We start from the raw sequence: 71,255 nt of genomic DNA, 5'->3' as shown, positions 1-71,255 counted from the left end.
CTTCAAACGTGTTATTATTATTTTATTATTAAATTATATTTAAAATATTTAAAATTAAATTGGAACTATCTATTAAATTGAATCTATTTAACATTTTCTGCAAGCAAATTAAAAACACAAACAAAAACAACGTGTTGAGAGGACACGGATATACCAAATTCTCTTTCCATTTTAAAAGGTCAGTTTTGATATTTCTCATGTTTGATGAGTAAAGAAAGAAAAATGATAGGATACAGAAAGCAACTGAATAGTTATAATGGTCCAAGAGTCCCACTAACTAGTTTTATATACTCCATTTAACACGTAATCAATTAAAGAGTATTTCCACAATTCTCATCTTTCTTCTAAATACATTCTTTATCACTACATAATTTTTACTAAAAGTTATAATAGTTTATAACTGGTTTAATATATCATCTGGTCCCTATTTTTAGACTTTTTTTCAAAACCGTCATATCTTTTAAAAAAGTCCACTAAGGCTCCATATTTTGTTAAAAACGGTTCAAAATGGTCCTTTTGGCTTACAGCGTTAAGAACATAATGGTGCAATTGCCTCCGTGACGAAAACTGAATGATGTGTACAGTTTTTTATTGTGTGGCAAGGTGAGGTGAATTGAGTTGGCAAGGTGGAAATGTTAAAAAGTTGAAGTTATTTGGTAAAAGAAAAGGATTAGGGTTTGTGCAAAATCATGTGTAAAATCAGAAGTCCCAATTGTAATTTTCAAAATCAGAGTTTCAATTCTCAATTCACAAAATCATGTACAAAATCAGAAACCCTAATTGTCAATTTGCAATTCACAAAAAATCAGAAACTTTGTCTCTCTCCCAACGTTTCGGCAATCATCACCCATCGTTGTCTTCTTCTTCACCTCAAACACCCACAATCAGAAAAAACTCATTCAAAGAGGAGGAAGAAGGTTGAACAATAATTGAGAAAAAGGGCTGGTGGTAACGTTGGTGGAATTCCTGGCCAACGACGAGCCTTGGAAAAGATGCAGCAACACCGATGATCACGTTCGGCTTCCACGCTAACGGCTTCACATCTGGCTTACCCTTCTCACTTAATTTGGAATTTATTTATTCATAGATTGTTGGGTTAAAACCAATTTTGGTGGCTTATTTGGTGAATAACATGGTGGATCTTCAAGAGGGAAGTACTGTAACTTTTTCAAGTGGTGTAATAAAGAAAAGATTGACGAAAGAGATGGTGAAATTGTCAGAGAAAGGATAAAATTGTTAGTTGGAACTGTGTGTGTTGTTATTGCGGTGAACATTGTGACAATGTGAGTCTGTTTAAGTTGATATTCGTAGGTGGGTCAATGTTTACATTAAGGTCTAGGTCAATGTTTATGTTCATGTACTGTGAAGGTGAAACTCAATGTTTATGTTCAGGTGTAGGTGTTCATGTACTGTGAAGGTGAAGCTTAATGTTTACGTTCAGGTGCTTATATGTAATGTTAAATTTAGTTTCCCCTTTGGTAAAAAAATGTGCAATATGGTCCCCTTTTCAATTTAAAACTAAGTACTTTGGTCCCAAATGGATATTAACGAAAAACACATGAAAGATATCTGGTTTAGTTTCCACCATTAGTTTCCACCTTCAATCCACCATCTTTGTCCACCTCCACTCCACCATCCACTTCCTCTCCACCAATACTTTCCACCCCCACTCCACCCTCTATTTCCACCTCAAATCCTAACCCCAAATCCAACAACAAGAACATCAAGTAAGTAGGTTAGGGTTAGCAACACTTACCTCACATACGTATGCTCTTCAAATTTCACCTTCAAGGAATCACGACGCCATTGTGATTACAGGACCAGTTTCACCATATTGTTAAACCCAGAAATCGCGATAGGATTCTTAGATAAGGGTAATTTGATTTAACCCATTTCGTTAAACCTAACTGACGTCATTATTTTTTTTTAAATTTACACATTCAAATATATCATATATGACACGTATTGCAAAAACTTTACACATCATTTAGTTTTGGCCACGTATTGCACGTTATGTTTTTAACGCCGTAAGCCAAAAAGACCATTTTGAACATTTTTTAACGAAATATGGGACCTGATTGAACCTTTTTAAAACGTAAGACGACTTTGAACAAAAGTCTCAAAACTAGAGACCAAATGTATTAAACCTTTATAATTTCACAATTTATTCAATAAGTCGTATTAATTATTTTTTATTTTCTACAAGTTCATAGCAAAAATAAGTAGTGTACTAAAAATACGAAAATATAATAAAGTATTCATTTATAATTAGTAACAAAACTCTAATAATGTGGAAACATACATGTCTTTTTTGTTATATGATGTACTAAGTTTAAAATTCAAAATAAGATTAAATTTAAGAAATATTTATAAAGTAGAATAATATTAAGAAATGAAAAAACCAATTATACATTAGAATCACATGACCAATTGAGGAAAGGAATACTCAAAAAATTATTTCTTTTGATAATAACGGGGGTTTTGCTTAAAATATTCAAAAAAATAGAGTAAAACAAAACTCTATTTTTAAGTAAAAGTATGTTTCAGATTTGAAGGTTTCCTTCTATTTTTTTTTAATATTTTAATTAACTTCACAATATTATAAAAGTTTAAAAATTGCCTTTGTTTTCGATTGTATGAAATGAAATTGGTTGCAAGGAATATTCGTTATTGTTTAGAATTCGAAGTTTGTGACCATTTGTATAAGAAAGAGATCCGAGTTTAATAATAAGATTAAAATAAAATAAAAAATCGCCAATTATATTTAGCAAATCCAAGATACACAGACACCCATGTTGTTATCAGGAAAAGAAAAAGGACACAAATAGTTTCTTATGACATTTTTTCTGCACCCCATAATTTCTAGCTACACCCTTATAAATTTTAAAATGACCGTTTTATTTTTTGTAATAGCTTCCTCAATGATCAGTTCGGAAAATGTTTTAGAAAAAACTTTTTGAAATTTTCTGACCATGATCCAATAAGATACGTGGTGTATGTAGACGATGGTTCAAGTTTTAAAATAAATTTCATGTAATTTTTAGAAGGAATTTAAATTGTATTTCAGATTGTTCTAATCCAGTTTAGTATTAATATTTTCTTATATTGTAGATATTAATAACAATGATTATGAAAGAATATGTAATAGTTTTATAATTTTTTCAAATGCAGATTATAAAGTATATCTTAATTTGTTCTATATTTTTGTCATATACTATTTCCTATTTAACTAGTTAAGTATTAACTGTATTAAAAAAAATCACATTAGCCTTACTTTATTCCATTTTTATAACCTTTTTCATTAGCACCAGATTATTGGTTGCATTGATTACTAAAATTTGAAAGATTACCTACTAAAACAAAGGCTACCAAATACAGATACCCTTCCAAATAATAAATTCTCTTATGAGACTCTAAAGTTAAACTCAATGAAGAAAGCTTGATTAAGTTCGAAAACAATGTGCAAACCTCCATCTTTTTATATCTTACTGGTTACACAGCTTTTCTTTTCTTACCTCATAATCCCATCATTGATTCTTTAATTAATTTACACATTTACATGACACACATTAATTAATTTCAGTTAAAGTTTGAATAATACTAAAATAACACATTTTAAGAATAAAATATTAGAAAAAGAAATTTAAAAAAATAAAAAAGAAAATGTCAAATATCCATCTCTCTTATAATTGTGACCGAAATGCTGCACAGATTGTGGAGTGTTATCATTGCTCTTTTGATTGACTTTCTGTAACATCATAAGATGAAGTGAATGGAAATAACCTCATACGTAATCCATCTTAGTCATAGGTTAGTATAGCTAGAGTGTTTTATCGCAAGGTTGCAGCCACTAAAATGCTAACAAATAGTTATTTAAAAAAAAAAGGAAAAAGTATGTTAAAGATGGCAATTAGAATATTCTTTTTATAATAAAACGTTATTTGATAGAAAATTTGAAAATAAAATCTTAAAAATAATTAAACTACAAATTAAAAAAAAATTCATTAAAATATTATAATTTAGAATTTCTCCGGCTTCTTTACAGTATCTCGAGTAACCAGTACACATGTAATGCATAACTGTTTTTCCTTTATCTCAATATTAATTATGATTTCTTTAAAAAAATAAAAAAATGATATTAAATAATAATTGTGTATATAATTCAAACTTTATTATAACCATAATATCTATTATTTACTTTTTATTTTTCTGCGAAAGATTGAAAATAAAAATATCTTAAGAATTTCAGTAAAAATAATAGACATAGAATAAGTCAAACCTTAAAAGAGTTACCTAATAAACTAACAGTGGGTAGTATTGAATACTCATAATTGATAGTTAAGCCTTCTTAAAAGACAACAAAATAATCCATTAATTTGATAAATTTAAAATTTTCACTTAGATGAAACGAAATAAATGGAAAATAATAAATTTAAACTGTTTACATTATATAAACAACCAAAAACATTTTAGTAATTTAAAGTGAAAATAAAAAGTATTTTAATAATTAAAAAAGTTGATATAAAGAGACGGTGTAAGTTTTCATATCTAATTTAAAGACAAATACTTAATTCGGATTGATTTACCAAATTTAAAAAATTGATATTATACATTTGTATAATTGATGAGTAGGAAAATTTTGCATTAAAATGGAAATAAGTTTGATGAACAGATGTGTTTGTTTTCCAAATATACAGAGGAGTGGGTGTTGAATAGCATGCTATATTGGGTAGGAAAGAAAGATAACGTGTTGGTGTGTGTGGGATCAGAGGCAGATGGAGGTGTTTGTGTGTGTAGCTTTCACTTCTACTCCTCCATAATTATACTCGATAAAGAAAATAAGAAATAAAGAAAACGGAGATGTCATTGTTTGGTGGAACATTTTTACATTATTGAGATTCGAAATTGCCATCTTGTTCCGTTGTTTTTGTAGGTCCACAGACATGGCGGGTGATACTTCAAAATCTGGTTCTGCGTTGCAATGTTGATGCAGAAGGAGTAATTTTCTAACAAGAGAGAAATGGTAAGAAATGGAATATAGTCCGTCCGTGTTTGAAGGATAAATGAAGTTGAGAAGTACAGTGATTGCAGGGGAAGGAAACTAGTTTGAGTGATAAATAAAGGGTGGTGCCCCACGAATAGGGCAGTCCAAAATCTACTGTCCCATAAAAATCCAAATCAACACTTCAAATTTAAGAATGATGATGGCAACCATTTCGCCACCATCATTCTTTCTGCACTTTCAAAACGCTATAGCTTTTCAAACTACTTCTCTGCGTTTTTTGCTTCTTTTCTTCACGATCTTCATGCCTCTCAACCAATCCACTACCATACCCACACCCATTACATTAATTATGGTACGGCTAACAATACAAAAGTAAAGTAAAATCAAATCAACAAGGTAAAACAAACACTTCAATATCAAAGTCACCTAATCAGTTACAAAGCCTAACACCTACACCACTCAATACAAGGAAAACAATATACACTAAACCGGCTCCCGTCGAACCGCCTCTAAAGTTTGCCCTACCTTCTCTAATCTCTCTCTCTCTCTCTCTACCTAGTTCTTTCTCTCTCTCTTTTTTTTTTCTTTTTTAAAATTAATAAAGTTAAATCAAAATTTGGGAACGGGAGCAGGGGTAAAACCATTTTCAATCTCAGTCATCATCTCCTTCTTCTGTCGCATCTCCAGTACTTTACGATGATGGTTTGAGTGCAATTCGCTGGAGAATGTTGGGCTGCAAGCGGGCCTATATTCGGGTAAGAGCCGTCCCGACTTGAACCGTACCCCGCATGCGTTACAGAGTGTTTTTGGGCCGAGGGGCCCGGTTCGCCACTGAGGGGTTTTCTGCACGCCGCAGTGACTACACCGTCGCGGCGCCAGAGTGCCCGCACTGTCGGAAGTGTGTTTTTTCTTCGGTTTATTTGGTTTGGGCTCGGAGCTGACGTGGTCGAGGCTACGGGGGAAGTTGGTGTAAATTAGCAAGGGGCTGGAGGGGGAGGAGGAGGAAGACGATGAAGTGGTGGTGGTGGAGCTCGAGGAAGATTCTGTGAAGGAAGGGGAACCGAGTGGCCAAACACGAACACCGTTCCTGCTTCGCTTGCTTCTCGCCTTGGTCTGAACCGGGGTTTTGAAGGTGAAAATCGGGTTTTCCGGTTCTGGCTTCGGCTCTTTCGCCGCATGGCCCGTTGGGTTGGCCTCCGTTACGGTGGGGAGCACCGCAGAGAATTCCGAGAAGGAATCCTCCACGAAATGAGACAACCATTCGAAGTCCGCCACGTCATCCGCCTGTAAAAATTCCAACTTTCGTCAACCACCGAGAGAAAACAAACAAACTGTGGAAGAAATAAAATTGAGAAGAGGAAAAAAATACCAGAACGCTAAGCTCGGTGGTGGGCACAGAGGAATAATCGACTTTGAAAGCATAGGGCTCTTGGCTTGGGTTTTCTTTCTGAAGGGATAAAGAAACCGAGTCTTGTTGTTCCTTGTGCTGTTGTTCTGGTTCTTCATCCACGTGCGAGAAGTCAAGGAGGTCGTCGACGAAAAAGTCGTCGCAAGTGGTTCCGTTTTGCACACTGAACTCCTCCATGAAAGTTTCTGGACTGAGTTGTACCATCATTTCTTTCCTCAGATTGCTTTTCAAAGCTGCCTCCATGCACTCCATGTCTGTTTCAGTTTAACAACAAAATAAAAAACATAGCCTAATATAAGAAAAAGAACATAGAGTTTAAGAAACACTCCGAACATTATCTGTCTGGAAGAATTGAGGAAAAAAATATGAAATGGAAGAAAGAGATGTTAAATAATGAATACCTGAGAAAGATGAGAGATACGAGAAAAGGAATAAAGAGGGGAGAGACGTAATGAGGTTGGGAGGAGAAGAGAGGTGGAAGAAGAAGGCAAGGGATGAAATTGAAAAGGTTGAGGATAGGGAGTTTGGTAAAGCATTGAATGAGGGATAAAAGCGTCCCTGTATTATTACCAAAAGCGCCCGTTTCTTTCTCACTCTCCACTGCTTCTCTTATTTACTTTTTCCTTCTTTAAAGTATTTATACGTTTTAAATACGTTTGTATTTTGTATACACATAACGTACATATGTGGTCATAAATAAATAAATGAGAGAAAATTTCCAATAGGGTAGAACCTTTCCCACAGTAACTACCACTATGTAACAGCAATGAAAGAGCTGAGAGAAGTTTGGTGTATAGCATGTAATAGAACCAAAATTCGTGAAGACCTAGGAAACCACAAAATGATCCTTCTCTTTTTAACTTATTGTTTTCCTCATGTGGTAGAAAACGTGAATATAAATTAACCTAAATACCTGCCTTAAGTGGCTTCGTCTATGCTTTGATTGCTTATCGCCGCTCATTTTGCATTTGGCTGTTTTCCATCTAACGTTACTTTTCCCGCTCTCTGTTTTCTAATTATCGGTTGGCAAAAATAACTCCATAAAAGGCTAAAGGCCAAAGCACATTCACACCCTAATCTTATTTCAAAACACACGTGAACTTTTCCTTTAGCTTTTACATATTTTTTCATAAGGCTCAGGTTAATCGAAACCGTGTCAGAGTTATGACCTATACCCTTAATACAATTTTCGTCTTGCCCGTGAAATACATTTATTTATTTATCTATACACTAATACGTATGTATTCGTATCAGGCTAGTTAAGAAATATATTCTTTCACCAATTAAACCACACCGTTTTTTTCCTTTAAAATTAACCCGCTTACGTTTAAAGAGTTTAAGGTTTGAAATTTGAATTGGAAGGTAGAATAATTGTGTCAACAAACACATAAATGTTCCGACAATGACTGTATTTACTTCACATGATTATTGGTTAAAACAATGAAATTCTTATTTCTAGGATTAGGATTGTTGGTGCATCTTCCTTTTATTACTATTACTATTATATTTTATTTTTTTTATAACGTATAATTTTTTATATTAAATAGTGACAATAAATGATGAAATATTAAATATTTTATACATATTTCAAATTAAATGTATTATTTTATTTAGTTCCCCTTTCTAAAATATTTAGAAATTAATTAGAAGGATAACATTATTCTAATTCAATGTCTAATAAATAAAATTGATTTCAAAATGACATCCTTCGACCTTACGCTAGTTTACATCTTTTCTTATTTTGTTATCGGAAAGAAAAGACAATTCAAACTGAAAACCAATTAGATGAGAGAGTAATCCTTAATGTAAAATAATTATAGAGAATATATAGAGAAGAGTGCAAGAATAGTTTAATGAAAAAATGTATTAGTGATTGAGTTTTTTAATATATGTGAAAAAGGTTTTAATAAGAGATAAGAGGAGGATGGTATTTGAAGTATTTATTTGAAAGGATTATTTGATAAATTTTGAGTAAAAGTGAAGTGGTTGAAATTCCGAGAGTAGCCTTGATGGTGATGATAGAGTTTGGGTTTGGATTTGGGACATGGCATGACTTAGAAGCAAAGTGAGTGAAAAAAAGTGAGCCCAGCAATGACACCAAATCAGCTTTTGTCTCTCAGTAACACTACTGACATTATTCCTCACCCCCATCCTAATTTAATCCATAATAATCACACTCTCGTGCCTAAATATTCATTCATTCATCATCATTAAATATTTTAATTAGCTTCACTAATTAAATCATAGAATAAATCCATTCCAACTTTTTATACTACTCTCATCTCGCCACTCATATTTCATACCCAAACTAACTAAAATTCGTCTCAAAAACTACACATTTTAGTAAAAAAAATTCTCTGCTTCTTTTATCTATGTACTTTAAAACATAATACGGATCAAGAATATAATTAATATTCTTCCTTTATTAAAATTCTGTTGAACTTTTCTTGTAACGTTATTATTTATTTTTTATCATTTGTGATTAATATTAAAATTTTATAGCTAAATTAAATAAAGGGAAATTAATAAAATATTAATATTAGTCTGACGTTTGTTGATAAACTAATACTCTTCTATCATTTCATGCCTATAAATATATAACGAACTACATCCAAATAGACGCGCCCACAAATACACATTCATTTATTATAATATTAATAACATCTGCCAGAATTTTATGAGAAAATACGCGTTTGAATTAAATTAAATTTTTAAATAATTAAATTTAATATTATTATAATAATTAACATCACAGACATTTTTGTATCAATATTAACGGATGAAGTTAGGAATGAAAATGGATCGGATATACATAGTGTCTAAGCGAAATTCGATCTAAAAAAAAATTCATCTACTATTTATATGGATGTCTGTTTAAAAAATATCAACCCGCGGATATTTGTAAATACCCACAAATATCCGTAAATATTTAAAAATATATATTTTTATAAATTATTAAAATAAAATTATAAAAATATAATAAAAATTAAATTAAATATACATTAAAATTTAATTTTAATTAAATTTAACCTTATAAATCATAAATTAATGTTAATTTTGATTAAATTTAACTTAATAAAATATAAATATAATTTTTATTTTTATCTTTTACGGGTAGCAGATATCCACGAGTACGGATAGTATAATACCCGCACTCTACCCGTTTATAAGTGGGTATTAAAATACATACTATCTACTACTTATGGATAGTAAATACCACGAATACCAACTATTTGTCGCAGATTTTATCCATTAATATCCGTGAGTACGAATTTTTTTATCATCTTTAAATGGACCAGAAAAAAGAGAAAAATAAAAAAAAAGAAAAAGATGTTAAAAAACAATCTAAAATAATATAAAAAACAGAAATAAAAGAAAAAACAAATGAGCCAACGAAAAGAAGGATTAAGAGTCACAACATAATATAAAGAATTTTTAAAAAAATCTTAAAATCGACATTTTTTTAATATTATAAACACTCTAATAATCAATAAATTGTAACGGTTTCTTAAATTCTGTATTTAAACAGCCTATTTTCCCATAAATATTTTACGGTATTAAAAGTTAAAATTAAAATTTGTCATCCTAACACAATACTAAAGTCAAATTTTGAGTAACTTGGTTTTTAAAACCTCTATAGTTGTTTATTTATTTTCATGAATTTGGTTAGAATGCATTGATTGTAATTTAATGAAAATTATTATTATTATTATTATTATTATTATTATTATTATATAGGTGGTCAATTATTTGAAAGCACTAACATAATTGACGTAAAAATTTACAATCAAACTTGATTATCATAATTGTACATAGAAAATAAAGAAAATATAATTATTTTAAATAACTCTATAAAAACTGAAACACAGGCATAACTAAAATCAAAGGAACTAATATTAAGTTTAGGTTAAAGGTAAAAAAATAAAAGAGAATGGTAAATATATTTTATCAATTAACAGAAAAATAAATTATTTAGGTTTCCACTCTTACGTTGTTTTCAGCTGACCCACACAGCCAAAGTCGTTTTATATGTACGTGTATTGCTATGATTCAGCATCGAACTGATAACTGACTTTCTCCACCAATATGCGACTTCGAGGCACCCTTTTTAGGTTTTTTCTTTTTCTTTTTTTACGTTGTCTAATCAACCTCTTAAAGTTTTATATTAGTTTTCATGTTATTATTCTGTTATTTCATATTAGTTTTCTTGTTACAAAAGCCATACTTTTTTCATCGGTAGGTTTTAGTTTAATGAATTTTTCGCTAAACTAAAATTGTAATAATTTTTTTATCAAATATATAAATTTAAAAAATTCAATGTTCGTTGTATTTTACAATTAAAACAAGTAACTAAAGGCCTTGAACAATAATTATTTTTATGAAACACTCATATGACGTTATTATGGACAAAAGAGAAAAAAAATACAAATATCTCCAGAAATTTCTCCAAAAAAATATTTAGAAATGTTACTTCAGCAATGTCCTAATATATGTTTCAGAGACTTTTTGTTTCCATCAGAATATTTTAGGAAAAAGGAGAGACATGAATTGTTTTTAGTATTATATTGTTTGTTATTCTCTACAATAAAATAGGCATAAAGGTGTTTATATGTATTTATAATTGTTAGATATATTGTGATATATATTTTACGATATTTATTGTGTTGTAAGTATTTTGATTGCACCTTTAAGATATTATTATGTACATTTAAGTATGCACATATTGATGAATGTTGTATGTAGATCTAATGGTTGGATAAACGTAAATGGGATCCACACCCTAAATTAAGGGTCAATGTTTTTCCATTTCTGAGAAGTTGGTTGTTCCATTTTTTGCTTCTCTATTGGTTTCCCTCTTCTTTGCTTCTTTTATAAAAGAGTTTCACACAAAACACCAAACAACAAAGCTGAAAACATGGAGCAACCAACTTCTCTGAAATGGGAAAACATTGACCCTTAATTTAGGGTACGGGTCTCATTTACGTTTATCCAACAAAACTCCCCCATAAACTTAAATGGATCTTCTTTCCCATCTTTGCATCTTGACTTAGTTGAAAAAAGGCACTACAACACCAGCACCTTCACAACAATCTTCAACCTTCTTGGTTGGTATTGACTTAGTCATCATATCAGACCAATTCAAGTTCGTATGAATTTTCTCTATCTTCAATTTCTTCTCATCCAACGCTTCTCGTATCCAGTGATACCGCATGTCGATATGCTTTGAGCGTGAATAGAACATGGGGTTCTTGGTCAGAGGAATGGTACTTTGATTATCACAGTTCACCACATAATCATCTTGATTATGTCCTAATTCACTTAGGAAATTCTTCATCCATAACATCTCTTTAGAGGCTTCAGTCACTGCTACATACTCTGCTTCAGCGATAGACAATGTCACACATTTCTGTAGTTTTGATTGTCAAGAAACAACTCCCCCTACAAAAGTAATCAGATAACCTGATGTTGACTTCCTTGAATCGACATCTCCAGCCATGTCAGAGTCGGAATATCCGATTAGCTTTAGATCTCCATTGCCAAAGCACAAGCTTCTTTTGGCAGATCCTCTTAGATACCTTAGTATCCACTTAACATCTTCCCAATGCTCATTTCCTGGATTCGACAGGTATCTGCTCACAACTCCTATAGCATAGCCAATATCTGGCCTTGTACAAATCATTGCATACATAAGGCTACCCACGACAGAAGAGTAGGGTACCTTGTTCATTTCTTCCTTTTCTTCTTCATTCTTTGGACATTGAGACTTGCTGAGTTTGAAATGTCTAGCAATTGAAACACAAGCAGATTTGGCATTTTGCATGTTGAACCTTTTGAGAATCTTCTCCATATAATTTTCTTGAGATACCCACAATATTCTTTTAGAACGATCTCTGGATATTTTCATTACAAGTATCCTCTTCACTGCACCCAAGTCTTTCATGGCAAAAGACTTACACAATGCCTTCTTGAGAGCAACTATTTTAATTTTGTCCTTCACTACAATCAACATATCATCAACATACAAGAGAAGTATGATGAACTCATCATTTTCATAATTCTTCTCAAACACGCAATGTTCTGCGGAGGTCTTCTTGAAATTATGTTGGATCATGAAGGAATCGAATTTCTTGTACCATTGTCTTGGAGCTTGCTTCAGACCATAGAGACTTTTCTTCAGACGACACGTCAAGTGTTCTTTGCCTGGTTCTTCAAAACCCTCTAGTTGCTTCATGTAAATTTCTTCCTCTAGGTCTCCATGTAAGAATGTTGTTTTGACGTCCAGTTGTTCAATCTCTAGGTCTAGTGTTGCTGCCAGACCGAGAATTGCTCTAATGGATGTCATCTTCACCACTGGTGAAAATATTTCGTCGAAGTCTATTCCTTGCTTCTGGTTGCACCCCTTCACGACAATTCGTGCTTTGTACCTTGGGCTTGGATTGTTCTCTTCATTCTTGTGCTTGAACACCCATTTGTTCTGCAATGCTTTCCTTTCTTTTGGTAATTCTACCAAATCATAAGTCTCATTTTCCTTTAAGGATTGCATCTCTTCTTCCATGGCTTGCAACCATTTGTCTTTGTCTTTCGTCTCCATTGCTTCTACAAAGCTTTAAGGTTCACCTTCATCAGTAAAATTAACATATTCATCTGAAAAATACCTTCTTGACGGTTGCTTCTGCCTTGTTGATCGCCTCAATTGGGTTTGTTGCGGAGCATTCTCAATTGCTTGATCTTCTACCGTCAGATTAGGTTGATCTGCTTCTTCAGCCATCTCATCAAGTTGTAACTCCTGATTTGTCTCAGCTTGACGAGTCTCTCCCCCTAAGTTGTTCATCACAATAGGGCTTTGATCACTTATCAGCTTAAGTGTTGGTTTCTCCACTTTCTTGATGTCTTGGATTGTCTGATCTTCAAAGAACACCACATCTCTGCTTCGAACAATCTTTCTGTTTGCAAGATCCCATAATCTGAAACAAAGAGCCTTCCTTTTTGCCACGAGCAACAATCATGCTTCCTCGGCTAAGTTTCCATTTTCCATCTCCAAACTGGTTGTTCATTCCAGCATCATCTAGCTTACCGATTGAGATAAGGTTTAGTCGCATTTCTGGCACATGTCTTACCTCCTTCAGCACAAGTTTGTTTCCATTTTCTGTCGTCAAAGTCACTTCTCCTATGCCCACAATTTTGCTTGTGACATGATTACCCATCTTCACTATTCCAAAGTCTCCTTTTTGATAGGATGAGAAGAATCCCTCATGAGGAGTAACATGGAAAAATGCTCCGGTATCTACTATCCAAGTGCAGTCATCAAAAGCAATATTTAGATAGTTTACCTCAGTGATAAGGAACACATTCTTATCATTTGATACCACCGCTGTTGTGGTCTTTTCTTCCAACTTCTTTTTGGGATCTATCACATCAGGGTGTATAGTTCCATTCTTCTGATCTCTTTTCAGGAATCTACATTCTTGCTTCTTGTGGCCATCTTTTCCACAATAAAAGCATGTCAAACCTTTGGAACGAGATTTGAATCTTCCTCGTGACTTTTCACGTTTTCCTTTGCTTTTGTGTTCACTCCTTCCTCTATTCTCAACAACATTGGCTTCTGAGTGACTACTCGATCCCCTTTCTTTCCTTCTGGACTCTTCATTCAGCAAACTGTCTGTAATATTATCCAGACTGAGCTTTCCATCTGGTGTTGAGTTACTGAGAGTGACCACCAATGTGTCCTAATTCTCCGGTAGAAACCAAGGAGTAAAAGAGCCTGTAATTCATCATCAATTTTCATATCTGCTTTCATTAATTGGTTCACAATACCTTTGAAGGTATTGAGATGCTCGATCATATTCTGGTCGTCAGAGTACTCCAACTTTACGAGTCATCTGACTAGGTGACCTTTGTTCTTGGGAGTCTTCTTTTGAATAATTGATTCAAGCTTTGTCCATAACTCATACGCATTGGTATAAGTTGATACATGCTCAAAGAGACTTCTGTCGATGTATTTCCGAATCATAGCCACTGCTTTACGATTCAGAATCTCCCAGTCTTTTTCGGTCTTCCCTTCCGGAATTTCCGGATTCAAAACATGGAGCAACCAACTTATCTGAAATGGAAAACATTGACCCTTAATTTAGGGTGTGGGTCCCATTTAGAGAAGTTGGTTGCTCCATGTTTTCAGCTTTGTTGTTTGGTGTTTTGTGTGAAGCTCTTCTATAAAAGAAGCAAAGAAGAGGGGGACCAATAGAGAAGAAAAAAAAACACAAACCATCGTGAGAGAAGTGAAGCCACGGTGAAGGAGAGGAAAATTAGAGAGAGTGTGTTTTTTGTGAGTGTGAGAGTTTTGTATACCATCTGAGAGGGTGAGATATTTATAGAGAGATCCTCAGATAATGAGAGAAATACTGTAATCCTACTTTTATAGTGGAGATAATTTTCTGGACGAGGTCCCGTGGTTTTTTTCGAGATAATTTTCCACGTTAAAATTTTCGGTGTTATTATTTTTACGCTTTCATTTTTACGCTTTCACATAGTGTCCATTTTAAGTTCACAGAGGAGGGAACAAATATCGCTGTTTCCCAACATTAACGTCATGATTTAGTGTGTTTAAAAAGAGTTTGGTGAGGTATTTCTCATATTATATTATGTAATATTAAATAAAATATATATTAAAAAATATTATAAATTTACGGATGATATAATAAAATAGATGAAGACATATTTATGTAGTAATAAATATACAAGTAATCATTTTGAAATAAGAATTTCAAAACGTACAATGATACCTCCCTGAGGAATTTACGAATTTGGTAGCGCAACATTGCAAGAATGAGCAGTAAAGAAAATAAGATGGAGTTAATCGTAGGAAGGTGTGGCCGATAGTTTGTACACAAAGGCAGAAAGCGATAAAGAAAAACCAAAATACGGAACTTTGTGGAGTTTCCAACAAAAAGGCTTTTTCCTGAGAAGTATACACCAAGAAAAGTTACGACACCTATTTATTACTGTTAAGGAACCTCACTCAATGTCATATGTTCGTAAACTTATCTACAAAATTTAACTTTTTCAATATTGATTTAATAATCACTTTAGTACAATAATTATTAAAGTATTTTACTTTTAATTCATGAAAAAATAAATTATTATTTTGTTGTAATAAAACGGATAGAAAATTTTGATCTGTCTTTCTAACGAGTTATCAGTGAGTGAGTTGACGTGTTGCTCCAACATTTTTTAAATTTATTTATATATAGATATTAAAAATAAATGTAATTATATAAATACTTTTTAAACTTTTAATTGATTAATTAATATTTTTAATCAAATATTAAAATAATTATTAATTGATACTTAATTTTTAAGTGTTAATGATTTAAACTATAATATTATTATATAACATAATATATATAATATAAAAACTTTAATCATTTACATTATTTTTTATTTTAATTTTAACATAAAAGAGAAAAGTCAATAGATCATCTCATCTCCTGCTGCCTTTAGCCTCCTAGTTTGTTGGGCAAAACGAGAAGAACCTAAGTGAGTTGGTAGGTTGAAAACTCAAACATAATATGTCAAATTTTAATGAAATGATGGATCGATCTACATAATCAAGACTCACTTTGTCACCGTACTATTTACTCTTTAATACGTAGTATATGTTTTGTAATATTATTTATCTACCTCACATAATACTAAAAAGAACTTTTATAACATATGTTATTTTAGACTTTTGATATTTATCAAGCGTATGACGTCAAATTGATATATATTATTTATAAAGATACATCAATTAATGTTTGTTGCATTTATGATATAGTTTGTCATAAGAACAATAGACGTCAAATTATGATTTTTTTTGTCAATATTTATTTTTATTGAAATTGTTGAAAATTAATATTCAATACAAGAACACAACAAAAACTTTTAAAATTTTAGAATTAGTATGGATATCTAAAATAAAAATTTAAAATATATAAAAGTGGGTAAAAAATACAATAAAAAAGAAACATACCTTAAACTACGGAATTTTGAAAATTGTAAGAAGACAAAAACCTTAAATGATGGCTAGCGCACGTTCGTTACCCCCATTTTCGAGCATCTTTATTTGAGGTTCATAACATAAGTTATGACAATTTGAAGTTTACAAAACTCAAGGTTAAACTAAAAACGTAAAAACACAACCTTTAAGACACACAACAATGACTAGTGAATGAAAATACCGACTTTAATAAAAAATGTAATCGAGGAGAATGAAAACTTTAGTCCAAACGAATACCACAATGACAAGATGAAGTGAAATAGGTTGAAGAACCTGTTCCTACAAGTTTAGTGCTACTCTTTGGTGCGAAGTTTCGTACAAACGTGAAAAAAAGAAATACGAGGAAGTTGATGTTATTTTTGAAATTTTAAAAGAAAAATTGATGTCAGACATATTCACAATAAACGTCAATTTATAATTTAACGTCGGTCACAGAGCCAACAAACATTAAATGATATCAGATTTAGGATATTCTGACATCCTTTAATGTTTGTTGGTCTTAGGGTCGACATTAAATTGTAAATTGATGTTTCGAAATAGATCTAACATTAATTTGAATAAAATATTTACAAAAATCTCATCACACATTTTTTAAGTTGAAATTTCCTGTTTGTTAGGTGGATATGATGACATTATAAACTTTTTTTTTGCACTAGTATTAATTACGGTCTTATTTATTTCAACTAATGTTAATCGAATTTTATATATGTTAACTAGTTTAGTTAACTGTTTATAAGAAAGTGGTCAGTCACCTTCTCTCATGATATACATTATCTGGATTCATAAGATATTTTGGTCCATGATCAAGAACAATGCGAAGAATCAAAAAAATTAATATTAGAACAATCGATCAAGAAGTTAACATCATGATTAACGTACTCTAAATATCCCTACTCCAGCCTAGGCCTAACTTATCAGTATAGGCATACTCAAATAAAAATACATGAAAATATTATAAAACTGACACATTGTTTAAAAGATAAAACTAATTTATTACGTATACGGTAGTTATTTGAGTCTTAGAGTATCTTATCAGACACCTTTCATCACATAAATTGAACCCATTAAATTTATATTTATCTTGATCCAAAAGAGAAGCAGGTGTTGTAGGAACATCTCGAATCTTCATAAAAACAAGTTGAATTTTACACATGTGAACGGAAAGCATTATAAGCAAATAAACTCTTTGGTTGAACAAACGTACGAGATTGTTAGTAACTTTATCTTGCACAATGCATGAAGTAATAGAAATTGATTATCATGCATTCAATGAAAAATGTTAAACTAAACCAATTCATTTTACTTTGAGTAATCTAACATTTTGATTTATTCCCTGTCGTCCTAAAACCAGCTCAGTATAAAATAGTAATTAATAATACAATTAGACGGTTAAATATTCATCTTGGCTGGCTTTATGAGTTACTTATTAGCTTCCATTTGGTTTGTTATTTAAACTGCCATTCCTGAATGGTTACCTAGATCTATTTACTTTCTATCAATTCAATTGGTTGAATAAACACATTTTGTTTCGCTCCTTCGCTTGATTCTCTTTTTCTCCAATTTATGAATTATAATATATCTAATACGACCATTCATATAAAATGAAATGGGTAAACAAAAAGTAAAATGAAAAAAAAATGTATGCTTATGTGTGACATGTATTCACACAATTCCTAATTGCTAACCACCTAACCTTAATCTTATCCTTGTCTAACTTTACAAATCTTTTAACTTTTCTATAAAAAGTTCATTATCGTTCTAACATTTTTTTTAACTCTCCGAAATTGAGTTTTCATCACTTTCTTAATATCACTATAGTTGCAATACTGTAAACTAAATAATAGTTTGTTTATATACATGTATATTTTTTAACAATGAAATGAATATCTGAAGTAAAAGTTATATTTGGTTATAAAGAAAGTAAAAGTGAATGTGGTCCCGTGCATATACTGTATTTAAATCGCTCTTCTGAGTGAAAAGACTTTGGATGCCGGATAGTTATTTGTTGTTTGAGTATGGTAACCAAACAAATTTAATGAAAGGTGAGACTCCTTAATATTGTCACCATATCAGGACGTGTTTCATTTCCAACAACTTAAAGAAATAAGATAAGTGGGAAACTCATGAATCGGTCATAGAAAAGAAAGCAAGACTACTGATATAATGTATTAAGTTAAGCTATATACACTCATGACTAAGGTTGGGATGTGGTGTTTTAAACAAACTTTAACTTCTACCCCAGAATAAAGATTTTATGATTTTGTCTCATATATACATATATCATCTGCAGTATTTACGTTTCATAATAAAAATAAATATGATGCACTCAATTTTTCTCATTCCCGTGGTTCACAATGAAAAGCACAGTTCAGCAAGACAGGCTGTACGAGGCACAGAGATCACATCTAACAGTATTAAGTAATAAAAAAAGAACTGCACCAGCCGGGAATCGAACCCGGGTCTGTACCGTGGCAGGGTACTATTCTACCACTAGACCACTGGTGCTTTTGTTTTGAAGGTATATTATAAAAATTTTAGACATAAATAAACATTTTGAGATACTTCATACTAAATTTCATGAAATTTCTTAAGTGGATTTGTACAAATTGAATACTTTTATTAACTTCATCTTTTGAAAATAAATGTATGAACAATGAAAGATTCAGATCTCAATTTAAAATTCTTAACATTTCTCACATTTCTTTTCTTATCACATATTATAATTAGACCCGAATATATTTTGAATTTATGAAATAGTCACATTTTTTTCTTTTTAAAAAATAAACCTTTTTTTTACAAGAGAACCTGATTTCCTTACGTAAAATACTAATTCTTTTTTACAACTTATAAAGTCCTCTCATTTTAATTTTGCCTTTCCTTCTTAAACCCGACCTTGAACAAAAGGATCCAAGTTATTTTGGTTAACAAACACCATGGCAAGGTCTGAAAACTGTTAATGGACTGCCATTTGAGGTTGATCCAAGCCCGAAGTTAGGGCTGTTTGAAGATGGGTTACATTTTCTCCGTACTAGGCCCAACGACCAAGGTCTCAATAATTTAAAACTAATTTATAAAATTTTATATGTGAATTATGCTTATCAAATTTCGTGGATTAAATCCTTAAATTTATGATAATTTAAAAACATAGTGTTAAAACGTAACTTTGTGAGTAATTTTATTATACTTTATACTATGATTATTTATAGACATGAATTGTTTTTATAAAGTCATAAACCAAGTGGTCGTGCAATGTGAGGACTAGTCTTGAACACGATGCATTCCCCATGGTTCACGTGGTTGTAAGTTGCGAAGTCTAGGAGGGACAAAATCTTAGCGTTGACCTAAAAGCTCTCATGAATAAGCATAGAGTCATATATTTGTACAGCATTTAAGATAAGATGTGTCATCATAAATCAACAACAAGAAAAGTAAAAAAAATAAAGTAAAATTATTCACTGGTTGAGACAAATCTGTTACACTGTGTCAATGGCTTCTGTTGTCCACCTTGGCAGAAGAAGAAACTGTGAGGGCACCTGTACAAGCAGTTATCAACTAAACTCACGTTCGCAGAATCGCGTTTCAGCGTCAACAAGGGTCGAGGAATCCCTCCTACCAAGTAATTCCCCCCCAACAGAAGCCTCCCCAACTGAGACACTCCCGTTTGGGGAGACACCGTTTTCACCGCAAACTGGGTCGCTATTCGCCCTGTGAACTGGTTATTCTCCAACGACAACGACGATAACTTCGGCACCATCGCCATGAACGACGGCAAAAACCCCTCCAGCTTGTTGTTGCTTAAATCAATCGCGATAAGCCCGCTCCGGGACTCCACTCCCTTATAAGGTGCTTCGACCTTCGTGAACTCGTTGAAGGACAGCGTCAACTGCTGCAACGACGGAAGCTCGAAGAAAACCGAAGGAATGGAACCGCTGATTCGGTTGGAGCTGAAATCCACCACCTGCAACCTCGTCAAATTCCCGAAGCTTTCACTCGACAAGACACCACTTAAATTGTTGTTCCGAATGGATATCTGAACCAGCGAAACAGGGAGCGATGCCGGCAACACTCCGGCGATGGAGTTATCGCTGAGATCGAGGTATTTAAGGTTTGTGAAGGAGTCCAAGTCGGATAGATAGGTGCTGAGTTTGTTGGACTGGAGTTCGAGTCTTTTAAGGTTGTGGAAGCCTTGTGGGATTGCTCCTGTTAGGTTGTTGTTGTCGAGGTAAAGCTCTTGGAGGGTGGGGAGTGTGCCGAGAGAAGGGGGTATCTCGCCGGAGAAGGAGTTCGACGAGAGACTGAGTCGGCGGAGGCGAGTTAGGTTTGAAAAGGAATCGGGAATTTGGGCGGAGAATTGGTTCTTGGAGAGATCGAGTGTTTGTAGAAAAGGAAGGTTCCACGTGAAGGTGAGAGAGCCAACATAACCCGCTTGGTCCAGCGCAAGTTCCGTGACTCGACTGAGGCCCGAAACGACAAGGTCGCATCTGAAGCCGCACGTGAATTTCTGGCCGAATAGGTTGTCGCAGGGGTCGACGGTGAAGTCCCAGGAACTGATGCAAGAGCCTGGGATGACCGAAGCTGGTTCCAAACCTCGCTTTAGCTCCTTCAGAACCTCTGCATCTTCCCAATGCGTCTTTGATTCGGCACCCAGTAATACTAGACAACAAATTGAGAAGATCGTAGATAGAGGGACACAGAGAGATCCCATTGGCACTTTCCACTCTGGTGTGAAGCTTTTGATTTTGATTTTGATGGTGATGGAAGAAACGAAGCACAAGAGAGAAAGGTGGGTTTTTTGTGAAGAGTAGGATTCTTCCTCTTTAAGTAGTTAGAGAACTTTTTTTAGTGAGTGGCTTCACGGACAGAACTGAACTCAGATGCTTGTTCGATGCAACAACCTTTTCTCTGTTCAGATTTATTTTTTTTTTAATTTATTTTTATTGTTTACAGAAAGAAGAAAGGGACAACCTTTTTCTTGTACAGTGAGTAGTGAGTGTTGTGGGTATTTATATATAGAATCTTGGGTTAGTAGTTGTTTTTTTAATTTTAGTATATGTCGTCTAGCTGGGCTAGCCGTTATGTGTGGTTTCCTCTCACCAGGGGCCCGCTTCTTATTATCCGACTATTCATAAATTGTGGTTGGAAATGTCATATTATAATTAGGATTAAACATCATTTTTTATGGTAAATTATATATTTTTAATATATGTTATATTTTTCATTTTTAATGGCTAAAATGGGTGGTTTCCTAAAAGGTTGTTTAGCACCTTATTGGTTAGTCGTGAAATAGAAGAAATAATGTAAGGTTGGTGAATACTGAGGCCACGTGGCACCTTGTGCCATGAAGGTTGTTGTGAAAGTGCTTCCCTTTGGTTTGGAGTTTGGGTCCCAATGCTAAGCTTAGTTATATGTGTTTAGACATTTTTATCATAACTTTAAATTTCAGCAAAGTCACTCAAATCACTTGTCTATCTTTTACAAATATATATAATCTCTGTAGTTGCTTCCAACCAACTTACCCAACCATTGGAAGTAAAAAAGAGTATTTCATATATTAGGTGTCACCCAAAGTCCATGCATTTGGTACGTGCATTTCTTCAACATCAACCAATATATAAATCCAACTTATTTTTAAAAGTGTTATCTTTTTCTCCATTTATCTTTAAATTTAAGAAAGAGTTAACTTTTTAGTTTTACTTGATTTATAATTATTTTTTATGTATATTTATTATGAAATAAAAATATTTTACTATAATAAAAAATTTATTACATTTCTTAATTAAAAAAAAAACTTATGGTGATTGCTTATTATAATTAGGGATGGGATGGAACACAGAATGGGAATACCACATGCCTGTGCAACCTAAAATTGATGGTATTAACTTAAAAACAAAGATAGCACTAATAATATTTTTACACTGAATATAACTACTTAATAACTTTAATGTAATATTATAAGCATATAACATTTGAAAATTGTCCTCTGAGGAGAATGACGGTTTGGCAACCCATTTTTTTATATGCAGCCAATTGGCAACTTTTTTTTTTAATAATAATATAATAGTACTAACATTTTAATCAACCAGTATTAATATTTTTTAACAAGTAACTAAAGAAGTGGTTATACAGATAAATATTAGTTGTCAATATATCACTATTTATCTTGTTAGTTCAAATATTCGTATTATTATATTATTATATCTAGTTGTCAAATGAAAACGAGTCAAAATATCATAAACCAAAAGAAAAAATATGTGCATAAATAGAGAAACACAAAAAGAAAAAAACCCTTGAGTTACTCACTTAAAAAGGTAAAATAAACTATTAGTTTTTTACATTAATATTAGCATACACATTGATAACAAATTATGCAGGTGTTGGAATGTCAATAACTGAACTATACATTATTTCTTATTTTAAAAAATAAAATGATCAAATTTATGGCTTGTTGTAAATGATTAAAGATATTATTTTATTTTATATTTATCTTTTATCTTAGTAAATTTATTATTATTTTTATTTATATTTTAAGCTTAATTCATATTTTTTCTATTATTATAAATAAATGATTATATATTTAACTTCAAGATTAATTCTATATATAATTTTTTCTATATTTAACGAGCGAAATAACTATTCCGTTAAATATATTGTCTCAGTTAAACCATTTGTTTATTTTATTCATAAAAAATGAAAGTTTTACAACAACCAAAACATTCGTCAATCAACTTAGTTGAATCCCTTGACACGAGTTGAACGACTTAACAATTTTTATTTATTTTTGTCCATATTTAACTGACACCTATTAAATGAATAAGTTAGGATTCAATTTTTGGAGCCCATTTCATAAATTGATGAGTTGGGCCCCGTTTGGGGATAGGGCTTAGCTGTCGAAGGCCCGGCCTGTATTAAGTAGTTTTTGAACTCCATTATTGTGTGGTAGGCTAATCATTTGTGTACTATTCCCAGGATTTATGAATAAAGTATAAGATAAAATGAGAAAATTAAATTTATATATAGAATATGAATATTTTGATCTTAACGGCGTTATTGTCATTAATCTGGTACAGATTCTCTCTCCCTCGCCAAACATTCTCACGTTCTCAACATACCTAATTACCTATCCTCCTATCTTATGTCTCCTCTTAAATGTCTCTGCTACAACAATGCCCACTGTGTCAACACCTCCAATAACCCATTTTTTAAAATTATCTTCTGTATTTATAAAAAAATTGAAAAATAAAATAATAAATGTAAAGTGTGTGTAAAATTTGCTGGAATAATAATACCCGAATTACCATTCCTCCCAACACCGTATAAAAGAAGAATATTTTAAAAAACAACTAAAAGTCAACTTTTATAAAAATCCGCCATTTTCTAACTTCGTAAGGTTCAATTTATCCAAAGCTTATCATTTTATTCACACTTATGAGGATTAAATGAGACAGATTGCATACAAATGTGTGTAACAGTATGCAAACACGAGAAAGATTACAAAGGTAGCTGATTTAAATTTAAATGATTTTTTCGCTTAACCATTTTATCTTTTAATTATAAGATTAGATATATAGTGCTATCCCATTTCTCATTTTAAGAAAAGCATTATTTGGAACTAATTTTAACTTGTATATAAAGTCTTTAATTCTTAATAAATATTGATTATATATAGTTAAAAGCAAGGAACGTAGCATACACACCCAATGTAAACTTATAGTAATAACAAATAAAGTACATTCTTGCTGTTTTTGCAGACCACACTCTAGGCAAACACCATATATAGGGTAGTTAATTCTCTATACCTGGATAGAGATAGAGAGGTTTCTGGGTTTACAGGTCCAATAGGAAGATAGTAGAAAGCATATGCATGCATAAATAACAAGTGGTGGTAGCAGCTAGTTAACATTAATATAATTTACATGGGTTACTACTGATTGAGGCATGCAAATTGAAGTTGCAGTCAATTAAGCAAGGCGTAGATCGTCAGTTTTAAAGGGTTCTTCTCCATGGTGGTGATGTTGATGATGTGAGGGAAGATTCAGATGAGTATGGTGCTGACAGAATGCATAGAGGGTGGAGGCACCATTGGCCAGTGCAACTGCTGATTCCTCGTCTCCTTCATCGTGCAAAAGAAATTGTGGATGGATCACACACTTTTCCTTCTTATTGTTCCATTGTCAATCACACATCAATGAAACCAAATCAAAACAACAACATATGTATTTGCATCTAACTTTTATGTCTGTTCTACTCAACTCAATTTACCGACATATTCAAAGTTCTTACAAGTTCAAGCAGAAGATTTCCATTCATCTGCTCCAAGCTTTTAACCTGTGTATTATTCAATGATCTTCACATTATCAAGACTGGACCATAACTAAAAAAACGTTGATTAATAACTATCTTACTTTAAATAATTAATCATAATATAATACTGACCTTTTTCCTGCAGGTGTCAGTCCGAGTTTTGATCACGTGGAACTGTGAAATAAAATGCACAAGAAACGTATCAGTTGAAAGCCTAAGGATAAGTAGTCATGTCTGGCAGTTAAATTAGCAATCTCACTTGAAAGTTGGTTTTATAACTCCTTTTTTTTTCTTTCTCGAGAAGAAACAACAGAAAAGAAACACAGATATTGGCAGATAAACTCAGATGAATAGTTTGCAAATTTATTGTTCGATGAAAAGGATGAAGAATTGGAAACTACAGAACTGAAAGGAGGAAAACCAACAACTCTTAAATTTTTTTTCCCATTCCATTGTTTACAAAAGAAACATTATCTTGACCAGCTAGATAAGGTTTGCTCTTTTTTCTTTTTTTTTCATTTTGCAAGGATGAATAACTTGGCACCCTTCTTTTCTTTGCATATTCTCTTCACAGGTATGGTCCTGTACTTACTCATGTGGCTTGTGTTTCTTCAGCTTTCAATTTTAGAGGTTTAAGAAGTTATCTTAATCTAGTGAAAGGGAAAAGTCTGAACCGAAGAAATTCCTGATGACAATATGGTTGGTATTCACATGGTGTGTTTTGATTTCATACAAATGCTCTAGTTTTTAAGAACCAGGTTTGACTCAATCAGATTATTGAACCTTGTAAAGGTCAGATCATCTTAGTTCATGATTTAGGATTTGACTGACTCCAAACTTTTTTTTCCAGTTTTACACTGGCATGTTAATCATATTCAAAATTTGAGCTACTGTTTACGTTGATGTAAGAGTTGGAGTACCCTTATTATATTCTCTTATTTATTTTTGCCCATGAATAACTTAACAGAAGCCAGAGTGAATTTTTTTACCTTTCGCTCGCGGATTTTCCCTATGGAAGAAACCATATCCTCTTCAAGAGTTCGCAGTTGCTGGAAGCTCAGCTCGTCCAAATCCAAACCCTCACCAATCCTGTGCCTTTTGCAAGTCACACAACTCAGAAATGAGCTTTATTCAACCATTCCAAAACAATAAAGACGCGTAGTAATAAAGACATCACTCTTTTTAACATGTTACCTGATCTGTCTCCTGAGTTTGTTGTTAATATCTTTCAGCTTCTTCAAGTTCTCAAGCATTTTCTGATTGCAATAATACACATAATAAGAAAATCAGTAAGCAAATCGAAAGCAGCACCGTAATCACAAGAAACAAGAGAGAAATAGGAGTGGTTGCGTGGTTAACCTCATAGTGGGAACGCCACAGATCGATATCCCCCAAAGTCTTCTGATACTGATCAACGATCTTTTTTGTGCTGATTGAGAAGAAATAAGAAGTGGAATAAGAGAAAAGAAAAGGAAAAGATGAGAAAGAAGATATTGGATGGATGGATAGAAAGAAAGAGATAAGAGAGTGGAGAGTAGGGTACGGACGTAAGGCCAGGACTAATATATTCATGCATCTTGTTGTTTTTTGAGAACATGATGAGTGAAACCTTGGCATCACAGAGAACACTGAGTTCATGAGCTTTCTTGAAGATACCATTCCTTCGCTTGGAGTAGGTGACTTGCCTGTTGGTGGGGTTCTCAATCAACTTTATCTCAATTTTGCCGCGACCCATCTGGAGATCGATGGATGGATCTCTCTCACAACTAACCTACCTTACCTTGGCTTGGCTTAGCTTAGCTTAGCTTAGCTTCTACACTGCTCTGGATCTTCTTTTGCTTCCCTTTCCAACCACAGATATTAATAGAGGGAAGAGCAAAGGCAGTAATAAGGCCAAGAAGGAGTTCAGTGAATAGAAACTCATACAAACAAAAAAGAAAAAGGTGGAGAGCAGTGAAGAGCCTTTCCCAAATGGGAAGGCTAAGCTGCCAAAGAAAAAGTAGGCTTGGAGTGTAACTCCGAATAAATTCCAAATTGGTGAAACTGTGTGGAAAGCATACCCACGCACTATTCGACAGCTGGTACCCCTTTAATTAATACCCAGCGACCCTCTTCATACTTCAATTTATTGGACAACAATGCCACATTCATTCTTCACTTCCTTAAATCATCACTCCATTTTCTGTTAAACTGCACTTTAGCTAGGAGAAAAGTACAAATCAACTATATATCACTGCAGTCTTAAATAAGTACTACACATTTCATATGGAACTTAAGATTAATGACGTGGTTAACGTTGTAATCTCTGGTTGAATTGATCCCGTGTTTTTTTCTCAATGGTAAGTAGTACCATAAATTTCCGCATTTGAGTTTTCTTAGTAATTTTTCCCTCCAAGAAACCTACTACCTTACCATGATTGATTGCTTTTATTTCTGTCATGATGAGTGCAGTGGAAGTCTTATAATTACTCCACAGATGATATCACGAAACATCAACTCCATTTGTATTCATCCAAGAAATCATGGAAAAGGAATAACTTTGGCAAAGAGTGCTAATCAGATATCAGATTAATTTACAAAGCATACAACTGGGATTACAAAGGTATATCTGTCTAAACAGACAAAGACATATTTATGTGTGTGTGTGTATATATATATATAGTAAAAAGGTGGAAGAAATTGAAGCAAATGAGACAAATTAAGGTTTAAGAGAGAAATAAGAGATATATTAGTAAGGGTAATGGAATGGAGAGCAGAAGCAAGAGAAAAGAGAAGAAAGAGTTTGATGTTGAAAGGTGTTACAGCACGTAGATGGTGTTGTGAGTAGTGGACTGGTATGAGCATGGTGTCATTATTGTATATAGGCATAGGTAGCGAGCTTAGCTCGGTACTGTACTATGCCAGTTACAAATTATTTATCTCTCGTCAATATCGAGGCATGGAAATGTGATGGAGAAAGTTCGAAGATATTAACGTTGTTTGGTTGCATATGACCCGTCCCATCTTTCTCTAACCCACTTCCTACACCCTTCCCTGTCTAATTCCTGTTTTTCACTTCACTCACATGTCTCCTTCTCATTCTAACTTCACTCTTTCTTTCGTTTTCAACCTCTCTAATCTCATATATTACTTTTTATGCTATAAGTTTTACGTGCGATAGGTGTAAGAAAATTACTCACATATACCAACAAAGAGGTAAATATATAAAAAACTATCATATCGGTAACAATCAAGCTTAATTATGCTATGAACGAACCTCTGCTGTCTCTGCTGTGCAATAACTGGTGTAAGGTTAAGGTGTTGCAAGGTTTTGACTGCATGATGATTTGGGGAAGGCTCCAAATTCATCAATCAATCATTCCATCGTCTCAATCTATCTATAAAATGTAAATAGTATTATCTCTAAAACAAATTATATAACAGTATTTACAAATAACAACAGTGAAAGAGGATTGAAAACATTAAATTCAAGACATGTTTATCGTTATCAATTTTTTTTTTTTATTTTAAAAAATTGACTGTTTCACTGCTAGATAAAGCATTGTTTTTCTGAAGAACACTACAGAATTCCATTAAAAATAAAGGTTGAATGAATATGTTGGAAAGTTTTTAATGTAAGAAAATAGATTGAAATAGTTGAAGTTTTTCTTACCCGTTTTCACGATGAATACGAAGCAACCACGATTCCATGGATTGGTTGTGGCTTTGTTTGTGGATTGATGCACACAGACCCACAGACACAGTAGCTATACCTAGGTCTGCTGGATTTGACTTCCCTTCACTTCACAAATTCTCATCCTCTCCATATGAATCTCCGTTTCAAAACAAATGAAAAAATATATTTCGTTACAGATCTTTTTGACAATGTTTTAACACAGTAAGCATGTTCTTGTTATTATACTCTAAATTCAACAAAAAAAATGCCAGATGTATCATATAAAAATATTATAAAAAAGTCTATGTTAATATTATTATCTATTTTTTTTATGAGTTAAAACAAAAAGAGAAAAAAAAATTATCAGGAGAGAAAACAATGAATAAAAAGTTAATTATGTATTTTGTCTTGCAAAAGTTAATCAAATTTTATTTTATTTTTAAATCCTTTTTGAGTGCTTTAAATATTTGAATTTCTTAAAACAGGTAGGATTGGTTTACTTAATCTTAACCATGATAATAATACTAATGGCTACCAGATGGTGTTAACTATGACAATATCAGTCTATTTTGCAGTGTTTTATACACTATACATTAAGAAACAGTTTTTTTTTTTACTAAAATACATTGAGAGATTGTTAAAAAAAACGTTTGTTGTTCCACCTGGTTGCTTCATGTTGTCTTTATAAATACCATTTAACATTTTTTGTTAAATGATGATGTGTTATTTTAATTCATAAATTTTTCTTCTTTTACATTATGGATTATTTTGTTTTGTAAGGATCATATTTACTATTTTTTTCACAAATTTTTTGTCTTGTTCTTATATTATGAAAGTATTAGCCTAACATATTTTTTCCAAAAATCTACTTAGATGATTTTCTTTGTTATATTTGAAAGTTATTGTGTACTGTACGATAGAAGGATAAGAAGAACTAGAAGAACTATGATATTTTAACAACCTTTCATAATAACTGTTTGACAATAGATCACGTGTCACTACTTTATTAGTTTGTTTGAATTTATTTTAAAAAAATATTTGAAAGAGTCATCTTATAAAAAATTGTAAAAAAAAAAAGATATTAAAAAAATATTTTCCATATTAAAAAGGTGATTGTTAATAATAAGGATCTTATGGTAGGTACAAAAAATGCCACATATTATAAAAGTGTTTCATTAGAAGATGTTTGATGACTTATACTAGATGACTACTATTATCTATGTGTTTGATGTAATTAGTATATATTTTTCTAAAAGCCTAAATATGATTTATTGAACAATAATTTAAGTGAGACTTATACCATTATTTTATTGATAAGGTAGAAACCTATTATACCCATGCTTGAGTGTATTAGGTCACAAATGATAGATGGATTTGACACCAAAAAAGAAAATTTGACAATATACAAAGGTCATGTAACGTATAAAATAATAAGAGTAAATAGAGAGATTAAGATTAATAGAAATTGGATATCATAATGGTATTCCTTCCATATGATTCAAAAACCTCTCTAATAATTTAATATGATGAAAAGTTACCGAAAAATGCATACAAATCATATAAATGGAGAAGTTAAAAGAACCAACATTCAACCAGTGTTGCTCTAGTTGCTCTCTGAAAGAATATAAATATTCTTATAAAATTCTAAAAAATTTCTTAATAAAAATCATACTTTATTATAATATATTTTAAATTCTTTATAAAAATGCATTATTCTTTTAAAATTCCATATTAAAGAGCAGTATAAAAGTATTATAGATGACCTTGCTTGACCAAAATTTTTAAAACGTATGTTCTTTCTAATTCAAGCAGTACCAATTTTAATCCCAAATGTAGAAATAAACTTACAGTCCTTATCAAATTCGGGCTCAATCTTAATCAACTCAAGCCTAAATTTACAATGAATTTATCTTTCAACCAATCATAATTTTGGAGTCAAACAAACTTTATAATTGGTTGGAGAAAAAGACCCCATCTACTACTATAATATAAATATAAATACTATTTTACATCGATTTTGTAAGATTAAGTAAAAATTAAAATTTTTCCTTAATATAATATCATATTTATTTACAAAACTAATAAAATTATCTTAACAAATTTATTAAACCTATTGTACTGTTTGCTATCAAATAAATTTATAACTGTAATCTCATGTCGATTGGAGAAGATTCAATAACTTAAAAACAATAAATTTACAGGTGTTTTTCATTTTATTATTTAATTTTCTTATTTTTATTTAATGTGAAATTTAAAAATCAACAAAAAATTCATAGCCAACAATCCAAATTATAAAGTTCCATCCTAAAATATATTTCATAGCGAAATAAAATTTACACTCCTAAAAAATGAGACCCCACAAGATAGAAAATACAAATTCATTACTTTATCCCAAATGCAACCAAACATTACAAAATACCTCTACAAGTGCCAATAATACTTTTACCGACTTCCTTTTTATATATTGAGGTTTAATTCTTATTTTCCTAAACTTTTCAAAGTTCATCACGTGCTTTCACATATGCCACAATGTGCCTCAACATTTGAAGTCAATTTTTTCAACTGTCAATTCTGTCCCTCAAGAGATATAATGGTACTCGCTTTAATCTAAAGCTCTTCTGTTTTACACTTTCTATTCTGCTATCAAATCAAACAAAAGCATACCATAGCAAAATCCTAGACGTAAATCGTAAAAAAAAAACATAAATTTATTAGTATGAATAGAGATTAACATATAACACATGCAAGACATGGCTAATGTTGTTTTCCGCTGCACATTCACAAACTATGTTGACATTATATAACAATAGCGACGAAGCACTTCGCTATACAAATACTGAAGAAGAAAACCATTTTCTTAAAACGGCAATGTTTCACTGTCTTTAATATGTATGATTGTGATTAATATATTATTATATTATATATATGATTCTGTATTTGTTTCAATGATAATCTGATTATACGTACGGGTGTGTTCTTTGTTCCGCGTTCATATTCGTTTTAGTTTTTTATGGGTAATAAATACATCTCTTATGCAAGCTTTCCTCCGAAGTGAAAATGAAAACGCAGCACTCGTGTTCATTGTACTAATGTGTATGAAAGGCAGCTCTCCGCAATTTCATAATCCATTTATCAAAATCAATTTTAATGCTAGGTTTTCAAGGAATGTTTTGTGTTAAATTGAATTTTCTAATGTCGCCCACATTAAAACCACGTCATTTCAAACTCATAACAAACAGAATCAATTTCCCAAAAAAGAATTAACAGTTCAAAATGAATTCTAAAAATACATACCCAAAAATGCAGTATGACGATTGGTTTCCAACTTGGATAAGTATTATCTACAATTCTATATTTAACTGCACCTCCTACTCTATTCTTGCGAAACTTCCACTAAAAGCGTTAGATAATATTAGCAATATTTTAATGATACCATTTTGTAAAAGTACGATGATTAGGCTGATTTATTATTAAGATATATAACTGTTCACTAGTTTTAGCTGCAGAAAATCCTTATCATCCTTTCTCAGGAGTTCTCTCATTTTCTTTTTGACTGCTAGAAATACAAAGCACTACATGGAAATACGCATTCAATGACTGAAAAGCCTAAAATCTTTGAACAAAATATTATTATTCGAAAGATGCCGAATCATTCAAGTGCAATTCATATTGAAAAACAATTTTGTCTTACCGTCCCCTTTGGACTAGAAAGATTTAATCGTTCCCTTCTCGAAGCTTTTCTACCCAAGAAAATGAGAGTAACAAGAACTAGGTGATATAAAAGGAAGAACAAAAAGTAAAAGTCGCATTTTTCTAGTGTTCCTAACAAATTGATGCATCGACAAGTTTAAGAGCTGAGTACAAGGAAAGATTACAGCACCCCGTACTTACGACCAAAGATGTATGAGGAGTTGTTTTCTATATCATTACTGAAAGTCGGAAATGCATATAGTCAATTATGAGTTATAGTGGACAATTCTTAAGAGAATTATTAAACACAAGTCAGCAATACGGGGGTTAACCAGACCATCTATATCCACATCCAAAGACCTCAGTCAGGGATTAACCACGATGTTTTGAGTTCGTTTGCTCCTTAAGTTGCTTAAGACACAGTTTCCCCTTCCTTTACAAATACCAGGCAATGACAATTTACAGCAGAGTTATTATCCAATTAATTTAAAGGGATCCTGGTTTCTCAAAATGCATTTTCCCATTTCATTTTGATTTCAAAAGGATAATCCTCTACTCTCTACCTTTTGTGGACTTAATAGAGAAACTTTTTTTTTATACTTTGTCATCATGGAACCACCACCTAGTCTCCTTAGGCGATCTGCCATTTCTGCAGTTCTTTACATAGCGATCATTATCTTCAGGGCGTTGCTGCCAAAGAAATCAAGTCATGAGTTTATTAAGGCATGACAACCATTTCAAGATGGATCAATGACCTACCTAAATTCACCCGTAGAATCTTAAGTAATATAACCTACCATTTATCAAATCAAAATGTAACAAAACCTTGTTAAAAATATAGCATGTCCTAGGTGTCCATTAATACTATCACAGCACATGGAATAAGTAGGAAAATACAAGATTCACAGTAAATAAATTCACACCTTTGTGGTCGAGCTAGAAAGCATTGAGAGAATACTGATGCAGATAGAACTAACTGTCATGGCAGGGGACCAGGAATCATACAATATATCTGCATAATTCCAAGCATATTAATCTCAGCTGACCACCAACAAGTAGCAACTAGTTAATCATGTTTCAATCTAAATCTAGAAAGAAATTTTTTTCATCAAGTATTACAAACTTCAATAAGTGGGTTTTCAGATACTCCAGATTTAAAAACCGAATATTTAAATAAGAAAAATATTTTCGATTATGTCAAAGTATAACTACAAACATCAAATTCCCAGAAGTGAGAAATGAATCATACCTCAACTTAGAATTCATATACAGAAACAATAATAATAACAACGATAATATTGATTACATAAAAGTAAAACTCTGGAAACATCAAACCCCTGAATGCGAAAGATAAAACCCTTTTACATACTTTAAAGTTCATTATAAAAAATATTTCATATACACACACACACACACACACATACATATACATATATATATATATATATATATATATATATATATATATATATAAATATATATATATTAAAGTTAAAAATCATAATAAACCAATAAAACTTTGAATCGAACAATTTTAGTTGTGATAAAAGATCATTACCAATTTACTTTTAAACTATTCAAATTTAATTTATATATAGCAATAAAAAAAACAGGTTAAAAGTAGGAAAATAAAGATAAAAGAATGATAGTTTTAGATGATTAAGAGGACTAAGAGCTAGTTGAGAATATATGTGAAATGTCCAAATATCAAAAGAGAGTAAAGACTGAAGATCTAATTGAGAGAGTTAGAAGAGTAAGAATTTCACTCTAGAAATTGTAAAATTGTAATTTTTAATATAGTTGGATATCTAGCCTGGCCTGAATGAATAAAGCAGAAAATAATGCATTCCTAACTTCAATCATACACTCTCCACTGCTACCCTCCTTCAAATGCCTACTCTTAAGAACAAAAAAAGTGGGGGTTGGGGTGTGTGTGTGTGTGGGAGGGGGGGCTGCGGGGAGAAGAGGCCTTGAAAAAATTTCTTGGCATAACTGACAACCATTTGCCAACCAGCAAAAAGAAAAAGACAAAACGCGCATTTGTCTGATCAGTCACGTACAATTTCTCTTAGTTGGATATCTTACAACTCATTATGCAGTACAAACTCCGACTCAATTCATCCCAGAAGATGAGAAAAAGAAAACAACAGAAGCAGCTCAGCCCAAATAGAATGGGAGAAAAAGAAGATTATGAACATTGGAATATAATTCAATATTATCAATAATCATTTGTTCAATTTTAGAAATATAAGCCATAGAATCATTCTAAATACTCCTTCTGTTCCTTAAAATAAGACACTTCTAACATAATCACAGATAATGAAAACAATAGTCTAGTTGATCTTTTAAAAATATAACCATTGTACCAAATTAATACTCATTATTAATGACTTTTAAAACTATCTTCTCATTATTATTAATTAATATAAAATACAAATACCTATAATGTTTAATAGGTCTAAACAAGGAAAATAAAATATAAAGTTGAATAGATATTATAAAATGCTTTATAAAAAGGACCAACAATTCCTTACAAAATGTGCCTTATAATAAAAACCAAAGGCAGTAATATATTAATATTAAATACCTAAAACATTATGAATAATACTAAAAAGTATCAAAATGTTCACAATCTTACATCACCAAAGAAAAGTAAATTTCAATAATACTATTATGTCAGTAAAAGCCGCGTCACAAGTAAATTCACAAGTCATAATTCTATACGTATTCCTAATAATGATAGTTCATCCTAACAGAAATATATTTGCGAAAAAAGTTCAAAGCTGAGGTAACATCCTTCATCTCCTTAGCCTTAGGAGGCTCATAGCGTGACCGTACTACTTGAAGCCTATAGTTCAAAAGAACAAATACAAAGCAACAATGCAGCAAAACCAGGAACATAGAGAGTAAGCAGGTGACTGTCAAGCTTCTATTGCAGAAGATTGATAATGGAGAAATGGAAAAACCAAATAGAGTGCGCAAGTGGTTTAATAACTATGTGAAGCCCCTATTTCAAAAGAATGAAAAACATAGGAATGGAGTAATTAAATAAGGTGCATTTAATTCAATTTCTTTTTGTTTGAGAATTTGAGCTTCTCTGAAATTTTTATGACTCATGAAAATTGGAACGGAAAATAAAAAATGAATTATTGGATCGTTTGTTTCATGTATGTTAACAGAATCATATGAATGTTTTGTGTACTTCAGAATCATATCAATGTTTTGTGTACTTCAGAATCACATCAATTTAAGAATGGATCACAGTTCAGAGTCGTCTACAGTTTATCAGAAACAACAAACTACTAGATTTAAAAATCAGCTGGGAAAGTAGAATTGCTCCATTCTAACACCAAAACTAAACAAGATGTGAAGGCACTGAAACACCAAAGTGAAAAACAGTTGGCAAGAAGGACCCACACTTCTGATTTCTCTCTATTCCTGGCATATATAGCATACAACAGTTTATATAGGACACCATCACAATTCACAGCCATAAAATACCACTCCTAGCATATTTACTATTGTGGTCCAATTACATTCTTGGGCATACCGAGCTGAGGACATACACATCTGCAAAATTATCATGGCCGTTCACACTTGTTCCGTGCATTCTCTATGGTTTATTAACTTATTAAATGTTAGCTGCTTTCAAATTTCAATTGGGTTATGCTAAGAGTTCCCAACAATTTTCATACTTACTTAAAACAGTAAGACTTCATCAACAATGTAAAACCATTCACTATATTGAAACCCAAATGTCTCAGTTAATAGTTAACAATATATTTTCAATCAATTATTCAGGACAATTCTTTCAGAAAAAAAAATTGATTTTCTCATGTACTAGGAGAACCCTAAACAAGTAAACAACCAATCGCAGTCCTCTTCCCAACAGTTCTCAACAAGAAATTCTAACTTCGAAGTCGGGACTTCAAGGAAAATTATAACCCGAAGAAGGTAACAAGAACAGCCAGTGTCCGAAAGAATCGACAACATGAAAAACAATACAAACAAGCATAAAAAGCAACAAATAACACAACCCTGTAACAAAAGGGTGTGCCAGAGGATTATACTCAAAATACGGTAACTATAAAAAACACACACATACCTAAACAAATATGGCCGTTGCTGTAGATATGGGGATGCAGCGGAGCCGGATGCAAGAATATGACCTGTAGAACCGTTAACAATAGAATAATAATAGCAGTGAACAACAGACACCGATGCAGATTAAATATTAAATTGTGCAAGGAAGGGGCAAAAGAGGAACCTGGGGAGCTTCCATAGGGTAATTCTCGGGAAAATCGACCTGAAGCTGGTAGGTCTCATTGGCGTAAAGTGTCCCGGGAGCTCCAGTGACTTCAACAACCCACCTTCCAGGGAGGAACAAAGCAAAGTGGGGGAAAGAAAAAAGAATGCAAAGGAAGAAGAGAAAGAGGAAATCAAAGCATAAGAAAACATGTTGTGTAAAAGTGAAAAAAGTTAGGTGGATTATGAGGGGTAATTAGAAGAATCCGATACCTCTGGAGATTATCGGTGACTTTGTGCTTGAAACCAGTTGGGGGATTGACCTGCCACTCCACCAGCTCTTTCTGGAGCCTATTGCAGGCAATCTTACTGAGATTCTAAAACAGCCACGATCCCAATTCAAACCTAAGAACCGAAAAACGAACAACCAAGAAAGACAATCGAAGAGCGAAAGGGGTTAGGGCTAACCTTGCGAGCGGCACCAGAGGAACTAGTCATGATTCTTCCGCGTACACGAATGGGTACAGGAACAATTCTCAATGAACAAAGAAGAAGAGATTCACCACTGAACCAATATATATATATATACACCTATATTATGTTTTGTGTGTGTTAAATAATAAAATGTAAATGAAGAAATGCCCCAGACATAAAACTTTATTACACTCTGTTAATTAAAAAAACATTTTACACCATAGTTTATTTTAATTAAATTGTAAGTTTTATGGGACATTTTTCTTTTTCTTTTAAGAATTGTTTGTTTATGACGTACATTCGAAAATATGGAAAGTCAAAGGTCTCCATAATTATTAATAATGGTAAGAAAAAAGAAAGTTTGGTTAGATTACTAACGCGCATCTAGGTGCTATTTTGATGTAAATTTTTCTCTCTGTTTTCCCTTCCACATAAGATATTCCAAATTCTTTTGCCAAGACACATTCCAAAATGTCACTATAATCCATCACTACAAAATAAAAATAACATATTTACTATGATTATGTTTATTGAAGTTTTCTATCAATTAATCTGTTTAAATGAAACGCCTGATCCTGTTTTATAACTTTTTTTATTTGTCAAATAAATTACAATATATAGAAGTTGTGGGTTTAAAACTTTCTACTAACACACACAATATTGATAACTAACCTTTATGGATAAAAGAAATTGATGTTAGATATTGGATTCCATGAAAAACAAAGTTTAAAATATTATTCATGACAGAATTCAATAATAGAAACTATTAATTAAAATGTGAACAGTATTGACTGTTTGGTCGATCAAACATTCCTAATTTTTATTTTTTTTATTTACTATCTTTTTTATACGATCAATTGTCGTGAGACCGAACTGTTAAAGAAATCAATGATGTAAATCAATATTAAAAGTCACTTATAAAAAAAATCAAGGGTTAAATATGTTTTTAGTCCCTCAACTATCAAGCGATTTTGTTTTTCGTCCCTATTTCAAACTTTTAACGATTTGATCCCTCTCCTTAAGGAAATCATAATTTTTGGTCCTCACAAACTAACGCCGTTAAATTTAGTCTCACGTGGCTAACGGTATGCCACATATGATACTAGCTTTCACATTAATATTGTGCCACGTGGTGTGCCACTATTCACCACCCTCTTCTCCTTCTCTCCTCTTCCACCACCACCTTCCCCTTCAACTTCGTCCTCACACAAGCCGCCACCACCAACCCCTCGCGCTAGCCGCCGTCGCCAACCGTGAATCACGTGCTGCTGCTGGTTGGGGGAAGGCGACACCGGCGATGAATAGTGGAGCGTGCATTGCAATTGTGCTGGTGATTACTCTGTGGAGATTTCGTGGTCCTTCACCGAAGGGATTCGGGATGCGTGTGGGAATTTCAGCTTCGGGGTGGTGATTTTGATTTCGGAGATTAGTGTTGTTGGTGTTGCTACTGGCGACGACGAGGGCGTGGATGGAAGTGGGTTTCTTGCTGACAATAGCGTACTTACTGTGTTCCTCCACGGTTTCGAAAGCGAGGTGGCCAACCAGCAAGGTCACCATCTTGTGCTGAGCGAAAAGGTCCTGAGACTTAGGGTAATTCGCAGCGAGCTCCGACACGGCTCGTTCGCGGCTATGGGAGGGAGCCCCCCGAGGTACTCACCGCCGGCGTCGCCAGCCGAGACGCGGAGGAGCCAGGAGACGTCGCCGACGGAGTTTTCAAGGTGGGAGGAGACCTTGCGGAAGGCGGCGCTAGGGTTGAGTGTAAACACGCGATTCATGAGAGCGTTGCTGCGACACTTGAGGACCAGGGCAAGAGCCTTGTCGAGGACCTGTTCGGTCTCTTCGATGATGCGGCGCGTGGGACGCTCGTAGAGTTCGGAACTGGCCTGACGGAGCAGCGAGGGGTTGGTGGTGGCGGGCTTGTGTGAGGACGAAGTTGAAGGGGAAGGTGGTGGTGGAAGAGGAGAGAAGGAGAAGAGGGTGGTGAATAGTGGCACACCACGTGGCACAAGATTAATGTGAAAGCTGGTATCATATGTGGCATATCGTTAGCCACGTGAGACTAAATTTAACGGCGTTAGTTTGTGAGGACCAAAAATTATGATTTCCTTAAGAAGAGGGATCAAATCGTTAAAAGTTTGAAATAGGGACGAAAAACAAAATCGCTTGATAGTTGAGGGACTAAAAACATATTTAACCCAAAAATCAATGATGTAAATCAATATTAAAAGTCACTTATAAAAAGAAAGTAATAATCAAGTTTAATCCAGTTTACTCTGTGATTAAGTTGATATAAACAAAAATCCATTAAAAAAATTACAAATTCAAATTTAAGTAAGTTGATTGACCATACATTAATTAAACATTTATTACCATACTTTACTATTAAAACATCTTTGAAAGGTATCTGAGTGATTGAGGCAAAAAAAAATCTTACAATGAAACATGAAGACATGGAGTATTTATACAACACACTTTTATAAATGCTCGACTAACCTAAATAAAAAATTTCACATTTAATAGAAAGTTATAAGTTATATGATTTGTTGGCTTTTTTTTATAAGGATTATACCTTATAAATACACATTTTAAAATAAATATTAAATGTTTAGGGAGAGTGGAATGAGTTACATTATTTCAATCTATTACATTTTGATAATTTGATTACTTCTTTTTCCTTTATTTATTTTTCCAACAGTCTTTTTCTAATATTTTACTTTGGATATTTAATTAATTTTTTACAACTTTCTTACACTTTATTTGTTGGTATATTTTATCTTGAATTTCCTGCACATATATTTGCAAAATTTCCTTTGCATCATATATTTTCTTGAAATTCCATATTTTTTTTTTCTATTTGATGAGTATTCATTGCAACATTGTACTCTCTAATAAGTATAACCTGTATCCGCGACTAGTACCTGTGAGTATTTATTACCTGCGGATTGCGGGTATTTCAAAATCCACTTATAAACGGATCGAGTGCACGTAATATACTACCAATCTCACCGATATCCTTTATCCGCAAAAAATAAAAATAAAAATTTAATTTATATTTTATTTAATTAATTTTAATTTAAAATAAAATTAATTTATATTTTATTAAATAAAATATATTTTATTTTATTTATATTAAATTATATTTTTTTTTAATTTTATTTAAAAAAATTATCAAATATTTTTTTTAATATTTGAAGTATTTACGAGTATTCACAAATTTGTTTTGAAACCATTACCCGCACAGGTAGCGAACAGATTACGGGTGAAGTTTTCAATTTTGTGAATCAAGTTATAGATATATATTATCCATACCTGACCCGTTCCTATTCTTAGAAAATATTTTTAAAAGAATAAATTGCATGTTTTAAAAGAAATATAATTTATTTCACTGTAATTATGTAATTTATCCTTCTTCTTAGAAAACAATGTTCAAGAGAGTTATGTACTAGATTGAATGATTCTTCTAAAAAGACATTTTGAATTCTTAATTTATCATGGAAGTGTTGAAATATTTGATAGTATATCACTTCTTTCTTCCTTGATTTTTGTAACAAAAACCTTTCAAAAATATCAATACTTTTACAATATGATTTAATATATCTCTCTTTTATTCTGTTATCTTCTTAGATATTATTGATTATGTAAAAGTTATTCTCTTGTTCAAAATAAAATAAAATTGTGGAGCGAGATTAATTTTAGTTAAATTGAGCGGTTGGGGAATCTTTTTTATGATTTTTCCCCCTAGTTGACGCCTTGCATTGACTTTCCCAAGTTGAGCACTGGCAATTTCAGCCTCCAAAATATGCTTATTCTCATGGCAATTTCTGGTTTGAAGATAAGCATATTCCACGCGTGATTAGTGGAAAACTTACATCACAGTTTGTGCTTTAGCAAAAACTTTGGGTCAAACACTGCAACTCGTTCAATGTAGAACTAGCAGAAACTTTAAGATAGGTTTAATAAAGTAAAGAATCTCACGAAAGATAATCAATCTAATAAAAAGTAGGAAAATGGTAAATTACAAGTGTTACGAATTCACTGCATAACACAATTAATTATTATGACAATGTAACAGAACACTTTTAACATTGTCTCACTTTTAGGAAGTGTGCAAAAACATCAACTTTTGCACATGAGCTTATGATTATGAAGTGAGAGAGTGAGGAAGAACTTTATATGGGTTGAGTATGTGATTGGGGTCCATCAAATTCTTGATCGAAGCCATCAGTTGCACCTGTTCAGTTTGATGCTATTTCAGACATTCACTCATTTCACAACTTCACATTATGAAATAGAAAATGCAACTTGAGTCAATAGTAAATTAATAACATAATATACATACAGTTTCACTTGATTTGCTGTAGTAAATCTTGTTGGCTTTCATTAGTCCTATACCATGCTCAGCGCTAATACTCCCTCGGTGCTTAGATGTCCACTCATATACAAAAGGTTCAATTTGTGACAAAATCTGCAAATTTTATCACTGATAATGTCATCGAAAGAAAACTTTCAAAACCAAACGGTTACATGCTATGCTAGAGCTACCTTGTCATCATAATGAGGAGTAGAAACGTTCAAATGCAAATTACTATCTCCAAGGTGACCATATCCAACTACATTAGCTGTGCTACCTACAATTCAAAAATAAAATACAATGTCATTCCTGCATGCACGGTTGTGATGAAAGAGATAACTCATCTTCCATAAAAGCCATAGACTTTTTTCTATGACAACTAAAGGAATCAAGCATATATTTTCTACATTATGTCTGCTAATTTCCCTCTGAACTATTCCACAAACTTAGAAAACAAAAATATGACTACATGGCAACGTTAGTCTGTTCCTTACCTAGTCTAGAGCGCATTTCTTCGACAAGACTGTACATGTGTTCAAGAGGTATTGATAAATCATACTTGTAAACAGCTCCTGCTCTCATCAAAGCCTCTGGTATACCCTGAAATCAGTAGATAAAATCTAATAGAACCAAACTCAGCAATAGTGTTTTTATAAAACGATTAAAAATTCATATAAAATTAAAATTTAAAATTACTTATGACAGATTATTGCTGAAAATAAACAGAAGAATAACACTTTTGGGGGTTGAAGGACATCCTCTTCAAATTCCTTACAAAAATAAGAAGATGAATCTAGAATCTACGGCGTGGCAGTTATGTTTCTTCCACTCAATATGTTTAAACATTTATGTATTTTGTAATCAAGAGTATACACTTAAAAAGCACCCACAAGTGTCAAATGACAACAGCTGAAATCAGAACAAATATGGTCAACTTGGCCCATAAAATGAAAAATAAGAATATTAGCACTATCAATTTAGCAGGAAAGTCATTCCAAGAGTAAAATGTACGAAATGATGTAGAAAATTTGTAGTGAAACGAAACCTTGTCTAAATGAAACCGCTTGTAGAGCATTAATAGCCAAACATATGGATAGTAAAAGCGAGTAGATAGTCTCATATGGCATTGGTGTAAACATTCCAAATGCGATGTGTATAGCTGACCTAACTTGGTCAGGCTTTTTCATTTTCAAAAATGAAGTGTGAATTCAAGAAAGGTAAAAATACTGACTGCAAAAATTAGAAAACCAGCCAAGAAAACAGAAAAGTAGAACATGGCAGGGATATATGCTTAATTTTGAAAAGAGCTAAAGCATATTTTCAAAAAAAAAGATAATAATGCAGTGAAAAATGTCAACCTCACGTAGAAGCCAGAATGATGATGCTTGATTTATGTCTTGTGCAAGAACACCATCTGATATCAATTCATTCTCCATGGAGCCGAGTAGAAATGCTTCAAGCTTTTGTCTACAGGTGTCCAAATAAAGTCACATCATATGTGAAGGTATTTAATTGCATGCTCATATTGACAACTTAAAAAAATAACTAGAAAAAAAATGGAAAATAAGTTAAGGAACGTTTTCAGGCAAATTTTAAAGTTCATACTTCATAGCACACAAAATTTCATTTGGATGAATTCACGAGGCTGTAAGTGAAATTATGGAGGATTAAACATTTCAAATAACTGTCCTCTAATCACTTAATCATTAGACTCTGGCAACTCATTCTTCCACAACCTCCTAAGAAAGTAGAAGTAGCTTTTAATGCAAGTAGAAGCCGGAGAAGAGAAGGAACAAATCTACAATTAAACAAATCCAATAATGTAACAAATTACACTAATCTTTGTTGAAGGCTGCTAAAATACAATTTAAATGGAAGTACATGACTGATCAAAAGTCAGAACAGCAGAAAAACAATGTAATTTACTCTGCTAAATGAATAATTGCCTCATGTTAAAATGCAGGGATTTATATTCACGCACACAAAAAAAAATGCATAGACTTTTTACTTGTCAGAGGATTCATCACTGCCTGTTGTCTCAATCAGAACATAAAAGTTATGCAATGACGTAGGTATCGGATTTCGTGCACCTTCCAGGTGATTTAACACCTGTCAGAAAACCAATCAAATCAGGATGACCATGGACAAACCAAGGGGAAAGAAAATAAAGTCACAAAGTTCTGATTATTTTCTCAGTTGTAAGACCTGGGATTTTATAGCAGTAATTTGTCTAGATCTAAAACAAATAAATCAATCTGAACTACTAGAGTTGTTATGACTGGAGAAAATTGTAAATATTACAATGATCAGATACTACAAACCAGTTCGTGTAACGTTCATGATGAATTCCATGATAACACAAGGAAATATTTGGAGGCCAGTTTTTGAAACCATAGATCAAAGTCAATGCTCAAGTTCCAAAGCATTTTATGCCTATATCATAGTATTGGCCAGAACTTCCTAATATGTTTTTTCATTGTGTTTATCGAAGTCTGGTTTATGAAGTCTCTTTTACGTCTACCTTCCGTTGACTACAAATATTTTGCATGTATGTGACATTATGCAAGTGGCAAAAGGGAAACACATGCATGACTTCCTACATAATGAGTATGGGGACTTTAACTATTTGAGATGTTAAAGCTAATCAAAATAGCATGAAAAACTAAAAATCCAATCAAAATGCAATTTCATCAAGACCCACTACCAATTTTTTCTATAGTCTCTATCTTCCGTATCTACCTACTAAGTATTAAAATCACTACAAGACATGCAAATTTGAATTTTTTGTAATTTGTGTACTTTATGTTATAGTTATTGTTCTGTTTTTTACTCCTGTACCAAACATCTCATTCTCACCTCACCAGAGTTGCGACTCTTTTTTTCAGTATCTCACAAATTCAGAATACACAAAAAAGACACAGCTACATGCTTATGCACTGTAGCCTCAACAATTTCCAAGACACAGAATTACTAAAGTATCATTTGCACTCTTGTACATGGGTAGCTGGTAATATCAAGCATAAAGTTAACACTAAACATAAAGTTATATCAAATTTTAGCATATGAGCATGCACCAGGACAACTTTAAGGCATTTATAACTAGCAACCATCACACAGATTAATTTCATTATAGTATCACTTGATATTACCAAATTCATAGACTGGCTATCCAGAAATTCAAATGCAGATAAAATCTCCCCAAGTTTCCTTTTTGCTTCCTGTAGCAATTTCTGAAGCAGAGAAACAAAAGCAATCTGATAAGATGGATGCATGTTTCATTCGGAAAACAAAAGGGAAAAAAGTATTGGTGCAATACAAAAGCTTATACATGAAGAGTATGATACATATGCTTATACAAGAATTTCACCTAATTGGTAACAGAAGGTTCCTATATAATTTATTATCTGTCATTAGAGACCTAGTTTAAACATGCTTATAAAGAAGTGTTAGTGGTAAGGAAATGATAAAAAAAAAATTAATTTGGAAGACATGGCATGTTCAGTCTAATAAAAGGTTTTCTTTTTCTATTTCATGCTTTTGAAAAAAAAAAGGTTATGTTACCCACACAAATCCTAGAAAACAAAAAAAAAAATAGAAAAAAGGCCTTTTCACAATTATTTGTGAATATAAATGAAATGGAAAATTAAAACATTTTCTCAAACCAAAAAGGCACGAAGGACCCTTCATCAATGAAAAAGGAGAAGAAAAAGAAAACATATAATTCTTCCCAATCAGTCAATACAGTATTGTCCAAATAATATCAATGGCAATCAATTAAGGTAATCCACAGAAGTCAGTAAAGCAATCAATGCAGCAACAGTGAAACTAAACATATTTAAGAATAGGAGTATTGGTCATGCCTGGCAGCTGTTATAATCTTTGCAACCAAGAAAAGCCACATTTACTGCAGATAACTTCGGTGGGGTAAGTATTGAAACTTTAGTAACAATTCCCAAGGAACCTTCACTTCCTACATCATCCGTAATTTAATTTACAATCAGATATTTTACTTGTTTCGAGATTCAAAGTGTTGTTCACCCCATACCTATAAATAGATGTTTCAAATCATATCCAGTATTATCTTTGCGCAATGTCTTAAGCATGTCAAGCACGGTACCATTTGCTAGAACAGCTTCAACACCTGTAGGGCAATCAAAAGCTTGCTTCAGAATGAATATAGTACTAGCGAAAGAAAAAATGGATTGAGATGCCCCTAACTTCACAATATATTGAGAAATTCTGGTGCTTTGATACTTCAAAATGAAAATTGTTCCACTTTTCAACTGTATTCCATTCTATAAAAGACTAAATCAATACAAAATCTAGCACTTATGCACTAACTTTAGAAGTATTCAGCTAATATAGAAAAGGCAACACATTAGTTATTTTCTTACCAAGTATATTTCCATGAAGGGATCCATAGCGGACAAGACGCAAACCACCAGCATTAGTTGAGACATTTCCACCGATCTGGCAACTCCCTTTTGCACCTAAGTCTAGTGGCATAATAAATCTGAATGAAAATTGTAGACAGTTTAAATACAGAGAGCCTACATTAAAAATGTGAGTTTTAGAACTTATATGCGTATGGAAAGGGCCACTGATGATATAAAATGTTCAAGACATTAGTCATAACACCGCACTTGCACTACATAGAACTTCAAGAAAAGAACAAACCAAAGAGCAAACCTTTTCTAACATAATTTTGTTAAGTGCGGAAACCAATCAGCCTGTTTCAGAATTACTCATACAAAATATGGAAGAAAAGAAGACCATTGTTAATTTTCTTCTAGAAATAGCAAGTATATAAGATTACCCAAATTTAAAGTAAAAAGCATAAAATTACAGTTAGATGAAATTGATCCAAATTACAATAACTTAATAAAATTAAAAGGATTACCCTTCATTGTCCAGGAATGAGATTATATTTTCCAATATGCACCCAGCTTCACATACCAATATTCCACTAACCTAAAGAAGACAATGGCAAAAACTTCAGAATTAAGTATACAAACCTGTTTTTTTAATGTTTGACATTGACTTGAATTCTCGGAAGATAATTAATAAAATTCTGATACAAATGGTTGTTGCAAGGTAACTAGCACAGTTATATGTTGTTTCCTCTTAAGAGGAGAAATTGCTGCATTGAAATGTTCTGCATATGGGCATTGTTAATGATGACTCACGTGGTTTTGCTTTTATGCAGAAACAACTTTTTTAATGGTTACAAGCCAATTCAATCCAATATCCGAACACATTTATATTTTTACAAAACAAAAGACTGTAGGAAAGGGAGAGGCACTGAATTGTTGATATGGTTTAAGATAGATGGATTCTAGTTTTTAAATGACGCATATGCTGTACAGTGCTCAACAAAAATAAAGTTCTCAAAACAAGCAAGGCAAGAAGATATACACACAGAGGAAAGAGGTAGTTTATAAGTCATAACAAATATGCCTTTCAAGCAGTAGATGGTCTACCTTGTCGAAAGATATGATCTTATTCATAGAACTAAGACTGATAATGACCTGCAAAATCAGATTATAAGAAAGTTGTCAGTAATCACATAATAACGAGTTTGTTTTCTAGTACATTCAAGGTTGACCCCTTGTCAAACAAGAGAATGAATCGAGGAGTATACTTCATCAAAGACGGGCACACTTCCTCCGACAAGACCAGTGTTTCCACCTTGGGGAACAACAGCCAAGCATCTGGAATTACAATATTTAAGAATCTGAGCAACCTGCAAAACGAAAGACTCCAAAAAAAGAAGTAAACAAACCAAACTCCAAATGCTACTGCACCAAGTTCCTAAAGGGTAATTGTTCATTCTATACAATAGAGACAAAATAAATAAATAAATAAAAGAACCTCATCAGTGGTCCTAGGCTGTAGGAGGAGCTTACTGGAGCCTTTGTATTTATGCATCCAATCAGTGTTTGAAGTGACAAGCCTGTCCTCATCCTGAACAACATTTTTACTACCCAATATACCCTCGAAGTATCTAACATCATCATCGTTAAACTTTGAGAATCTGGGGTTCCTTTGAACCAACCCCGCCAACGATCCATAGCATTTGCGCTGAATTCCAACACCCCATTGTTTGGTTTCAACGAAATTTCTTACAGGGTTGAAAAAGGACAAAAGTTGCCGATCCCCGTGAACGATATTGCGCTGTAAAAGCCTGTTTTTTTCATCAAAGCCCGAGATAAAGCGAGAAGACAACCCTGCCGAAGGGAGAAGAGGTGGGTTCCTTGAGCGGTGGGGGAAGCAGCGTAAGAGGAACTGAAGTGTGGCTCTGTTATTGTGCTTAGCCATTGTTTGGGGTTTGGTGGCTTGCAACGAACAACTGCACTTGAAAGGGACAAAACCAAGTTCGTTACGTTAGCTGCTATGAAACTGGAGTGAAAAAGATGACACCGACACCGTGATGATGATGACGATGATGGGAAGTGAGGGTTGTGATAATGTTAAATAAATATTTTTTTATTGTAAATATTTTTTATTTTTATAAATAGTTTTATATTAAAAATATTTAAGTTTTTTAAATATTAAAGGGTTAAATATGTTTTTAGACCCTAAACTATTGGTCGTTTCTGGTTTTCGTCCCTCTTTCAAAATAAGGTACAATTTGGTCCTTAATCTTTTCGAAACTTTGGTTTTAGTCCTCGAAAACTAACACCGTTAAATATGTGCTGATGTGTCTAACGTCTCTGTCCACGTGTTCTTGGTTTTTTGCTGACGTGTGTTAAGTCATCTAGGGATGGAACTGATTCCTCTTTAATCTGGAATGAAATTGGTACTCAAAATCAGTTACAATTGGTGTTGGTGTTGCTGTTCTTTGTTTGGGTTTGGTTCGTGGTTCATCTGCGTGTGCATTTTCGTGGTTCATCTGTTCGTTCTTTGCGTTTGGTTCGTGAAAGAAAGGGATTTCTTTGTGGTTCGTTGAGGTGGTTCGTTGAAGAAGAAAGGTGATTGTGTGTGGTTCGTTGAGCAAGGTAATTTTTTAGTTTAAGTTTAACTTGTTTTGTCTGTGATTCGTTGAACAAGAAAAGCAATTGTGTGTGTAATGGGCATTCCGATGTGCATTGTCAGTCTAATGTGGGAAGTTTTCATTTGACCTTGTAGGAAAAATGGTTTTTGACGTGTCTTTGTATCATATGGGGAAGTTCATGAAGAACAAGGGTCTACAATATGTGGGAGGAGAGATACATGTTATTAGGGGAATCGATCCCGACATGTGGTCATACTTTGAAGCTGTGGGATTTGTTAGAGAATTCAAGTACTGTGGAGAGTTCAAACTTTGGTGGAAGGTTCCAAACAAAAGGCAATGAACAACCTCAGACCGCTGACAGATGACAGAGAAGCCATTTTGTTGGCTAACTATGCAGAGGCAAATAAGGAGGAAGTTGAAATCTATGTTCAACATGGCCAACCCAGTCAGGCAGAGGAAATTACTTTTCTTACATTTGGTGAGGAGGCAGAGGAAGTAAGAGTACAGGAGATGGAGGAAGAGTTTGTTATGGATGAAGAAGACATTGGTGGGGTGGAGGGAAATGTTGAAGTAGAAGACTTGGTAGTAGATGACGAAGAGGGGAATGTTGAGGGAGAAATTGTGGAAGAGCAAGAGGAATAGGGGAATGTTGAGGGAGATGAAGAAGAAGGTGAAGAAGAAGATGAAGAGCAAGATGAAGAAGAAGATGAAGAAGAAGATGAAGAGGGCAATGTTCTTGAGGATGAAGGGGTGCAAAATGTTGATGACAGTGAAGAGGAGAGAATGGCAAATGGTGATGATGGGTTTGGGATGGACAATGTCACGGTGGAGGAAGAGAGAAGAAATATTAATCCAGTTTTGGATAGGTGGAAGAGAATGAAAAACAAAAATACAAGTGTTAGGAGCAAATTTGTAGATAGTGAGGGGGCATTTGTCATTAACGAAGAAGTTGGAGAGTATGAGATAAATGAAGTTTATGATACAGAAGAGTTGTCCTCAAATGTAGATAGTGATGAGGATGTGAGGGACAATAAAAGGCACTTTCCAAAGTATAAAGCAGAAGATATGAGTAAGGGATTCAAATTTAGATTGGGAATGGAGTTTAAGTGTTTGAAGGATTTTAAGAGTGTCGTACAGGAGCATAGCGTTTTGAATGGAAAAGAAGTTAAGTTTGTGAAGAATTATTTGAAGAGGGTAAGGGTAGTTTGTAAGAAGGGGTGTGGTTTTGTTATTATGGCTAGCAAGGTAGGAAGTAGGCAAACCTTTAGAGTCAAAACTCTAGTTCGGCACAAGTGTGGAAGGGGTTTTGGTAGCAAAAGTGCAAATGTAGAATGGATTACACAGGTTTTGGTTGCCAGATTTGTCAATGTTGCAGGCATGACAGTGAAACAAATCATAGATGAAATACAAAAGTCATATAGTGTTGGAATAAGTCATTGGAAGGCTGGAAGAGCTAAGAGAATTGCAATGGATTGTTTAATGGGTGATGGAGAACGAAAATATGCTCGTCTGGTTGACTATGTGGCTGAGTTATTAAGAGTGAAGGTTGGGACCTTCAAGATTAAGGTGAATCAACCCGAACCCACCCTGCAACCAAGATTTGGGTCATTTTACATGTGTTTGGAGGGCTGTAAGCAGGGGTTTTTAGGTAGTTGCAGACCATTTATTGGTGTAGATGGTTGTCACTTGAAGACAAGTTATGGAGGTCAGTTGTTAGTTGCAGTAGGAAGAGACCCTAATGACCAGTATTTCCCACTAGCTTTTGCTGTGGTAGAAACAGAATGCAAAGACACATGGATGTGGTTTTTGACACAGCTGCTTGATGATATTGGAGGCATAGATTGTCAAAGGTGGATCTTTATTTCGGATCAGCAAAAGGTACATTAAAATATGTAGTTTAGTTAGAAATTTATTTTGATTATGTAATACTTATTGGTGTATTATGGTTGCAGGGATTAATGTCAGTTTTTGATGATATCTTGAATGGAGTGGAACACAGGCTGTGTTTACGCCATTTATACAACAATTACAAGAAAAAATTTGGGGGTGGTTTGCTCATTAGAGACCTCATGATGGGGGCTGCGAAGGCAACATACTATAAGGAATGGGAGAAAAAAATGGGTGAGTTAAAAAATCTGAATGTTGATGCCTTTAATTGGTTAATGGGTATACCAACTAAAAGTTGGTGTAAGCATGCTTTTAGTGCTTATCCTAGGTGTGATGTGTTGATCAATAACTTGTCAGAATCCTTTAATAGTACTATTTTAATGGCAAGGGACAAACCAATAATTTCAATGATGGAATGGATTAGATCATACATAATGAGTAGGTTTGCAAGCCTTAGAGAAAAAGTTGACTCATATCCTGGTGATGTTATGCCTAAACCGAGGAAAAGATTGGATATGGAGGTTGAAAAGAGTGGGAATTGGCTTCCGGTATGGGCAGGGGGTTCACAGTTTGAAGTAACTCATGGCTTTACCATGGACAAATTTGTTGTTGATTTAAGTAATCACACATGTACTTGTTACTTGTGGGATTTGGTAGGAATACCATGTAGACATGCGGTTGCTGCCATTCATTACAAATCAGAAAACCCAGAAAATTATGTTCATCCTTACTATAAGAAAGATGCCTATAGAACTTGTTATGCACCAATTATAAGTCCTATCAATGGACAACAACTTTGTCCTACATCTAACTCTCCACAACTACTACCTCCCATTTACAAAACACCTCCTGGGAGGCCAAAAAAATTAAGAAGACGAGAAGCTGATGAATATGTCAGCCATGCAAAATTGTCAAAGACCAATACTGCTATAAGATGTAGCACTTGCAATGCATATGGACACAATGTAAGGACATGTAAAAAGAGCCAGAAAAGCAAGGTAAATCTTCTTGGTAATGTTATTTACAAGTTCATTTATTTACAACTATTTGTTATCTAACTATCTTACTCCTTTCATAGGACAAAAGGGGGGCTTCTACATCAACACCTGGATCTGCATCAAGAAGGGTTGCATCTGCATCTGCATCAGAAGCTGGAAGGGGGGCATCTGCATCACAAGCTGGAAGGGCTGCATCAATTGCTGGAAAGGGGGCATCTACATCTGCACCACAAGCTGGAAGGAGATCAGCCAGAGATGCAGGGGTTGGGGCTGCATCAACATCACAAGCTAGAGGATCTGCAACTATGCGTCAAGGGGCAAGAAGAGCATCCTCAAGATTGGCTGCACAAATTGTAGGGTCTCAAGGAAGTTGTAATTGAAGGATGTAATTTCAAACAATTTGTAGTGGCTGTAGGGTCTCAATCAAGTTGTAATTAAAGTAGTGGCTGTAGTGGACCACTTTTTTGTCTTGTAGTGACTGTAACCCTTTAAAGTATGCTGGGACCACTATTTGAACGACTTCTTTATTAATCAATATGGACCACTTTGCTTTGCTTTTAGTCCCTCTGCTGTTTGCTTTGCTTTGCTTTGCTTTTACTTATGTTGTAATTGCTTTTAAAGTAATTAAAGCTGTTGTCTGGTATTTTAAAAATTTGAGTGGTTTTAGTCCCTCTGCTGTCTGTAATTGCTTTGCTTTGGTTTTACTTATGCCATATGGTTTTAGTCCCTCTGTTGGCTGCTGGAACAAGCTACAATTTGGTGGCAGTTTGTGGTTTTAGTCCCTCTGCGCATTTGCCATTCTAAACCACCACTTTTGGTGCTAAAGAGCAACTCATACAGTGATATTTTCATCTCCAAGCTTTTAGCCTCTGCTGGCAGTTACTACATGTCAAATTTGGTAAAACAAAGTTGCTAAAATCATCACATTAACATTCCAAACTCGTTTCTGCAAAATTCACATTTAAACCCCCAAATTTTAAGCACTTTTTCTGATAAGTTGCAGAATTTGGTGATTTTGTGGTTCTATTCTGTCACACTTTTTTTGAACATTACCTTCCATTCTGCCACACTATTTTTTGAACATCTTAAATTGGTAGTCAAAGCTGCTAATATTTGCAAACTATATAACACAAATGCACATAACACAACCATCAGGGCACAATTGAACTGAACTTCCACGTTTTATTCAATTTAAAACTTGCTTGTACATCCACAACACAACCTATCTAATTACAATTTACCTTCAACACAAACAGAATACAAAACATGGCTGTTAATGCCCATGACAATACAAAAAACACCAACATCATTTTGAAATTTTTTCTCTCTTCCTCTAATTTCTTCTTCAACTTGTCCTTCTTCTTCCTTAGATCCAACACAACATTTTCAATACACACTTCAACTTCTTCACTCTTCCTTTGTAAGCTTCCTTCCATTTCGAAATCTCCTTCATCAACCCATTCAAAGAAGTTACAGCTTGAATTACTCTGCAAATGAAAATTACAAATCACCAATACAATATTCAACACAATAAATAAAGCTTTTATTCTCACTTACTGCCCAATTTCTACATCTATAAAATAGTCTCCCTTTGTTCTTCAATGTAGTTGCCTTCAACAACAACAATCTTTCCCCACAACCACAGTTTTTTGAAGCTAAGTGAGAGGATCCACATGTTTGGGACATTCCAGAACCTATGCTCCTTGGTGTGCAACCTCCTCTATCACCTTTCATTTCCCTTCAAAAGTGATTAACAAAGAAACTCAAGTTCGAAACCAAAACCCTTCAACAAAACCCTATATCCCCAAATCCATCCATCATTTTAAACCAAAACAGAGACGAATATGAACTTACGTGCCCAACTCCACCAATGCCGAAGAAGGTGATATCCAAGCTTGAACCTTCACTTCGTCTTTGCTCAAATCCTTCAGACAACACTTTGCAGTGAAAGTAATAAACCAAACTTTACCAATGTTGGATTAACTTTGCATTTCAGCTGTAACAACACCTGGACAGAGACGTTAGAACACGTGGACAGAGACGTTAGACACATCAGCACATATTTAACGGTGTTAGTTTTCGAGGACTAAAACCAAAGTTTCGAAAAGATTGAGGACCAAATTGTACCTTATTTTGAAAGAGGGACGAAAACCAGAAACGGCCAATAGTTTAGGGACTAAAAACATATTTAACCCAATATTAAATTAAAAATATCAATAATACTACAAAAACGATAATTTAAAAAATAAAATTAATAAAATAATTATTTTAATTTAAAAAATGAATTTGAAAAAAATATAAACATAAAAACAAGGGTTTTTAGTCCCTAATCTATCAAGCAAATTTGTTTTTAGTCCTCATCCTCCACGAAACCTTAATTTTTCGTCCTTCAAAAATAACGGCGTTAAAAAGAAGCTAAGCTGGCTAACGGTGAAGTGTCATGTCATTTTTTTTCTAACACGGAGTTAATTTGTCCCCTACCGTTCGGTCACCATCATCATTCAATCACCACTATCGTTCGGCCATCATCATCATTTCGTCGTCATAATTGTTCGGCCATTACCAATATCGTTCGGTCACCATCATCATTCAGTCATCATAACCGTTCGACCATTAGCAATACCGTTCGGTCATTACCGTACGATGAGAGATAGATTGACTCTGTCAGAAAAAAAAATGACATGACACTCTACCGTTAGCCAGCTCAGTTTTTTTTAACGTAGTTGGTTTTTTAGAACGAAAAACTATGGTTTCCAAAAGGAGAAGGACTAAAATATACCTTACTTTGAAAGCGATAAGTGTGAAAAGAGTTGTTTTACACTTATAAATGAGCTCAATCTTGTAATTATTCATGTTGTTCCTCATTGAAAAATTGTAATAGGTAGTAGATTGTTATGTAAAATATTGTACAGGAAAGGGTGTATTATTTAAACTCTGTCAGCCAATTTTCGCAAAGCGAAAGCCAAAATTCGCACTGCCAGAAGAAAGAAATCTGCATAGCGCACTAGTACCTGTGCGCTGAGCGAATAACATCAGTTAAAGTGCAACAATTAAGAAAATTCGCATAGCGCACCAGTACATGTGCGCTGAGCCAATTAATGAAGTTAAGTGAGTTTAAAAGACGTGACAGAAAGACAGAAACAGGCTGCTGACAGAAGTTCCGCAAAAGAAACGAAAATATCTCAGGAACTTCCGGAGACTACTTCAAGCATCAAGACACCATTGTTGCAAGGATTGCTTCAAACGTGTATGTTTTAGATGACTAGGAGTCGTTAAATCCTTCATTGGGATTGGATGTAATGAACTCACTCTAATGTAATTTTCCTCCTCAATATATCGTTGTTCGTTCATATGCTCTTTCTTAAATTTATTATCATTGTATGAAAAATATAATGTTATTTGAATGTCTTTGATTACTAGAAAATAACTTTGAACATGAACGTAGATAGAGCACTTAAGTGATTTGGGATCTAGGGATAGACTCAATAACTCATTCTTAACATCAGACTTAATGCAAATTTGTAAGTTAGATTGACTAAGGGGTTATCATTTTAATATATTAATTTAGAACTAGTTGCTAAGGAATTAGAACTAGTATGACTTGATCTGAATGTTTAAATGAAGTAATGAAATATTGAACATAGTTTTATATTCATATGATTCATGAAACCCAATTCCAACGAACCAACTATTTAATAAAATACCAAAAGGAGTTTCTTGTGTTGTTTTGTGCATTTTGATGTCTAATTGAGTTATAAAAGGAAAAATTGTTGTGTTGCACAAGTCCTTTGGGAGAACGATACTTTTACTTATCCACTGTATTAGTTGGAACAATTTGGTATGTTTGCCAAAAAAATTACCAGAAAGAATAACTAAAAACAAATTCGCTAAATAGATTAAGAACTAAAAACATATTTAATCCTAAAAATAAAAACATTCTTTATATATAAATGGATTCAGTGTTAAAATATTAATAAATAATTAAATATAAAGCGTTTAATGAAATATTGAAACTCCCAACATACTTTTTAATTTTTTTTATGATAATTGTGTTTGAATAATCCCTTTTTCTCTACAATAGAATGAAGAAAAGGCACTTGGAAAAATAATTATTTGTTGATAATTACCTTTTTTAACAATTATCTAACTATGTTTTAAGCAACACAAAGTTATATTTAAATAGTAATAATATAACTATAAATGAAAAATTAAAATAAAATAATAATATATTTAAATATATGATGGATATATAAAATAATAAAGATGTTAAAGTATAATAAAGCGGCGACTCATCTCAGTTCAACACTACAACTGTTACTCCACCCCGCCATGAACGGAACTAAAAAAGGTAAAAATAATATTAAATTTTTTAAAATATGTAATAAAAAATAAAATATTACTAATAAAGATTACAATTTAACTTAGAATTGTAAGGTTGAAATGGTTGGATTCTACCAATCCAGATTAAGTTGCCGCATAAATAGATAAATAGGTATATAAATGAAAATGTAAATAATAGATAATCAAATAAAAGAGAAATGTAAAAAATAGATAAATAAAAGAATAATATCACTTTAAATGTTAAATTTATACAATTATTTCTAACTATTGTTTGCATGTTGCAAAACTTAGGGAAGACATTATAAGTTGATTTTGTTTTGGCTGTCTCACATGTTTTCGTTAGTTTTACTTATAAATCAAGCATAACAATAACAATAAGTTGATTTTATGTTCCTTGTATCACATGTCTTCTAATCTAGCTCAAGTTTATTGATTTTCTTTAAGGATCTTATCCTTTAAAAAACTTATACTCTCAAGACATCAACTATGTAAATTACGAGTTTGATTAGAATATCCTATTCGTATTGACAGGGTGGAAAATAATGTAATGTTATATATTAATAAAAATATAGAACATTAAAAGTAGTAAATTACAATGTCTTTTTTAATAAATATATTTAATTGGTTTTTTCTCGCTTTAAAATAAATTCCTTATAAAAATATATTTCAGAAAACCACTTTTTCAAACATGTTGATATCAACCTCTCTATTTGCCTTAAAGCGCGCATTTTTTATATATGTTGAGTACAAGATCAAGTTAGTTTGAATTAAACGATAATATTAAATAATTAATTTTGAATAAAATAGGTCATTACAGTCATATATAAATAATATATTTTATGAACATTTGATTTAACACAATTTATTTTAATATTTATAAATTTGTAGTTATATTTTAAATTTAATTTTTGGTACCATGTTTTTTTTTAAATATAAAAATAAAATATATAAAATCATAGTACATTACAACAATCATCATTATAATGACACATGTAAATTTTTTGATTAAAAACTCATTATATTTATTTTATTTATTCGAAACAAAAAATATTTTTAAAAAATGACTTAATATAATATTTGAATTATACTTGGTGATCGAATTCGGTATAATTAAGTCTAATTAAGCGTTTTCTTTCTACACCCCATAATTGCTAACTGCACCTCTAAAGTTCTATAATGTTCCCGATTGTTGTTCCGGAAAATACGTTTTTGAACTGAAAAGAAATACGAACTCACCTGTTTTTGGGTAAGAACAGTGCAGTGGTAGGAAGTGGCGATTCAGTGGTTGGTGGCGGCGGCGATTCGTGACTCGGTGGCAATTCAACGGAAGCAATGGTGGAGAGCAGCTCCCTCATGCAAACGCACAAAACTAATAGTTAGAGTAAAATTATAGTTAAGGGTATTTTGATCTTTTCGATATTTATTGTGGGGGTGCAGTAGCATTATAGGTGTGGGAAGCAAAACTCGTCTAAATAACAAATACAATATATTATATTTCATTTTATATTGTCTTCATATCCTTCAAAGAAAATGTATTTTTTTCCTAAACTGGTCATAATTAATTATCATTTTTCAGGAAGAAATACTTTCTCCGTCCAAAATTATTCAAGCTTTACGTTTTTCCAGAAGGGTAATAACATTAAATATATTATTACTTTTAAATAATTTTACTGAAATATTTTTATCCTCCGTAATTGCATTACTTGTATTTAGATATGGCATAGATTATTTGGGAGAGAAACAGAGAGCAATTAATTTATAGATAAATAAGAAATTAAAAGTTAAATCTTCACGGAAAAATGACAAGATCAGTGAATCAGAATTTTTTTAAATCTAAAATTGCATATGAAACCAGAGAAGTAACATCTTTCTCTTTTTTATTAATATAAGAGAATATGAGTAGTTGTAAACTATATAATCATTATTCTATTTTTAAATATAGTTTAATTTGGCCAGGAATAATGAAGGGGAAAATGATTAATTATAAATATATTGGCAAGACAATGTTAAGCACGTTTTAACATAATCTAATATCACATTATAGGGTGATTTCATGGTTTTCGATGATAGGGCGAAAAATGAAAATGAAAATGGTTTTGTGACCGCAAGGACCCTATCCGACCCAATAACAGGGCGAATTCAACACAGAACCCAACTGAGAGTGAAAGAGAGACATGGCTTCTTCACTGTCCTCCGTCATCAACCAACCTCACATAGCTCAGCGCTTCAAACTTCATCGCCCATCTTCTTTTGCCACTTTCACAATCTTCCACCATAAACGCAAACACAAACACCAGTACAATGTTTTTTCTCCACACCCATATACCACATCGCCACGCTCTCGCCCTCTCAATCTCATCATCGCTTCCAGAACCTTCTCTCATTCCGCCACTCTCCGCCACCATTTCATCCCTCAAGCCACGCTCACTGCTTCCGAAGCTCAACCCCGGTGAGTTTTTTGTTGCGATTGCAAACAGCGCCACCACTTTATTCTTTTTATTATTACAGGAATTTTATTTTATTTTGTTTGGTGGGTATTTCGGATTCACTTCAGTTTCGATGAATTGAATGAAAAGACGATTTTTTTTTTTCATTTTTAATATTATTGGTCGTCACTTGGGGAAGAATGACATGAGAATGTTCATGGGAAAGACGTAATTTTTGTCCCTGTATCGTCTTTGCAGAATTGCAAATTTTAGATTGGATGGATTGGGGTTTCGGGATGAAATATATTTACTCGTTATTTGTTTTTTTGTGTGGGTAGCCTTGTGCCAGATGCTGAAGTGCCTCCCACTGGTCGAATATATCATGAGACTTATGGATGTCAAATGAACGTTAATGATATGGAGATCGTTCTTTCTATAATGAAAAAAGCCGGTTACAGTGAAATTGTGAGTGTTCCCGAGAGTGCAGAAATAATATTCATCAATACCTGTGCCATTAGAGAAAACGCAGAACAGAAAGTATGGCAGAGGCTTAATTACTTTTGGTTTCTTAAGAGGCATTGGAAGAGCAATGTTGCCACTGGAAGAGCAGAGTCTCTGCGCCCTCCCAAAGTAGTGGTTTTGGGATGTATGGCTGAGAGGTTAAAGGAGAAGATACTTGATTCAGATAAAATGGTTGATGTGGTATGCGGGCCTGATGCTTATAGGGATTTGCCGCGCTTACTTGAGGAGGTTGACTATGGTCAGAAAGGGATCAATACTCTCCTTTCACTTGAGGAGACTTATGCTGATATTAATCCTGTTAGAATCTCCAAGAACTCGGTTACTGCATTTGTCTCAGTGATGAGAGGTTGCAATAATATGTGCTCCTTTTGTATTGTTCCTTTCACCAGAGGCAGAGAGAGATCACGTCCGGTGGAGTCCATTGTGAGAGAGGTAGCGGAACTTTGGAAAGAGGGTGTTAAGGAGGTAACGCTTCTTGGCCAAAATGTGAACAGCTACAACGATGCATCTGGGAGTGAGATAGAGGTTGAATCGGGGTCGAATTGGCAACTTAGTGAAGGGTTTTCTAGTATGGCTAAGGTAAAAAAAATGGGCTTAAGATTTTCTGATCTACTGGATCGATTGTCCTCAGAATTTCCTGAGATGCGATTCAGATTCACTTCTCCACACCCTAAGGATTTTCCAGATGAGTTGCTTTATCTAATGCGAGACAGACATAATATATGCAAACTGATACATTTACCTGCACAAACTGGAAGTAGCAAAGTGCTGGAGAGAATGAGAAGAGGATATACCCGAGAGGCTTACTTGGAACTTGTGCAAAAGATCCGGAGTATTATTCCAGATGTGGCTTTGAGCAGTGATTTCATTTGTGGTAATATGTTTTTTTTAATTAATTTTCCCTGCCTTTTATTTTTTTACTTTCTTTTGTTATTCCTTAATTTGACCATTTACAATTGGAGAACCTTAATTTCAGCAGATGAGTGCTGGAGTTTCTCATTTATAGCTCCTTTCATTTTATAATCTTGTTGTATTTGATGATATTTTATTCTTAGGAAATCTAGTTTATTTTCTCAAGCAATTCAGCTTCAGAATACACAATTTACTTGAATTTTTATAAACCCATCTGGTGTTCATCTTCTGGAGTTGTATAATTTGCATCTCTCAAATAATTGAGCATTCCTTCAATAATTTGTTCTCAACAAAATGAAAGGAGCTAATAAAATCTTTATTTGCAAACTTTTGCCAATTTATTTTTGTTTCTGAGGAGTGGCATTTGTGTTCAATTTACCCATTTTAAAATTTTTTCCTACAGTGTATTGGGAACTTGCACTATTTGCCACAATATTCTGTCAAATTGGGGAGTAGCTTTGTTTGTGTTTGAATACACAATTTACTCATTGTTTTCATAAGCCCATCTAGTGTACATCTGCTAGAGGTGTATTAAAAAGTAATGTTATTTTATTATTATTGTTTCTCTTGTATGTACCCAGCTTTAGGGTAGGGTAGGGTTTAAGGTAAGTGTTTTACCTTATTTTGTAACTCCTATATCTACATCAATAAAAAACAACAATGTAGGTTAAACACACAACTTTCCCTCCATCTTATTGATTCAAGTTGGTGTCAGAGTGGGTACAATTTTGCTCTGTCTTGTCCTTCATTGTCGTTGGTAATGTTTGCCATTGTCACAGGCATCATCATTGACATCACCATTGCTCTCTGTCACCATCATCGCCATTTTCATTCCAGTGGAAGAAGTTAGGTTCTCCTCGAGGAGCACAACTCATTATCCATATTTATGTTTTCAATGAAATTAAGAACCAATTTTGAAAGATAATTAAAATTCTTAAAAGTGACAAAGCTAAGGAATATTCTCTGTCATGTATCATTCATTCTTATCTTCTAAGCGAATTTTACATCAGTCCACAACAAAACGGTACAACATAGATGAACAATAGACATCTTATTGAAAATGCATGCTTTCTAATGTTGGATACAACATTCCTACATTGGGGAGATGTAGTCCTCATTGTTTGTTTCTTAATCAATAGGATGAATTCTTCCTATCTTGAAAATAAAGTTCCTCAATCTATAATTTTCCGAATGACCATCTATATCTTGTCTCTCCATACATGTGTATTTGGATGTACTTATTTTTTTCATAATGTCTCTTTGGGTCTTGAAAAGCTTATTGCAAAAGCTATAGAGTATGTCTTTTTAGGATGTTCTTGCCTTCAAAAAAGGTATAAACGTTACTCTCCCTTTACCAAAAGGTATTATATGTTTGCTGCAATTACCTTTTTTGAGGACTCACCTTTTTCCTTGTTCCCCATGGAACATTTTTCATCTGTTCAACAAGTCCTTCCTTTACCATCATGTGATTCGGTCATTATTTTTGTTCCTCTCAAACTCAAACTTAGGGTGTCAAATAACATTGTTCCACCACCTCTTCTCACCTACTAGCGTAAATAACTTGGTCATCCTCGCTTCAATATTCACGTGATTTAATTCCTCCACCACTATATTCCCATTCCATGGATCCTTCACCCTATCTTCTTCTCTTGACTGTAATCATGTTTGACCTATTTCTCTTAGAAAAGGTATTCAATCTACTTATAATTCATATCTTATTTGTAACTTTTGAAGTTATTTTTGTTTGTCTCCTTGTCTGCCATTACTCTTTCTAACAATGTTCATAAGATTCTTGATCACCTTGGATGGTGACAAACAATGATTGGCAAAAGGCATGCACTTGAACACATTGGCACTTGTGAGTTTGTCCCCCTTCTTGGTAAGAAGCCTATAGGTTGTAGATGAGGTTAAGATTCATCCTACTTGAACTCCAGTGTTTTATTGTAGTACTCCTCTTGTGTGTGTTTATCTTATGGTATATGTTAATAATATTGTTATTATAGGAAATTATATCACTAGAATTGCTTAATTAAAAAAGCATTTATTCAACCATTTTCTAACCAAAGATTTAGGCTATCTAATATATTTTCTTGGTGTTAAAGTAGCGTAATCAAAAGAAGGTGTTATTGTTTCACAAAGAAAATATGCTTTTGATACTGTGAAAGAGATAGGCATGATAAATTACAAGCTCATTGATAGTCATACAGGCTCAAATCAAAAGTTAATGAGAGACCAAGGTGAAATTTTCTCAAACCTAGAGAGATAAGGGAGGTTGGTGGGAAAACTAATTTATCTCATTGTAACAAGACCTAATCTGATAGAGTATGGATAGTTTATGTAAGGAAGAGAAAAGGGAATAAAGAGGGGGAGAGGTGTTAGGCAGTTATAACTGTATTGTTAATTCGGGCGGGAAATAAAGCTCCTATATAAGAGCTGATGTATGTGAGTGATACTTTACGTTTTAATTGATATATTGTATAGACCAGATCACGTTTATCCTGTGGAGAGAGAATTTGGCTCTCTTGGAGGTTGTTTTGGCTGTGCATTGCTATACTGAATAGAAAATATACAGTTTATACTTCTTTTCTGGTGTTTATACTTCTTTCCGTGTGTGTTAGTGCATTGTAGATAGGTTTCCAATCTAGGAACCTATCATAATCTTTCTTATCCAATGGGAGTTGTGAGTCAATTCATGCAAAACCCCTCCCTAGAATGTTGTGATTTACATTCTTAGTAATGTAAAAGGGACCCCAAGGCAAGGATTGCTGTACGAGAAGAAGGGAAACATTTAAGTCTTAGGGTATAGTGATGCAGATTGGTCTAACCTACGCATTTATGGAGATCTACCACAAGATATTATTTATTCCTTGCAGAGAATCTTGTATCTCGTGTCTTGGAAAAATAAAAATCAAAGTGTTGTTGCCAAATCTAGTGTACAAGTTGAATATAGATTTATGGCCGTAGTTACATGTGAACTGGTGTGGATTGAATAACTTTTTTAGGAGTTGAAACTTTTGAGAAGATGAGCTGTGAAGTTGTAGTGTGACAATCAAGCAGATCTTATATAGCTCCCAGTCTAGTGTTTCATGGGACAACTAAATGTATAAAGATTGAATTGGAGAGAAGTTGTTGTCTTAGGATATTATTACTAAACTTGTCAATTCTAATTAACAACTTGTAGACACTCTAACTGAATCTCTAAGGAGTCAGTTTATATGTTACAATGTGCATATGACCTATATGTTCCAATTATATGTTCCAATTCGAGGGAGAGTGTTAAAATGTAATGTTATTTTATTATTATTTCTTTTGTATGTACTCAATTTTGGGGTTAGGGTTTGAGATAAATGCCTTTGCATATTTTATAACTATTATATATACATTAATAAAAAGCACAACAGTGTAGGTTGAATACAGTGCTTTTCCTCAATCTTATTTATTCAAGTAGGTGTAACTAATTATTAAACACTTATTCAATAATTTTTCTCAACAAAATAAATGGGACAGGTAAAATCTTTATTTGCAAACATCATGACCAAATTCTGTGCTATTGAGTAGTGTCATACCACCAGTACATGATATATGTTTCTTTTTGGAATTGTTGATGGTGTTTCACATGGTTGTTTATCCTATGAAATTGTTAAAAGAATACTGCAGAAAATTATTGAAAGGAATTTATGGTTTATTCTTGAGAACTTGGTTTTACAATTGTGCCTACGCTGATGTGTGATCCATGTAGCCGACCTTACTCTATAAAATAAGGCTGATGTTGCTGTTGTATTACTCATGCTATATGAACGATGCACTCATGGATCGTTTAATTATGTAGTTGTAGTTCTCAAAACCTAGTTATTATCCTGTACTTTTTTCTTTACCACTTATATTTAACTGCATAAGAAACTAGCCTCTGATTGTGAAATTTTTGCAATTTAAACAGGATTTTGTGGAGAAACAGAGGAGGAACACTCTGAGACGTTGACTCTGGTAAATGCTGTTAGTTATGATATGGCATTCATGTTTGCTTATAGCATGAGGGAGAAAACTCATGCCCACAGAAATTATGTTGATGATGTTCCTGAGGAAATTAAACAGAGGAGGCTGGCTGAACTAATTGAGACTTTCCGCGAGAGCACAGGGAAGTGTTTTGACTCTCAGATTGGAACCACACAGCTTGTGTTAGTGGAAGGACCCAATAAAAGAGCTCCACATACTGAGCTTATGGGCAAGAGTGACAAGGGTCATCGTGTGTTGTTTCTCAACATGCCAATCACAGATAGAGAAGACGTTAATACAAAGCGAAATCCTGTGGTTGGTGATTATGTTGAAGTCCGCATAACAAGATCTACGAGGGCATCACTCTTCGGTGAAGCACTTGCTATAACTAAACTAACCTCATTTTACGATAATCTGGATAAAGAAGCTGTTGCATGCAGCGTGTAGAACCTTCAAGCTTAAATAGCATGACAATTTTTTTATATAGTTCTTCATTAATTGCTTTTTCCCTTGTTTCATTCCTTACACAACATGGCAACACAATTCATAGAAGACACTACAAGGGACTGAGGTTTTACATTCAGTAGCGACATATCAGCTGGATCACGATCATGTATTCTTTCTTCATCCTCTCTTCACATTAAAAGTTTCGAGTCTGCATTAAAATATACACTATGGATTATCCTACTTATCATGGCAGTTTGGCTCTGTTATGTTTTGGAGCTGCATTGGGAAAGTGATTTAAGTGAAAATTTACTGTATCTCCGTTCTTTTTTTTATAAATTCTTTAGTTAATCATTGTAGGTTAGACGAAATGTGATATGAAATTTATGTTATTTTTGTTTTGTTTTATTAATTTATTTAGCTCATAATGATAGTTTTTAAAAAGAATTATTTTTTAGAGTAATTTAGGAAGATAATATTTTATGATTGCGAAATTATGTTTAGATTATTTTATTTGTCGGTTTAATTGGTCAATATATGAATAATAATACTGTTGGCACCGACAGGGTTCATTATGCTATCAGTAGCAGCAGCCGAGATTGAGTCCAATAATAACAGTCAAATGCAGCAAACTAACTGGTACAAAAACCGAACTTTCCGCCTCCATTCACATGCAATAAACGGTGCACTTGTTTTTAGCAACCTCAACCTTCCATGCACATTACTTTCTTTGGAGTGGGAAGAGCAGAAAAGAAAAAGACAAAAAAGAGTGAAAAATGATACTGTTTTCATTAAAAAAATTTGAAAAAGATGAGTAGAAACTTTTTTAATGAATCCTCTTATAGGATAGAATGAAAAAAGATTAAATTAATTGAGAAATATGATAAACTATCAAAATATTCTTATTTAAAATTTTGTCTCGTTTTTTAATTTTTAGGTTGTATTTAATTTTTTATTTTGTTTGTAGTGTTGGAAACAAAAAGAGAGTAGGTGTTGAGTTATTTGGTCAAAAGTGTTGGAAAGAAGAGAGTGGAAAGAGAGCAGTAGTTTTTTGTTTAATAATTGTGCATCAGAGAAAATGGAAGAGTGAAGACTGTAGCACTGAGGACGAAAGCACCTCCACTTTTAACTCCATAATGGAAAAAAAGTGGAACAAGGAAAAGACGTTAACGACTTCGGCACCCTTTTTCATTTGCCCGCAGAACCTTTTTTCTCTCCACTGGACGCTTCCACACCTTCCTCAAAAACACTGTTATTTCGTCTACACTAGACACACTTCATCGTAGTTTCTTTTCTGTGGTGCTTTGACAGGTAAAAAGAAAAGAAATGAAATGCATGGCGCATTTCTCTTTTCTGCGCTGTCATAATGTGCATCTGCCACCACCAACTCATATACGATTAGACGTTTCAGTATCACTCCTTTTTACATTCTTTCAACTCCTGTTACTATTCCATCCAAACCGTAATCAACTCGTTACATTTCGTTTCAGGGTTTCCACTATTTTTTATGTATATAATAAAGTCATTCAACCTCTTCTTCCCAAACGTGTCGAGTAACTGTCACACTGCTTATTATTTACTCTAAGGTATTACTAACGCCATAAAAGTTTCTCTTGTTAAAATTTGTTTAAATATAAGGCTAAACTTCCAACTTCTCTTACCAAATATTCATTTTTGTCCTAAAACTTAGAAGGACCACATGTTATACCCTTAATTCATATGTAAGAGTCTTTATTGGTTTGGTTACCCAATATTCAATCCAATATATTAGATTGAGTTTTAGTTATGATTAGTTAAACTCAATTCAATCCCAACTAACTAACTCTTACACAAATTGAGTGATGAATTTAGTATTGGTGATCTGAGATCTAGTTCATTACTTATGTTTATACTTGTGTTATAAATAAATATTATGTTTATTAATTTAAATTGATTAATTTTTGCGTGTTATTTTTTAATCATATTGATATTTAAAAGTTACAATTTAAAAAAAGTTTTTCAAAATTTTGACCAATCCAATTTAACTTGTTCAAGAGTAAGTTATCTTTCATCGAGTTTAACATATATAAAAAGAAAAAAAAGAAAAGTAGAAACCCAATCCAATATTTTTTAATGGGTTGGAGGATTTGCCCAAATTCTATCCAGCCTAACTCACACTCCATTCATGTCAAATTTTTCAAAACCAACTAAAGAAAAAGACAAAAAGAAACTTATTCCAAAATAAATTATGATCAAACAAGGTTATTTTATTATTCACCATAATTTTTAAAGTGAGCTTTGATCTTAAAAAACGTAACATATCCTTCATAAACATAAAGAAAATAAAAAAATAAAGAAAAAATATTTTAAAAATATATTAATTTGTTTGAAATGAAATTGGAATAGTCAGATTTTTTTTTCTATTTATAGTTTTTGTATCTATACCATATGATGGGACGGTCGTCACACCTCACAAACTTCACATGACCGGACGGCATAAAGAAGGCAAAATGACCAGCCAGGACGGCCAGCTTCCTAAGCCCAAATGATTAATGTTAAGAAGATTAAGGTAAATCATGTTTAAGGATATTAAACTGGGATTGAGCCGAGATTAAAATATCACTAATCTTAAGTCCATGCCCAAAAACTATAAATATAAGTCAACAGTAAAAGGTAGGACAGTAAAAGGTAGGTGGAGGCAATTACTGTGTATTTATTACTGTCATTGTCGTATTAGATAAACGAACGCTTCAATTACTGACTTTGACATCGGAGTACCTTTAACAGGTATACCCCGGCCGGATTGGCGGACAAGAGACCCAAGAAACAAGACCAGACAACGAAAAAGAAAAAATTGTGAAGGTATTTAATGACTCAGCCCTATAACCGAAACAATATCTAAATAATAAAATAATAAAATATTCATACTTTATCTTGAATATATCACTTATATTTTTTACTAAACTCTTATATTCTTCTCTCATTCTACTTGTTAATCTAAAACATATAATTAAATCCACTAGTATAAACAATAAATCCAAAAAAAAAATTATCCACATTATACTTAACGGATTGAATACAAAAATTACAAAGGATAGTGGAATGACTAATGAAGTCTTGATTAAAATTTTTTCTTAAATTTTATTAAATTACAAAGTTTTGAGCTTTGTTTAACAATTTTTCTAACATGAATATTTTCTTTGTATAAAGTAATAGATAATAAAATTATAAAAGACGAAATATATATATATATATATATATATATATATATATATATATATATATATATATATATATATATGGGTTAAATATGTTTTTAGTCCCTAAACTATTGGTCGTTTCTGGTTTTCGTCCCTCTTCCAAAGTAAGGCACAATTTGGTTCTCATTCTTTAGAAAAACGTTCGTTTTAGTCCTCAAAATTTTGTTTTTAGTCCTCGTTTTAGTCCTCAAAACGTTCGTTTTTTCGATTAAAACGAACGCTTTTTAAAGATTGAGGACTAAATTGTACCTTACTTTGGAAGAGGGACGAAAACCAGAAACGGTCAATAGTTTAGGGACTAAAAACATATTTAACCCTATATATATATATATATATACATGTGTGTGTGTATAATAATGCATTTTCGAGTAAAATCTGGTTAAAAGGTTACTAAGGGGCTATATGTTTTTCTGTAATGATATGAATTAAAAATGTAGTTGATCTAAACTTATTATGTGTAGGTGTCACATTATTAAATAATATTTTCCGTAAAAAAAAGTATCACATTATTATTTAACGATAATATTATATTAGAATAATAATAAATAATAATTGATGAAGATTGATTGAAAATAATTTAATGTTTGAAAAGTAAATTACAGAAAAAATCTGTTTGCACAAAATATATTAATTCTTTCATAAATTTTAATCTTGAAATCCAATTTTTACTTTATCTTTAATTGTATCCTAATTGTTTTTTTAATTTTTTTTTCATCTTAATCCTACTTTATTTAAAGCCAATCTTTAATTAAAACCATTTTCGATTTCTTTTTCTAAGTGTGAATATCTTTTTTATATACAAGAAAATAGTTAAAATAAATTATCATTTTTTTCTAAAAGTAACACATTGAGTCAAGGTTTAGAATAAAAAGATTGAGTTTAAGGGATAAAAATAGGGAAAAATCTAATAAGAGATGACATAATAAATCTAGTTCATCTTATGATATATTCTTGATAATTGTGATAATATGTTTTAACTTAGTTAAATTTGATAATAATAACTTATGAAATAATATTATACCAACTTTATATATATATATATATATATATATATATATATATATATATATATATATATATATATAAGGCTTAGAGTTTATTTTATTCTTTTTATTTTAGTAGTAACTATCTTGCCAATATTAAAGTTACTATGATTTAATAGTATTAATTTAATTACCACAATTTTATCAAATTTATATTATGCAAAACATAATTATAATTTTTATTATTTTGGTTCTTAATTTATTTTTATTATTTATTTTATTTTCTTTAATTATTTTAATTTAATAAATTTTTTATTTAGTTTTTTTATCATAATTTTTGTTTTGAAGAATTTGGTTGAAAAATTTGTAAAAGTAGTTGGAAAATACTCTAACTAAAGAAAAATGAAATACTTTAAGTTATCTATTAAGACACATTGTTTTTCCTTCTGAAAATACACTCATCAAAATTTAACTTATTTTTGTTACATTTACCATCTTTCTGATACCATCTCGATGCCTTCTCCCCCTCTCAATTGCTTTATTTTATTTTTCATTACTCTTTATCATTCTCCATATTACTTTTCTAATCTAACAATTATATTTAATGAAAGGCTTTATATTGAATTTGATATTAATGAAGACTTTACTTATTTCAATCAAAGCATTAAATATTTAATCCTAAACGTTTTAAATACGGATGATAATGGCATGAATTAATTGATCATTACTGTACTTAATGCCATGAATTTGCTCAAACATATAAAAAAATATATACAAAGACTCAAAATAATGATAAACATGGTAACAATGGTAACTAGGGTGGTAATGCGGTGAGTGAGAGTCTTACTTTCAATCCGATTAGAAAAAAAAGATTCATCTACTTTTTGTTATATTATTTATTGAATATTCTTTAAAAAATACTCATAAATATTTTAAATATCTAATAAAATTTTAAAAAATATATTGTATACATTTTTAAAATAAAATTACAAAACAAAATATAAAATATAATATAAATTAAATATAGATTAAAATTTAATTTTAATTAAATTTAATTCAATAAAATAAAATAAATTTTAATTTTAATTAAATTTAACTTAATAAAATTTAATTTTAATTTTAATTTTAACTTTTTGTAGGTAATAGATACCTCATGATCCGTGGGATATTAAAAAACTTGTAGATAATAAATATTCAAAATACAAATTAATGTAGCAAATACTAGTAAATTAATGTATTTTTGTTATCCATAACTGTAACCATTTACAATTTTTAAAATAAAATAATATATTGTAAAAGAAAATACCATTTAAAAAAATTACATAATAAAAAATTATTAAACTAATAATAATTTAAATTTAGACATAAACATTTCATATTTTGAATTTCAATTTGTATTGGAGGGTAATAAACAAGATTTGAATTAACGAAATTGAATTATTATATTATAGAAAATGAAACATTTTTATACAATTATAATAGTAAAATTACACTTGTGAAAATGAGTTAGAAATAAAAATAATTTTATAAAGAATAATTTTTTTAGATAATAAGAATACATTACAAATAAAAACATTAAAAAGAAGTAATAATGATAAAATGTGTATCTTATAAATGATTTTGATGCACTATTAAACGAAATAGCACAAATGAAAAAAAATTTATAATCAAATATGATAAAATGGAAAATAACTTAAAGATATAAGAAATTTTTTCCATTATCAAAATAGTTGAATCATGTAGAGATAATAAAAATTGTTGTAACGAGAATTTTTTTTTTCAAATAAAACAAAAATTATAGATCAGAGGAAAAATTAAAGATTTTTTTTATATTACCTATTAGCACAGTTCAACACTTGAAATTCATAAATATTTTCATGTCAAAAAAGATAAATAATAAATAAAATATATTAAAAAAGAGTAAAAATAATAAAATATGAGGTCTAAAAGTTATTTGATTCAATGAAATTGATAATACGTCATTTGAACGTAACCTTAAAAAAGTGTATGTGTGTTTATATTAGGTTGCTTAATGAATTGTGAGTATAGGAGATATAGATGAATATAGGGAGGGGTATGAGATTGAGAACGAGGTGGAATCATCATTGTAACTCATATTCAATTTAAAAATCTTATTAAATATTGTGCCATAATATTTATAATTATGAATATAATATGCTACAAATCTTATTAAATATGATAATGAGACATATAATTAGTATATGTTCAGTCAATTAATTTTATTTGTAAATTAATTATCATATTTATATATTTTTTATCAACCTATTTCTATAAATAGGATAATGAGTATTTGTTGAATTCTCATACTCGTTTCCATATATTTACTCTTACCTATTTATACCTTTTTATGTTTTTACTATCTTGAATATTAGATAAACTTCTATAAATAAATTTCTCCTGGATCTATGATCAATTTTTCAAAATCATTTTATTAGAAGGATTTACACTCGTTTATAATAAGAACATTATTATCTATACGTTACAAATCACATAAAAAATAAAGATTTAATTCAAAAAGATAAACTAAAAGATCATTATGTTTCAAAATCAGTCAAATATTATTAGTACAAAAATTTAATTCATTAAATAAAAATAATTATGTAATAAAAATTTAAACAGAAAAAGTTCAGTGGGCCACAACTCAATTCCTATTAGCCTACACCATTCCTCACAATAATACTGCATGAAACAAATAGAAGAGTTTTAATAACTGTCCGAATTATTCAATGTTATATTTTTAATGTATTTTACTTCGAAAAAAGAAATAATGTAGTTTAAATTGATGTTAACAAAATTTTAAAAAATAAATTGCAATATAAATACAGTGTAAATAACACAGTGTTAAGGCAATTTAAAGATTAGGATCAAATTAATTATTTAAGAAAATTAAAAACTATATTAAAATAAAAAAACTAAAAATTTTATTAAATAATTTTGAAAAAATTAAAGCAAAAGATAATTCCGAACAACGATTAAAAAATTAACAAAATGTAAAAATTATGGCTTTACGGTATTTTTCATTTCTTTTTCAGTTATCAACACGAAATATTAGATGAAATACTTTCCTTCCTCATATAGATTTAATTAAACATATTTTTATTTTTTATTGAAAATTAGAATTAATTCTTTTTATAAATTTAATTTAATTTAATCTCTTAATTTTATAAAAATGTAAATTTAGTTTTTTAATTTGATTTTATTATATTTATTTAATATTTGAACGTATTTTATGGTAATATATAAACTGTTTACGTAATATATATATATATATATATATATTTAGTATTAATTAAAAAATACATTTAAAATCTTAAATAAAATGATTAAAAA

General features: G+C 32.2%; 8 protein-coding genes and 1 non-coding gene across 12 annotated transcripts; 3 read left to right on the top strand and 6 right to left on the bottom strand.

Annotated features, from left to right (window-relative positions):
* Positions 1-4,846: 4,846 nt before the first annotated feature.
* Positions 4,847-6,946, bottom strand: LOC124834833 (GATA transcription factor 5-like). Its single transcript, XM_047309631.2, has 3 exons — positions 6,815-6,946; positions 6,375-6,667; positions 4,847-6,289 (listed from the first exon to the last, which is right to left on the bottom strand). Exons 2-3 carry the CDS (start codon positions 6,663-6,665, stop codon positions 5,615-5,617), a joined length of 966 nt encoding a protein of 321 aa, XP_047165587.2. The 5' UTR covers positions 6,666-6,667; positions 6,815-6,946; the 3' UTR covers positions 4,847-5,614.
* An 11,937-nt stretch (positions 6,947-18,883) lies between these two features.
* TRNAG-GCC (transfer RNA glycine (anticodon GCC)) lies at positions 18,884-18,954 on the bottom strand. Its single transcript has one exon. It is a non-coding gene; the product is annotated as a tRNA-Gly (tRNA).
* Positions 18,955-19,785: 831 nt separating this feature from the next.
* On the bottom strand, positions 19,786-21,600 carry LOC124834811 (uncharacterized). Its single transcript, XM_047309602.2, has one exon. It carries the CDS (start codon positions 21,152-21,154, stop codon positions 19,898-19,900), a length of 1,257 nt encoding a protein of 418 aa, XP_047165558.1. The 5' UTR covers positions 21,155-21,600; the 3' UTR covers positions 19,786-19,897.
* Positions 21,601-24,131: 2,531 nt separating this feature from the next.
* Positions 24,132-26,940, bottom strand: LOC124834835 (agamous-like MADS-box protein TM6). 3 transcript variants are annotated; one of them, XM_047309634.2, is made up of 7 exons: positions 26,298-26,940; positions 26,110-26,179; positions 25,945-26,006; positions 25,740-25,845; positions 24,883-24,924; positions 24,730-24,774; positions 24,132-24,559 (listed from the first exon to the last, which is right to left on the bottom strand). In XM_047309634.2, exons 1-7 carry the CDS (start codon positions 26,483-26,485, stop codon positions 24,482-24,484), a joined length of 591 nt encoding a protein of 196 aa, XP_047165590.1. In that variant the 5' UTR covers positions 26,486-26,940; the 3' UTR covers positions 24,132-24,481. The 3 variants fall into 3 exon arrangements, with proteins under 3 accessions (XP_047165590.1, XP_047165589.1, XP_047165588.1); XM_047309633.2 differs by having other exon boundaries at positions 24,132-24,602; positions 26,298-26,929; XM_047309632.2 differs by having other exon boundaries at positions 24,132-24,605; positions 26,298-26,924.
* A 5,352-nt stretch (positions 26,941-32,292) lies between these two features.
* UBC17 (ubiquitin-conjugating enzyme 17) lies at positions 32,293-36,964 on the bottom strand. Its single transcript, XM_047309615.2, has 6 exons — positions 36,809-36,964; positions 36,614-36,717; positions 36,363-36,465; positions 36,201-36,264; positions 33,019-33,107; positions 32,293-32,785 (listed from the first exon to the last, which is right to left on the bottom strand). Exons 1-6 carry the CDS (start codon positions 36,836-36,838, stop codon positions 32,690-32,692), a joined length of 486 nt encoding a protein of 161 aa, XP_047165571.1. The 5' UTR covers positions 36,839-36,964; the 3' UTR covers positions 32,293-32,689.
* Positions 36,965-40,785: 3,821 nt separating this feature from the next.
* D2HGDH (FAD-linked oxidases family protein) lies at positions 40,786-47,619 on the bottom strand. Of its 2 annotated transcripts, none has more exons than XM_047309611.2 (14): positions 47,037-47,619; positions 46,807-46,908; positions 46,646-46,693; positions 46,066-46,136; positions 45,560-45,678; positions 45,211-45,306; positions 45,026-45,135; positions 44,315-44,395; positions 43,174-43,274; positions 42,524-42,632; positions 41,660-41,765; positions 41,357-41,442; positions 41,154-41,279; positions 40,786-41,045 (listed from the first exon to the last, which is right to left on the bottom strand). In XM_047309611.2, the coding sequence occupies exons 1-14, from the start codon at positions 47,481-47,483 to the stop codon at positions 40,956-40,958; spliced, it is 1,692 nt and encodes a 563-aa protein (XP_047165567.1). In that variant the 5' UTR covers positions 47,484-47,619; the 3' UTR covers positions 40,786-40,955. The 2 variants fall into 2 exon arrangements, with proteins under 2 accessions (XP_047165567.1, XP_087957172.1); XM_088101046.1 differs by having other exon boundaries at positions 47,072-47,370.
* A 1,323-nt stretch (positions 47,620-48,942) lies between these two features.
* LOC148192057 (uncharacterized) lies at positions 48,943-50,046 on the top strand. Its single transcript, XM_088099995.1, has one exon. It carries the CDS (start codon positions 48,943-48,945, stop codon positions 50,044-50,046), a length of 1,104 nt encoding a protein of 367 aa, XP_087956121.1.
* LOC148192056 (uncharacterized) lies at positions 49,997-51,424 on the top strand. Its single transcript, XM_088100335.1, has 2 exons — positions 49,997-51,044; positions 51,125-51,424. The coding sequence occupies exons 1-2, from the start codon at positions 50,118-50,120 to the stop codon at positions 51,422-51,424; spliced, it is 1,227 nt and encodes a 408-aa protein (XP_087956461.1). The 5' UTR covers positions 49,997-50,117.
* A 6,038-nt stretch (positions 51,425-57,462) lies between these two features.
* On the top strand, positions 57,463-64,094 carry LOC124834815 (Methylthiotransferase). Its single transcript, XM_047309609.2, has 3 exons — positions 57,463-57,834; positions 58,150-59,207; positions 63,183-64,094. The coding sequence occupies exons 1-3, from the start codon at positions 57,560-57,562 to the stop codon at positions 63,683-63,685; spliced, it is 1,836 nt and encodes a 611-aa protein (XP_047165565.2). The 5' UTR covers positions 57,463-57,559; the 3' UTR covers positions 63,686-64,094.
* The last annotated feature ends 7,161 nt before the right edge of the window (positions 64,095-71,255 follow it).

Source organism: Vigna umbellata, chromosome 10 (genome assembly GCF_029865625.1).
Source record: "Vigna umbellata cultivar VRB3 chromosome 10, Vumbellata_1.0, whole genome shotgun sequence".
Classification (NCBI taxonomy): Eukaryota; Viridiplantae; Streptophyta; class Magnoliopsida; order Fabales; family Fabaceae; genus Vigna; species Vigna umbellata.
The sequence above is the reverse complement of the archived record's forward strand: the minus strand, read 5'-3'. Positions and strand labels throughout refer to the sequence as shown.

Bases quoted from the DNA above. Each gene is read 5' to 3' on its own strand.
- LOC124834811 (XM_047309602.2), bottom strand. From the start codon at position 21,154: ATGGGATCTCTCTGTGTCCCTCTATCTACGATCTTCTCAATTTGTTGT.
- LOC148192056 (XM_088100335.1), top strand. From the start codon at position 50,118: ATGTCAGTTTTTGATGATATCTTGAATGGAGTGGAACACAGGCTGTGT. The intron at 51,045-51,124 runs GTAAATCTTCTT...CTCCTTTCATAG, and splicing joins AAAAGAGCCAGAAAAGCAAG to GACAAAAGGGGGGCTTCTAC.
- D2HGDH (XM_047309611.2), bottom strand. From the start codon at position 47,483: ATGGCTAAGCACAATAACAGAGCCACACTTCAGTTCCTCTTACGCTGC. The intron at 46,137-46,645 runs GTAGACCATCTA...TGTCTTCTTTAG, and splicing joins AGATCATATCTTTCGACAAG to GTTAGTGGAATATTGGTATG. The intron at 45,679-46,065 runs GTAATCCTTTTA...ATTTTCATTCAG, and splicing joins TCATTCCTGGACAATGAAGG to ATTTATTATGCCACTAGACT.
- UBC17 (XM_047309615.2), bottom strand. From the start codon at position 36,838: ATGACTAGTTCCTCTGGTGCCGCTCGCAAG. The intron at 33,108-36,200 runs GTATGTGTGTGT...GGAATTATGCAG, and splicing joins CAACGGCCATATTTGTTTAG to ATATATTGTATGATTCCTGG. The intron at 32,786-33,018 runs GTGTGAATTTAT...TTTCTTTGGCAG, and splicing joins TTTCTAGCTCGACCACAAAG to CAACGCCCTGAAGATAATGA.
- LOC124834815 (XM_047309609.2), top strand. From the start codon at position 57,560: ATGGCTTCTTCACTGTCCTCCGTCATCAACCAACCTCACATAGCTCAG. The intron at 57,835-58,149 runs GTGAGTTTTTTG...TTGTGTGGGTAG, and splicing joins GCTTCCGAAGCTCAACCCCG to CCTTGTGCCAGATGCTGAAG. The intron at 59,208-63,182 runs GTAATATGTTTT...CAATTTAAACAG, and splicing joins GAGCAGTGATTTCATTTGTG to GATTTTGTGGAGAAACAGAG.
- LOC124834833 (XM_047309631.2), bottom strand. From the start codon at position 6,665: ATGGAGTGCATGGAGGCAGCTTTGAAAAGCAATCTGAGGAAAGAAATG. The intron at 6,290-6,374 runs GTATTTTTTTCC...GAATTTTTACAG, and splicing joins CCACCGAGCTTAGCGTTCTG to GCGGATGACGTGGCGGACTT.
- LOC148192057 (XM_088099995.1), top strand. From the start codon at position 48,943: ATGGCAAATGGTGATGATGGGTTTGGGATGGACAATGTCACGGTGGAG.
- LOC124834835 (XM_047309632.2), bottom strand. From the start codon at position 26,485: ATGGGTCGCGGCAAAATTGAGATAAAGTTGATTGAGAACCCCACCAAC. The intron at 25,846-25,944 runs GTAACATGTTAA...GACTTGCAAAAG, and splicing joins AAACTCAGGAGACAGATCAG to GCACAGGATTGGTGAGGGTT. The intron at 24,925-25,739 runs GTAAAAAAATTC...TTTATTTCACAG, and splicing joins GGAAAATCCGCGAGCGAAAG to TTCCACGTGATCAAAACTCG.